The 72,089-nt window shown below is 40.1% G+C and overlaps 1 protein-coding gene across 6 annotated transcripts; it reads left to right on the forward strand.

The window, feature by feature from the left end:
- Positions 1-4,130: 4,130 nt before the first annotated feature.
- On the forward strand, positions 4,131-59,412 carry CSNK1A1 (casein kinase 1 alpha 1). 6 transcript variants are annotated; one of them, XM_008014939.3, is made up of 11 exons: positions 4,131-4,253; positions 4,918-5,024; positions 29,967-30,093; positions 34,853-34,951; positions 37,351-37,434; positions 41,993-42,132; positions 43,333-43,411; positions 45,227-45,301; positions 48,011-48,117; positions 49,866-50,014; positions 58,535-59,412. In XM_008014939.3, exons 1-11 carry the CDS (start codon positions 4,131-4,133, stop codon positions 58,540-58,542), a joined length of 1,098 nt encoding a protein of 365 aa, XP_008013130.1. In that variant the 3' UTR covers positions 58,543-59,412. The 6 variants fall into 6 exon arrangements, with proteins under 6 accessions (XP_008013130.1, XP_008013131.1, XP_008013129.1 ...); XM_008014940.3 differs by having other exon boundaries at positions 49,866-49,978; XM_008014938.3 differs by lacking the exon at positions 58,535-59,412 and adding an exon at positions 56,127-56,260.
- The last annotated feature ends 12,677 nt before the right edge of the window (positions 59,413-72,089 follow it).

Raw genomic sequence — 72,089 nt, forward strand, 5'->3', positions numbered from 1 at the left:
CTTACACCAAACAATTCTAGAGATTGGCAGGCTACCCTTCTGTTTTTAGCATCCATCTAGACTTCTTGTGCTTGTCTCTATCATTTTACTTGAAGCATGTTCTGGCTACTAGTGACCGTTCCTTGAGTAAACATTGTGGCTTAAAAAAACCAGTTTTTGTTTTTATTATCTAAAAACACTTTTGTAGAGATGGGGTCTATGTTGCTCAGGCTGATTTTGAACTCCTGGCCTCACAAGATCCTCCTATCTCAGCCTCCCAAAGTGCAGGGATTATAGGCATGAGTCACCACATCCAGCCAAGAAAAAAAAAAGTTAATAAAATTCATCTCGAATTCCCTACAAACACAGAAGTAATCCCTGGGACATGATTGTCCAAATTTATGTTCTACTCTTTCCCTTTTCTCTTTCTTTTGGTAGTAGTTGTGGCTCTAGTCCTGTCATTGCCACTAAAATATCTATGATTTTGGGCAAGTCACTTTGTCTTACTGGGACACAAATGACAGGTGTGAAAGTACTCTAAATTGCAGGCTGTAATCCTAGCAGTTTGGGAGGATGAGGCATGAGGATCACTTGAGTCCAGCAGTTCAAGACCAGCCTGGGCAACAAGGTAAGACACTATTTCTACAAAAAGTTAAAAAAAAAAAAAAAAAAAAAAAGACATTAGCCAAGCATGGTGGTGCCTGCCTATAGTCCTAGCTACTGGGGAAGCTTGAGGCAGGGGGATTGCTTGAGCCCAGGAGGTCCAGACTACAGTGAGCTATGGTGGTGCCATTGTACTCCAGCCTGGGTGACAGAGTGAGACTTTGACTCATAAGTAAATTGCAAAGCATTAAAAAAATACAATTATTATTATTGAACTAGGTGATCTCTATATTTCCCTCAAGGTCTACAATTTTTATTCTACACTTATGATATTTTTAGTGAATGCATCTGATATAGGAGCCAGAAATTGCTCTTTGGTACATTTAGAAGACTCTTTTCTTTTTTTTTTTTTTTTCTTTTTGAGACAGTCTCACTCTGTAGCCCAGGCTGGAGTGCAGTGGCACGATCTCAGTCACTGCAACTTTCACCTCTCGGGTTCAAGCGATTCTCCTGCCTCAGCCTCCCGAGTAGCTGGGACTACAGGCGCCCACCACCACACCTGGCTAATTTTTGTGTTTTTTAGTAGAGACGGGGTTTCACCATATTGGCCAAGCTGTTCTTGAACTCCTGACCTTGTGATCCGCCTGCCTTGGCCTCCTAAAGTGCTAGGATTACAGGCGTGAGCCACCTCACCCCGGCTCAACTTTTAACCAAGCAAGAATATTTAAAAAACCAAAACCACCTACCATCGGCACCATTTCATAAAAGAGCATTTTAATGACACGTATGTGAAAAATCTCAGAATGAAGTATAATGTGAAATCAGATAATATATGAAAAATGTATTGCTTACTTTTCTCACATCCTCATGGAAAACTTTGTTAGCGACTTGCACCTGTCCATACACAGGTGATTCCTTTGGGAATAACTAACTTAGATCTCTCCATGCCCACCCTTACCCCGCCCCCGGCTTCATTGAGCATTTTTATCACACCACCAAAATATCATTCTAAATGTATACCTCATCCCCTTATGGAGAACTCCTCAAGCTGAGGAATCCATTAAACTTTGGATGTGTGTGAGAAAATCAGCAGAATAGGAGTGATCTCTGGAAAATTCAAGATGCTTAAACTTGGCTTTTTTAAAAAATTTTTTTAAGACCAGAATTAATTAATTAATTTTTAGACGGAGTTTCACTCTGTCTCCAGGCTGGAGTGCAGGGGCACCATCTCGGTTCACTGCAACCTCCGCCTCCCAGATTCAAGCGATTCTCCTGCCTCAGCCTCCTGAGTAGCTGGGACTACAGGCACACGCCACCACGCGCAGCTAGTTTTTGTATTTTTAGTAGAGACGGGGTTTCACCATGTTGGCCAGAATGGTCTCGAACTCCTGACCTCAGGCGATCCACTCGCCTCTGGCCTCCCAAAGTGCTGGGATTACAGGTGTGAGCCATTGCACCCGGCTGAGTTTTAGACCAGAATTTAACAGCAGATTTTAACTTAGTCAAAACATGCTTTAGAGTCACCAAAGGCGAACGATGTCTAATAGTGGTGATTTGGGAGTTGGGCACCCTGGGCTGGGTGTTGGTTGTGCCTTAAAACCTCATGCTAAACTTTAGGGGAAGTCTCTTCCCCTCTCTCTTCAGTTATCTTCCGAGATGAACCCTATTACTAACCTTAATTACTTGATCACCTTTCAAAGTTACAGTTAAAATTCTTCACATTTTTCTCCCATTTCTATTTAATTATTTTTTTTGAAAGAGGGTCTCTCTGTTGCCCAGGCTGGAGTGCAGTAGCGTGATCCAGTCTCACCGCAACCTCCGCTTCCGAGTAGCTGGGATTACAAGTGTACGTCATCACACCCAGCTAATTTTTAGTAGATACGGGGTTTCACCATGTTGGCCAGGCTGGTCTCGAACAACTGACCTCAAGTCGTCTGCCCGCCCCGGCCTCCCAAAGTGGTGGGATTACAGGCGTGAGCCACTGCGCCCAGCCCTCATTTCTATTTTAATTAAATTTTATTTAGGATAGGCTTAGCTTAAAAGTTTACCACTGAGGTCCGACTTAACGTGATAGCACAAACCATGGAGCTTTCTTTTGTGAACATTACTATTACTCAACCCAATTTTCCCAGGTCAAATTTTGTAATACAAAACGTGGTCAAGATTTGATTGATCGATTTTTAGTAAAAAAGAAAAAAATTTCCGTGTAGTTTTAAATGTCAATTAAATTTTGTAATAGTTACCTCTACTCTGTTTAGGTTAATACTGCGGTTTTCAACATGACCAACATTCGATTCTTTGTTGTTGTTTTGGTGGGGTTGGTGGGCATAACAGTTTTTTCACTCTTGTTAAATTAATTTTCTGTTGATTCCATCTATCCCTAATCTTCACTATGAACAAGATACCGGGTTTTCTTCTGAAGATCAGAAGTGGTAGTGAGGCAATAATGCAAAGACGTAGGACGGCAGGGGGATTCCGGCTTCTTTCTTTTCTCCCCTCCTGTGGAAAGAGGGTCTATAACACTCCGTAGTAGAGAAGAAAATTCTAATTATGAAGGGTAATTAGCTAGGCTTTGCTACAACCGAGAGCCCTGAACGATTCCTCAACGCGGGCTGCTTTTCTCTTCCTCTCCACCAGAGGCGATAGCCTCTTTCCAAACAGAAACTGGGTTGGAATAGGCCGGTCCGCGGGAGCGGCCAGAAGAAAGATCAAAGGTTAAAAACCCCCTCAAAGAGCAAAGGTCAATACCCAACTTCTAAGGAGGCCTGACACGAAACATGAAGGTGACTCCTCCCAACATCGAGGCCTGGGACCACTCAGCCTTCCAGAGACCCGGCGGGTCCGAGGCGAGTAACAGGTAACAGCGGCTGAGCCGCCGCCGACCGGAAGTGGAAGAAAGCCTGGGGCGGGGTGAGGCAGGCCGCGGCACGCCTGCGCAGTCAGCAGGAGTTGCAGCGCTCATGCGCTACTGGGCGGTGACAGGGTGACGCTTGGAGCGTGGGCCGCGACTCTCACGGATCCGGTTCCGCCCTCTCGCTGCCGATCCTTGGGAGCGAGCGCCCCAGATCCCTTTCCCAGAGTGCTCTGCGCCGTGAAGAAGCGGCTCCCGGGGACTGGGGGCATTTTGTGTTGGCTGGAGCTGGAGTAACAAGATGGCGGCGTCGGCGGAGTGACAGGGGTCCCTCTGGGCCGGAGCCGGCGGCAGTGGTGGTAGCTGTATCGCCGCCCTAGCTCACCGCGCCCCTTTTCCAGCCCGCGACGTCGCCGCGCAAGCGAGGCCGCGGCGGCCGCCGAGAAACAAGTGGCCCAGCCTGGTAACCGCGAGAAGCCCTTCACAAACTGCGGCCTGGCAAAAAGAAACCTGACTGAGCGGCGGTGAGCAGGTTCCCCTCGGCTGATTCTGGGCCCCGAACGCCGGTAAAGGCCTCCGTGTTCTGTTTCCTGCCGCCTTCCTCCGTAGCCTTGCCCAGTGTAGGAGCCCCAGAGGCCTCCGTCGTCTTCCCAGAGGTGTCGGGGCTTGGCCCCAGACTCCATCTTCGTCTCTCAGGATGGCGAGTAGCAGCGGCTCTAAGGCCGAATTCATTGTCGGAGGGAAATATAAACTGGTACGGAAGATCGGGTCTGGCTCCTTCGGGGACATCTATCTGGCGATCAACATCACCAACGGCGAGGTAATCACCTGGGGTGGGGTTCACGATAACGCTGCGCTTTTTCTCATTCCCCCCACCACCACCGCGCACCCCCAAAGTGCTCGGGCCCCTCACCGCACGCACTCGCCAGGGAGTCCAGGGAGCTAGTTTTCCTGGCTTGCGATCCTCGCCCGCTCTCTCCCTAAAAGGGTCAAGAACCCGATAGAAAGGTTGGGGGAACTAGTTTCCCAGCTTGTTAAACACGTCCCATAAATGTCCCTTCGTCGAGCTTTTTTTTTTTTTAACCGACTTTTAAGGTGGAAACGGCAAAATCCTCTTTCTGTGATTCCCATGCTTTTCTTTTGTTTTATTTAATTTTTAATCCTACTGGGCCTCTTGTTCCAATTAGAACAGTTTCCGATCGCCTAGTTCCTTAAAAACCTCTCACTACGTTCAGAGGTTGCCTCTTTTTTTCTGGATGAATCATTTTCCTGCACTTTAGAGGACGTACGATTTCGTCACTACCCCCTGAAGAGGCCGTTGAGGCTGGTTGCCTCGTTTTATAATTACAGAGAGCTTTCTCTTTCCAGCTTTTCACTTCTTCCTTGTAGTCGCGACTTGGAGTTTTGCTAATGTCTCTCTCCTTTCCTAAGTGACACTGAATCCGTAGGGATGTTGATGCCATCATCCCCTCTTTCCCCTGCAGGAAGTGGCAGTGAAGCTAGAATCTCAGAAGGCCAGGCATCCCCAGTTGCTGTACGAGAGCAAGCTCTATAAGATTCTTCAAGGTGGGGTTGGCATCCCCCACATACGGTAAGAACCCGGTGCATGTAGGCGATCCGCTGAGGGAAGCACGGAATGGGGAAGTGGCTAAGTAGAGGCAGGTAATGAGACCAGCTGAATCCGGGTCTTGTTTTAGTTACCTGGGTTCCTTGTAGCTGGTGCTTTCCTGTAAGTCATCGCAATCACTGAGTAAATTTCAATTTGCCAACTTATTTCATTGTATTACACTGCTCCATTTGGCTTCCGTCGTTCTCTTCCCGAGGCTTTCGTTTGCAGTTATGCGTGCGGGTCATCTTTGATCCCTACGCGGAAGGGTTGGCTGCAGCCTTTTTTAGGGCGGCACGTCTGATGTTCTTAGGTTTGTCCAGTGAAGTGTATTTGAAGGTGCTGAAGCGACCGGGCAGTGTCAGTTCGAGTTGCTATTGGAGCTGGCTTGGGAAATGGCTGCTCTTTTGTTGTGTTTTTGTTCCAACATGTCTTCCTCCTCCGCTTAGAAAATGGCGGAACGACGTGACTCAACCCCATATTCCTGCCCTTTTCTCAGCTTGGGTTCACAAATTATGCTTCCTTGATTCCTCCTTTAGCAGCCCCGAGTGGATTAAACCTTTGAAAAGCCAAGAATAAAGCTGCAGGAGGCGGTGTGGGGGTTCGAGGAAGGAGATGGCATAGTGACAATGTTTGTGATCTCTGCAGCAGATGTGACATGAAATTGTTGAATTATACTATGTAAAATCCTTTGTGGTTCTTTTAAAAGTGTTAATTACTCTTTCCTTTCGTGAATGGTCATATTTGGCAGATTTCAGTCGGGACTAAATTTGTATAGGTAATGGCAAAGGCAGTTTGAGCAGCACAAACTATGTTAAAATTTACTCAAATCAATTGTATTAAAAGAAATCTTAATCCCTTAGCCACACTTTGATAAGTAATTTTAACCTGTTGAGTTTGTCAGTAAATCTTAATATCAGAGAAATTGCGGCCTTTGTTGGTGTGGAATATTGGTGAGTGCAAATAGCAGTAACGAGGATAAAAGATGACGAGATAGAAGGACATTGTTCTGTCAAATGGTTAACTTTACTTTGGAGGGTTTTAGAGTAATGTTTTAACTTTTGGGATTAAAGAGCCTCTTCCTGGAATGGAGACTAAAATATAGTTTAAAACCAAGCTATTTTTCAGCAACAATCTTAAAATACCATTTGCAAAAATATTCAGAATAGGTGAGAATGGTGTTTACTGTTTACTGGAGACTCTTTTTTTTTTTTTGAGACTGAGTTTTCCCTCTTGTCGATCAGGCTGGAGTGCAGTGAATGGCACGATCTTGGCTCACTGCAACCTCTGCCTTCTGGGTTCAAGCGATTCTAGTGCCTCAGCCTCCTAAGTAGCTGGGATTACAGGCGCCCGCCACCACACCCAGCTAATTTTTGTATTTTAGTTTCACCATGTTGGCCAGGCTGTACTCGAACCCCTGACCTCAGGTGATCCACCTGCCTCGGCCTCCCAAAGTGCTGGGATTACAGGCATGAGCCACCGTGCCCAGGTTTTTTTCTTTTGAAACGAAGTCTTACTCTTGCCCAGGCTGGAGTGCAGTGGCACAACCTTGGCTAACTGCAGCCTCTGCCTCCCAGGTTCAAGTGATCCTCCTGCCTCAGCCTCCCAAGTAGCTGGAATTACAGGCTTGCACTACTATGCCAGGTTAATTTTTTGATTTTTAGTAGAGACAAGGTTTTGCCATGTTGGCCATGCTGGTCTCCAGCTCCTGACTTCAGTTGATCCACCTGTCTCGGCCTCCCACAGTGCTGGGATTATAGGCGTGAGCCACCAGGCCTGGCCTGTAGCCCCTTTTTCTATTCCAGTTTGTATTTTTCGTATCTTGAATTAAGGACTGGGTTGCATAGTCTTTACATGGAAAAAACCCAAATAAAACTGTCCTTAAAAAAAGTTCCAGCCGGGGCCGGGCGCGGTGGCTCAAGCCTGTAATCCCAGCACTTTGGGAGGCCGAGACGGGCGGATCACGAGGTCAGGAGATCAAGACCATCCTGGCTAACACGGTGAAACCCCGTCTCTACTAAAAAATACAAAAAACCAGCCGGGTGAGTTGGCGGGCGCCTGTAGTCCCAGCTATTCGGGAGGCTGAGGCAGGAGAATGGCGTAAACCCGGGAGGCGGAGCTTGCAGTGAGCTGAGATCCGGCCACTGCACTCCAGCCCGGGCGACAGGGCTCCGTCTCAAAAAAAAAAAAAAAAAATTTCCAGCCGGGCGTGGTGGCTCATGCCTGTAATCCAAACATTTTAGGAGGCCAAGGCAGGCGGGTCACTTGAAGTCAGGAGTTCGACACCAGCCTGTCCAACATGGTGAAACCCTGTCTCTACGAAAAATACAAAAATTAGCTGGGCATGGTGGCGCGTGCCTGTAATCCCAGCTACTCGGGAGGCTGAAGCAGGAGAATAGCTTGAACCTGGGAGTTGGAGGTTGCCGTGAGTCGAGATGGCGCCACCGCACTCCAGCCTGGCGACAAAGCGAGACTCCATCAAAAAAAACACATACACAAAAAAAGAAACAAAGTTCCAATGCTGATTTACAGTTTTAATGGAGAATTGAATGATAAAATGTGCTATTGGTTGTAAATGAGCAAGTAAATCTTTTGGAAGAAAATTTCATTTTTTTTATGAGGTGAATATTAATATGAAATCTGAGATGATATAGATTTGAGGTTTTAAAATCATTCTTGCCTTTTAAAAAAAACCTACTATGTGGGAAAATAAGGCCCCTCACTCCTGATTTGCTTTCCATCACTATAGTTTTTCCTAGAATTTCATATAAATGGAATCATACAAAATGAGGTCATTTGTGTCTGGCACTTTTCACTTAACATAATGTTTTTGAGATTCATCTATGTTGTGAGATTTTATAAATTTCACAAATCAGGTTAAATTTAATGTATTTGAAATCATTAAAAAGCATTAAGCATTGTCATTTTCAGTGCTAAACCGAAGTACAGTACATGTCCTTTTATCTGGTAGCTTTTATTTAAGACCTGATACAGACCCATAAGGGCAATGAGTAGTGTACTGAATAAGCACATGAATAAATTAACTTCTGAGAAGAATTATAGTAATAGGTGCCTATTATAAGGTGGTGAGTGCAGAGAGAGTTATGGTAGTTTTAAGCTGTCTGTGGGTGGGGCTAAACAGATTAACCTGGCTTTCAAGTTAAGGCTTCCTGAGAGAGGAGATGGGATTTCAGGATCTGGCTCTAAGGAAGAAAGCTTGGTGAACTGGTTTGGTAAGGCATCCAAGAATAGAGAGTGTGGCTTCTGGGTGTAGTCTCTAAGGCAGAACACAGTAATTGGATGAGAGTGTGGAAAGGGTAAATTTGCTTTAGGAGTGGTAGGGTCAGGTATATGGAAACAAAAGTGGTTCATTGGTTTTAAAGTGAAATGTAAAAAAAAAAAAAAAAAAAAAAGAAAAACTGTTTCCATTGAAGTGAAAAGGATAAAGATTTACATAAACGTTCTTTATTTGATAGCAACATCTTCCCATCCCCCTCAGTTTGTTCCCCACTATTTCTGTATCACCTATGCATGGTACATATTTAATAAATATTTACTTGGTAAGTATTGAATTAAGTTGACTATTTAGCGTTAGCTAGATAAAAATTATGTGTTATATATTTTTTTTAGAAGTGTTGTCACTAATTTTAAATAGTTAGATTTTGCTACCTTTATCCTTCATATACAAATTTGTTCAATCACTTCCCTATGTTTTGTGTTACAAAACTCCCTGTAGGATTTGCTTTTTTTTTTTTTTTTTGACATGGAGTCTCACTCTGTCACCATGCTGGAGTGCAGTGGTACAATCTTGGCTCACTGCAACCTCCACCTCCTGGGTTCAAGTGATTCTCCTGCCTCAGCCTCCTAAGTAGCTGGGACTACAGGCACATGCCACCACGCCCAGCTAATTTTTGTATTTTTAATAGAGACGGGGCTTTACCGTGTTGGCCAGGATGGTCTCTATCTCTTGACCTCGTGATCTGCTCGCCTCGGCCTCCCAAAGTGCTGGGATTACAGGCATGAGCCACCGCACCCAGCCAGGATTTGCTTTAAAGATACTTCGGTATATCTTACAACAGAGACTGAAAATTACCTGGCCTGCATAGATGACCTGCTTAATCAGGTCCTTCCTGTGTAATTTGAGAGACCTGTTGTTAAGAAGCATAGCATCCAGAGTGAAGAGCAAGGATAAACTGGGCGCTGTGGCTCACGCCTGTAATCCTAGCACTTTGGGAGGCCGAGGTGGGCAGATTGCCTGAGCTCAGGAGTTCGAGACCAGCCTGGGCAGTAGAGACAGGTGAAACCCTGTCTCTACTAAAATACAAAAAAAAAAAAAAAAGTTAGCCTGGTGTGGCGGTGTGTGCCTGTAGTGCCAGCTACTCAGGAGGCTGAGGCAGGAGAATTGCTTGAACATGGGAAGTGGAGGTTGCAGTGAGCCAAGATCGTGCCACTGCACTCCAGCCTGGGCTACAGAATGAGATTCTGTATCCAAAAAAAAAAAAAAAAGAAAGAAAGAAAGAAAAAAAAAGCAAGGGTGAGAGAATGGTATCCATTTTCTTGATATTTTAAGAAAAGAAGCTTCCGGTTCTAGGTGCTTTGGGAGCCACAGCTTAAGGTACAGACATGGCCAAGTCCAAGAACCACACCACACACAAGCAGTCCCAAAAATGGCACAGAAATGGTGGACCCCAGGTTCCTGAGGAACATGCACTTTGCCAAGAAGCATAAGAAGGGCCTAAAGAAGATGCAGGCCAACAATGCCAACGCCATGAGTGCATGTGCTGAGGCTAGCAAGACCCTCGTAAAGCCCAAGGAGGTTAAGCCCAAGATCCCAAAGGGTGTCAGCTGCAAACTCAATTGACTTGCCTACATTGCCCACCCAAGCTTGGGAAGCATGCTTGTGTCCGCATTGCCAAGGGGCTCAGGCTGTGCCAGCCAAGGCCAAGGATCAACCAAGGCCCAGGCTGCAGCTTCAGCTTCAGTTCCAGCTCAGGCTCCCAAAGGCGCCCAGGCCCCTACAAAGGCTTCAGAGTAGGTGTATCTGTCTGCCAATGTGAGAACAGAAGGACTGGTGCGAGCCCTGGGCTGCCGTCTTCATGGGACTGGCGTCCTCCTGTGCTATTTGTACAAATAAACCTGAGGCAGGAAAAAAAAAAAAAGAAAATCCTTGGACCTTGTGAGGTAATATGTGAGAGCTCACTTAAAATTACAGTTGACTCTTGAACAATGCTAGGGTTAGGGGCACTGAACCCCAACCCACTCCTACTATGCCCCGCAGTCAGGAATCCAAGTATAACTTTTTTTTTTTTTTTGAGATGGAATCTTGCTCTGTCCCCAGGCTGGAGTGCAATGGTGTGATCTTGGTTCACTGCAACCTCTGCCTTCCAGGTTCATGGGATTACAGGTGCGCCACCACACTCAGCTAAGTTTTGTATTTTTAGTGAAGATGGGGTTTCACTGTGATGGCCAGGCTAGTCTCAAACTCCTGACCTCAGATGATCCAACCACCTTGGCCTGCCATAGTGCTGGGATTACAGGCGTGGACCACTTTTGACTCCCCAAAAACTTAACTACTAGTAGCCTACTGTTCACTGGTAGCTTTACCAATAACATGAATGGTCAATAACTATATATATATATGTATAAAGCTCTTCACCCTCATCATCCTCACTTTGGGCTGAGGAGGAAGAAGAGGGGTTGATCTTGTTTGGGTAGCAGAGGCAGAAAAAAACCTGTGTATAAGTGGACCTGTGCATTTCAAGTCCCTTTTGTTCAAGGGTCAGCTGTATTGAGTTTCTGTTAAAACCTTTTTTTGTGTGTTCCATTCTCAATTGAATTAATAAGTTCTCCAAATGAACAATTTTAAAAATTTATTATTATTTTTATATAGATGGGCTCTTGCTATATTGCCCAGGCTGGTCTTGTACTCCTGAGCTCTAGCGCTGGGATTATAGGCATCAGCAACTGTGCAGCAACCCAAGAAACAATTATGACATACCGAAAAATTGTTATCTAGATAGGTTTTGGAGGTTTGAGCTGTAGATCTGCCATGTGGTATTGACTGGTTGATCTACAGTCAGTCAGTTCCTTAATCTGTGTGAGCCCATCTGTTTCCTCATTTAGAAAATAAAAAAAGGATTGTTCTAAATGAAAAGGAGAGTGCTGAACAGAAAGATTTAGGGCTTCTTTTGCCAGCTAAATACTCATTTCCATTTGCCTTTGCATACTGAGCTTTTGGGTGGGGTTTTGTTTGAACAAGGGTTCCCTACTTAAAAGTGTCACTGGCCTCATTGATCCTAAGGCCTTTTAGTCCTGGAATTTTAAGACCTATTTTCAAAGGATAGTAGCTAGAAAGCAAGCATTCCAGCAGTTTGATATTGTGTCTACTAATTCCTTCCTTTCTTGTTTTTCCTATTTTTCTTTCATCTTTTATTATTTTTATTTTTAGCGGCAGGTTCTTGCGCTGTCACCCAGGCAGAGTGCAGTGGCTATTCAGAAGCATGATAATAGCACACTACAGCCTCAACTCCTGGACTCAAATGATCCTCCTGCCCCTCAGCCTCCTGAGTAGCTGGGACTGCAGATGAATGCCACCTCTCGCAGCTGCCTAGTGTGTTTTAATCACTATTTTTGCCCTCTGTGTCTGAAGGTCAAATGTTTTAGAACGTATTTATAAAGCACTAGTTAATCCTTCTTCACTTTTGAAAGCAGCTTAATCTTATCTTTGGCACTGAGCATATATCCTGTGAATAACATAATGGCTGTTACCAGAGAACAGATGATGCTGCTTTGGGTATGTCTTCATTAAGATATATTACAGTATTCATGCTTAGTTTGGACTTAAAAAAAAAAAAAAAAAAAAAAAACAGGAAAACATACATCACAGATCACAAGAAATGTGCTTTTTAACTCGAAGGAAAACTGAATTCATGGAGCTGCTTTATACTGGCTTATGAGATAATGTAATAATGCTAGGTAGCATTTTAAGCTGGACAAAATGTTAGAGATGTATATAGACCTATTCCTACTAATACAAATTAGACTGTTTAATCTCAGGGGAGTTACTAGAGTGTCCTAACTTCCAGTTCTCCTGAGAATCATTATCGCCTTTATGTCAAGCCCAAATCATGCCTGTTGACACCCTCCATATCGTTCCATTTGATGCTGGAGAGCCATCCTCTACTTCTTCACTTGTTGGCATTTTGCCTCATAGAGAAGCTGAAGAGCTCTTATGTAAATATAAGTAACCTATTTGTATTTAATTAGATGCTTATGATTTAGGGTGTTCTTCTCCCTTTTGAATCTGTGGATTGCAGGATAAAAACTTGTTAGAAATTACTAATTTGTGGCCAGGCGCGGTTGTTCCCACCTGTAATCCCAGCATTTTGGGAGGCTGAGACAGGCGGATCACCTGAGGTCAGGAGTTCGAAACCAGGCTGGCCCACATGGTGAAACCCTATCTCTACTGAAATATAAAAATTAGCCAAGCATGGTGGTGTGCGCCTGTAGTCCCGGCTACTCGGGAGGCTAAGTCAGGAGAATTGCTTGAGCCCGGGAGGCAGAGGTTGTAGTAAGCTGAGATCACGCCACTGCACTCCAGCCTGGGTGACGGAGCAAGACTCTGTCTCAAAAAAAAAAAAAAAAAAAAAGGTGTGTGTGTATATATGTATATTTGTATCTCATTTTGGAGTAAATACTGGAACCCATGTAAAGTATGTGGGTTATTCCTTGGCTTTAGTCAGTGGTCCCCAGCCTTTTTGGCACCAGGGACAGGTTTTGTGGAAGACAGTTTTTCCACAGACCAGAGCTGGTGGGGGGTGGGGTGGGGGTGGGAATGATTTTGAGGTGATTCAAGTGCATTACATTTATTGTGCACTTGATTTCTGTTATTATTATATTGTAACATATAATGAAATAATTATACAACTCACCTTAATATAGAATCAATGGGAGCCCTGGGCTTGCTTTCCTGCAACTAAATGGTTCCGTCTGGGAGTCATGGGAGACAGTAACAGATCATCAGGCATTAGATTCTCATAAGGAATGCACAGCCTAGATCCCTGCAGTTCACAGCAGGGTTTGCGCTCCTATGAGAATCGAATTCTGCTGTTGATCTGACAGGAGGCTGAGCTGAGGCGGTAATGCCAGCATTGGGGAGTGGCTGTAAATACAGATGAAGCTTCACTTTGCTTCTATACTGGATACTGGTCAGTGGCCCAAGGATCAAGGACCCTTGGCTTTAGTCGTTTCTGGAGCTAGATCTTTTTTTTTTTGAGACGGAGTCTCACTCCGTTGCCCAGACTGGAGTGCAATGGTGTAATCTTGGCTTACTGCAACCTCCACTTCCCGGGTTCAGGTGATTCTTCTGCCTCAGCCTCCTGAGTAGCTAGGACTACAGGCATATACCACCATGCCTGGCTAATTTTTTTGTATTTTTAGTAGAGATGAGGTTTCACTGTATTGGCCAGGCTGGTCTCGAACTCCTGACCTCAAGTGATCCACCTGCCTCAGCCTCCCAAAGTGTTGGGATTACAGGGGTGAGCCACCGCACCTGACTGGATCATTTTGTTTTAAAGTATATTTAAGCTGTACCTAAAATATCATTAAATCTTGATTTTCTCTTGATCTGTCACTGTTTACCAGGGATTTTTGCTGTCAAGAATTCTGTAAAGTGAAGAGTTAGAATTTGGAACAAATGTTACATAGTCCTTGAGTTTAACATAAGTTTTTCTGAGCTTATCTGAGTGTCTTCATAACTTTCATCATTTAACTTGGTGTTCAGTGTATGAACACAGGTAAAATGATGCTTTATTTTGTTACTGTTTTTGCTTCCATTTTCAATCTCAGGTGGCCTTAAAATTTTGGTTGACTGGCCAGGTGTGGTAGCTCATGCCACACCTGTAATCCCAGCACTTTGGGAGGCCAAGGCGGGCGGATCACTTTTAAGTCAGGAGTTCGACACCAGCCTGGCCAACATGGTGAAATTCCGTCTCTACTAAAAATACAAAAATTAGCTGGCCATGGTGGCGGGTGCCTGTAATCCCAGCTACTTGGGAGGCTGAGGCAGAAGAACCACTTGATCCCAGGAGATGGAGGTTGCAGTGAGCCGAGATCACGCCACCGCACTCTGGCCTGGGTGACAGACGGAGACTCCATCTCAAAAAAAAAAAAGAAAGAAAGAAAATCGGTTGACCAGTACTAACATAGCATAAACTAATGCATGTTTTAGTGGGATTTTTATTTTTTGAGATGGAGTCTTGCTCTGTTGCCCAGGCTGGAGTGCAGTGGCGCAATCTCGGCTCACTGATTCTCCTGGCTCAGCCTCTGGTGTAGCTGGGACTACAGGTGCCCGCCATACCCGGCTACTTTTTTTGTATTTTTGTAGAAACGGGGTTTCACCATATTGGCCAGGCTGGTCTTGAACTCCTGACTTTGTGATCCGCCCACCTTGACCTATCAAAGTGCTGGGATTGACAGGCGTGAACCACCATACCCTGCCGGATCAGTTTTGACAAATGCATATGTTGGTATAACCTACATCCTTATTGAGATAAGGACTATTTGATTTTTTCTTTGTATGCACACACTGCCTGTCCTTGGTAAGTTCTATTCTGTGACAGTGTTAGTTTTATTTTATTTACTTATTTTTTAAGTCTGTCTTTTGGATTATAGCCAAGCATTATTTTTCTCCCCAGTCCCCAGTTAAGCATTATTTTGATGTTGGTTTTACTATAGATTAATAGTCTGTTTATCACCATGAGGTACACTATAGGATTTATCTGACAAAATTATCAGATGGTGGTTGTGTTGCAGGTGATGGTAGTGAGTATGGTATTCAGTGATCATTGATATCTTTACCTTGCTCTCCTTCGAAGAACTAGAATACTGCCTTTTTCTTGTCAGTGTGAGCAGTGGGGCATGTTACGGCCTTTTAATGGGGATTTTGGAAGTGCTGTACAAAAAGGTTTAGCTGAAGAGAGTACATTTCGATCCTCAACATAAAGGGAAATGGAAAGAGCATTGTATTATGAGTCAGGGTTCTGCCTGTGATGCCGTCTAGCTTTGAACCTATTAATAGAATGAATTATATAATTTGTAAAGTCAGGTTTTACTTATAAAAGGGTTTTCGAAAGCCCAACAAGGCCTTAAGAGTTTTTTAATGCATAACATAAATTGATGGAATCAGTAGGACAGAAGATGCCTCTTGTTCTCTGATATAATGATTTGTTCTAACTTTAAGGTATAATTGCCTTTTAGTTATTCGTAATGTTGATAAGTACTTTTGAAATAAGGGAATAATTGGTTGAATTCAGTGTGGCTAAACATTCTTTTTTCCCTCTGCATGCAACAAAGAGTCCCAATATTATCCAGGCATTGCATATGGTCTCATTTAATCATTACACCAATCTTATAAGTTGGTGTTTCATATAAAGTATGTGAGTCAAAGTGGTTAATTTGCCTGAAGTCACGCAGCTAATGTGTGAATTGTACAGGTCCTGCTGCATCTTTCAACTCTACCAGTGGTTCTCAAATTTTGCTACAAATGGAATCAAATGGCAAACTTAAAAAAAAAAAAAAAGACACCTAATCCCTAACCACAAGTATTTTGATTTAATTAAATTGGGATATGATGTAGGTGTCATGATTTTTAAAAACTCCCCAGGTGATTCTGATATGTAACAATAATTGTTATTAATCCCCAAAATATAATAATAACAATTAATAATTTTTTACTTTGCTACTCACCTCCATCAACCCCCATCTTTTCCTAGAACTACAACCTAATAAGGCTGTACTCTTTTCTCTCTCTCTCTTTTTTCTTTAAAGAGTTGGGTTCTTGCTAGGCCACCTACGCCTGGAGTACAGTGGCTCAATCATAGTTTACTGCAGCCTTGAACTCCTGGGCTCCAGTGATCATCCTATCTCAGCCCTCTCCAGTGATCATCCTATCTCAGCCTTCTAAGTAGCTGAGACTACAGGCATACACCACCACACCTGGCTAATTTTTATTTTTATTTTTTAGAAATAGAGTCTCCTTGTGTTGCCCAGGCTGTAAGGCTGTGTTCTTAATTTATATACTTCCTCCTAGAATTAGGAGGTTAATTCAGGAAATCCTGTAATAGGCATCATGATACTGGAAAGTACACTATAATCCCATGTAATCAAATGCTTTGATTTCTGGAAAGTATCTAAAATCGATGTGTGAAACCATTTACCTCTTCACATGTTTCAGATGCATTCCTACAAGAATACATTCTAGAAACTCCTTGAGGGAGAGAACTGTCTTACTCGTAGAGGTATCTTGTGTTTCTTATTGTGCTGGGTACAATAATGAAATTCTATTTTTATTATATAGCTATATACATTTAATTTTTTTTTTTTTTGAGACAGAGTTTTGCTCTTGTCCAGGCTGGAGTGCAATGGCGCAGTCTCGGCTCATTGCAACATCTGCCTCCTGGGTTCAAGTGATTCTCCTGCCTCAGCCTCCTGAGTAGCTGGGATTACGGGCATGTGCCACCACACCCGGCTAATTTTGTATTTTTAGTTGAGATGGGGTTTCTCCGTGTTGGCCAAGCTGGTCTCCAACTCCTGGTCTCAAGTGATCCAGCTGCTTTGGCCTCCCAAAGTGCTAGGATTACAGATGTGAGCCACTGTGCCCAGCCATTCACTGTTTATTTAGGTTGAGTTTGGTTTTGCGTTTGGCTGTTTGCCTTTAATTGAATTATTACCACCAAGCTCTACTTACAGAAATCCTAGTGTTTCCATTTTTGAACCTCCATAATTTTTTTTTTTTTTTTTTTTTTTTTTTGAGACGGAGTCTCGCTCTGTCGCCCAGGCTGGAGTGCAATGGCCGAATCTCAGCTCACTGCAAGCTCCGCCTCCCGGGTTTACGCCATTCTCCTGCCTCAGCCTCCCGAGTAGCTGGGACTACAGGCGCCCGCCACCTCGCCCGGCTAGTTTTTTTTTGTATATTTTTAGTAGAGACGGGGTTTCACCGGGTTAGCCAGGATGGTCTCGATCTCCTGACTTCGTGATCCGTCCGTCTCGGCCTCCCAAAGTGCTGGGATTACAGGCTTGAGCCACCGCGCCCGGCCTTTGAACCTCCATAATATTATTTTTTATTTCTCTTAGAGTAGGGAGTGTTGTTAGCTTCTACTCTTCATATGAGAGCTCTGATAGTTTGAGACTGTCTTGGTGAATTTAACATACAACACCTTGTACAGTACCTTGTAGAGAACAAGCATTTCTTTCATTCAGTTGACATTCACATGAGGGTACCTACCCTGTGCCAGACACAGTGTAAGAAACTGGGCAGCCGGGTGCGGTGGCTCATGCCTGTAACCCCAGGACTTTGGGAGGCCAAGGCGGGCGGATCACCTGAGGTGGGGAGTTCAAGACCAGCCTGACCAACATGGAGAAACTCCATCTCTACTAAAAATGCAAAATTAGCTGAGTGTGGTGGCATGTGCCTGTGTAATCCCAGCTACTAGGGAGGCTGAGGCAGGAGAATCGCCCGAACCTGGGAGGCAGAGGTTGCGGTGAGCCGGGATTGCGCCATTACACTCCAGCCTGGGCATTAAGAGTGAAATTCCATCTCAAAAAAAACAAAAACAAAAAAAAAAATACTGAGCATAATTCATTGAACAGACAATGATTTTGTGAGGCTTGCATTCTTTTTGAGCATCTGCTGTGAGCCTGGCATATAATTGTGAATTTGTCTCCTTCTGAAAAGTAGGAGGAAAGATGTCTAAATCTCAAACTATGTGAGGACATGAATGTTTACTTAAAAGGGTAGCATATTGAGATGAGCCTCAAACAGTACTCTGAAACATTTAGAGATTGCCTTGGTTAGTTGCAACAGTAGGACCCTTAAGACTCTATTCGTGTGAATCCTGATAAGTCAGCATTTTTCAAACCTCAGCTATGTATAAATAATTACCACCTACATAGTTTGTAAAAAATGCAGGTTACACTGCACTACCAACAGATTTTTGTTTGACCAGTTCTGGAGTGGAGACCAAGAGTTGTTTTTTTGTTTTCTTTGTTTTTTGTTTGTTTTTATTTTTGTTTTTATATAATTACCACGAGGAATTTCTACTAAAGACCAGAGAACCACACTGAGAAATTCTGTGCTGAGATTTGTGGCACTTCATTGTATCAAGCTGTTGAGGGTAGTTAGTGAATTTTGCTGAGTGCTGTGGCTGTTGTAGGAAATGATATTGGCCGGTGGCATTTTATCATTGTTGGCCAACTGTTTTTTGTTTGTTTTTCCCTAGAGACGGAGTCTCGCTCTGTTCCTCAGGCTTGGAGTGCAGTGGCGCACTTTCGGCTCACTGCAGCCTCTGCCTCCTGGGTTCAAGCGATTCTCCTGCCTCAGCTCCCTGAGTAGCTGGAATTACAGGTGCCCACCACTGCACCCGGCTAGTTTTTGTACTTTGAATAGAGATGGGGTTTCACCATGTTGGCCAGGCTGGTCTCAAACTCCTGACCTCAAGTGATCCACCTGACTCAACCTCCCAAAGTGCTGAGATTACAGGCGTGAGCCACTGTGCCTGGCCAGGCAACTGCTTTTTGTAGTAAGAATAATAATCCCTTTTTCTCCATTTTCATTTTCCCCTTTGCTATGTGTTATGTTTCCAGCCCAGACTTTGTGTTGTTTCTTTTGTATTTGCTACTTAAAACAAACATTGTATCAAACTTCGGAATGTTATTGTTTTCTTTTTGTATTCATTTTCTCCACTAATGTAGATAATTTACTTTTGCCTTTTAGTATAGTTTTCATCTACAGTTTCTTATCTAGAATACTTAACTCTATCCGTTTAAAGAGGATTTGCTAAGCAAATTAATGAAAAGTAGGGGGAAGTGTTCCCTTCATCCAGTTATTTGTTCTCTTAGTATCTTCATACAGAAAACACTATCTGTAATAGAAGTGCTAACTTACAGTGCAAAAATTACCCTAAAGAAAACCATTTGAGGCTGGGCATGGTGGCTTACTACTGTAATCCCAGCACTTTGGGAGGCCGAGGCGGGTGGATCACCTGAGGTTGGTTGTTGGAGACCAGTCTGACCAACATGGAGAAACCCCATGTGTACGAAAAATACAAAATCAATTGGGTGTGGTGACGCATGCCTGTAATACCAGCTACTTGGCAGGAGAATCACTTGAACCCAGGAGGCAGAGGTTGTGGTGAGCCGAGATCACGCCGTTGTATTCCAGCCTGGGCAATGAGAGCAAAACTCCGTCTCAAAAAAAAAAAAAAAACCATTTGGTGGCTGGGCATGGTGGCTCACCCCTGTAATCTCAAGACTTTGGGAGGCTGAGGCAGGTGGATCACTTGAGGTCAGGAGTTTGAGACCAGCCCGCCCAACATGGCGAAACCCTGTCTCTACTCAAAACATCAAAACACACAGAAAAATTCTGAGTGTGGCAGCATGTGCTGTAATCCCAGCTACTCAGGAGGCTGAGGCGGGAGAATCACCTGAACCTTGAAGGCAGAGGTTGCAGTGAGCCGAGATTATGCCAGTACATTCCAGTCTGGGCAACAGAGTTACACTCCATTTCAAAACAAAAACAAAGAAACAAAAAGAAAGCCATTTGGTCTCTTAACGGTGTATTAAGGAATATTTTGTGGGAGTATGTTTGATTTCTTTTTTTTTTCTGAAACTTTTTAATGTACATGTTACCCCTTTTTGAGGAGTGGAGGTAAGTCACTTGAGCCTTAAGAATTTGAGGTTTGAATTAGGGAGTTAGGAAGGGGTGCCAATTTTAATATTTTACAAGTATGGTGGATGGTAATGGCTTTGGACATGTTTAAATTAAGGTGAATGGCATATCCTGTGTTTTACTCTTGTGTAGTTAAGTTAGCAGCAAATACAGAACTGAGCCTAGGCCAGGGAATTGGGACTGGGGTTAGATCTAAGCAAGATCAGCATATAAGTGATAGTGGAGAAAGTAAATTGAGAGGTGAGGACTCAGGAGAAGAAATTTGGAATTAATAAAGCAGGAGGAGAGTCAGGATAATGGGTTGTTGAAGTTAAAGAAAGTAAGTTTTTAGGAGGAGATAATTTGTATCCAAGAAGTAGGAAAGAAATGAGACTTAAAGGGTTTGGGATTTGGCTGTGTTAGAGCTCCGTACACAACAGGTGATCAGTAAAGTTACTTGTCTCAATGGTAGGGTCTGAGGATAATCTGAAGAGGGAGTAAGTATATAGAATTGAAAGGATAAGCAGAGGCCATATTTAGGAATTTTTTAATATATGAAACTCTTGCTTTTTTTGTAGGTAAAGGGCTTTTTTTTGGGGGGAGGGGAGGCATGGTCTCACTGTCACCCAGGCTGGAGTGCAGTGGCTAGCCTCAACCTCCTAGGCTCAAGTGATCCTCCTGCCTCAGCCTCCTGGGGACTACAGGCACACGCCACCACCCCTGGCTAATTTTTTGTTTTTTATAGAGAGACCGGGGTCTGTCTTTGTTGGCCTAGGCTAATCTCCAGGCACCTGAGCTCCAGTGATCCTCCCACTTTGACCTCCCAAAGTGTTGGGATTGTATGTGTGAGCTATCGCATGGCTCCTTTAGTTTTTATAACAGAGAAATGACACAGTAAAACCGTAGAGGGGTAACTGGAACTAGGAGAATATTTAATAAGCTAATACAATAATACAGGCATCTTTCAAAATTTAGCCCCGGTGCTAACATTTCTAGGAAGCCACCTCCTGTTTTTTTTTTTTTTTTTGAATCAAGAGTCTTGCTCTGTGGCCAGTCTGGAGAGTGCAGTGGCACCATCTCAGTTCACTGCAACCCCCACCTCCCGGGTTCAAGTAATTCTCCTGCCTCAGCCTCCAGAGAGTAGCTGGGACTACAGGCGCACACCACCACGCCCAGCTAATTTTTGTATTTTTAGTAGAGACAGGATTTCACCATGTTGGCCAGGACGGTCTCAATCTCTTGACCCTGTGATCTGCCTGCCTTGGCCTCCCAAAGTGCTGGGATTACAGGCCTGAGCCACCATGCCTGACCAGAAGCCTCCTTTTTTATCTTGTAAATAAATTGCTTCTTCCTGTATTTTGTATTTATGGTCACCTTTATATTGCACTTGTCATTTACCAGTTCTTCAACAGCTTTATTGATATAATTTGCCCACATAAAGGTTAACCTATTTAGGGTGTATAGTTTGTTTCTTAGTATATGTACAAAGTTGTACAACCATTACCATAATTCAAATTTAGAATATTTTCCTCATCCCAAAAAGAAATCTTGAATCCATTGTCGGTCACTCCATTTCCCGTCAGCCCTAGGCAACTACTAATCTACTTTTATATATTTGCCTATTAGAAAACTTTTGATCAAGCTTTTGTAATTTGTATTATGAAGACTATAAATACATTTTCCACTTCCCGGTGAAAAAGTGTATTTTAACATTGGTACCTCTCTGGACCTTCCAGTTCTCCATATGCTGGCCCTCAATACCATCACTATCAATGTTGGAGCAGTGATGACAATAACTGACAAAAGTTAGGTCATTTGTGATTTTTTTTTTTTTTTTTTTTTGCAACTACATCCTAGCTCAGTTATTTGTGATCTTCGTATGGGGAAAATAACTGTGTTAATGGGAACCAAGAAAAAATGAGAGTAAGTTGCAAATATAAACCAGGTTTTCAAAAAATTACCTGAAGAAGAAAATAAGGTCATCTCACACACTGTACCAACCTAAGATGTCACTTAGTTTTTTGTGAGCACCAGACTTCAGCCTGATGCCAATCCTCCCCTTTACCTGGCACTCTTCCATCTATTCTTTAAGAATCAACCTTACTTCTTCAGAGAAACTTTCCCTGATGCCTCCCGTAAAAAAATAGATTGGATCCACATAATTTGTGTCCCCACAATAGCACTCTTCTCTCCTTCATCATGGTATTTATCCCCCTTCCCCACTATAAGCCACGAAAACAGCAATTATTTAGTTTTGTCTAGTTAGCTACTCTAAATATTGAATGGATAAATGAATAGTAGCTTTGATAGTGAACAGTGATAAAGTTTTTTGTTTTGTGTTTTTATAATTTTTGGAGTTAAGGAACATCTACATATCTTTGAAGGCAAAGGGCAAGGAACAAAGGTGGAGAATATGAAAATGTACCATAATTCAAGCATCTTAGGGGTAATGTTGTAAGCAAAGGATTAGTAGTAACAAGGCGGCAAGAAGAGAGAAAACAAATCTTCTTAGTTGCCTACGTTATTGCTGAGCGAAACATACGTAATTTTCAAATATTAGATCTTATTCTACAGGCTATTTATCTTGAAAGTTGGTTTGGAACAGGGGCTCTTAACCTGGTTCATAACTATATCCACCCCCCACGAGATCTATGTATTTAGACAGGTAAGGAAAATTACATTTTTATTTTCATGAGCCTCTCACTCAAATCTAGTATTTCTTTTTGATTTTAAGTGTAAGTAGGAAACCTCATGAGTTTTAGCAGAACCTTTGACTTTGTCACCAATACAAATCACTGATTTTGGGGTGGGGGTGGACGGAGTTTTGCTCTTATCACCCAGGCTGGAGTGCAATGGCATGATCTTGGCTCACCGCAACTCCCACCTCCCAGGTTCAAGTGATTCTCCTTAGCCTCCCAAGTAGCTGGGATTATAGGCACCCACTGCCATGCCTGGCTAATATTTACATTTTTAATAGAGATGGGGTTTCACCATGTTGGCCAGACTGGTCTCAAACTCCTGACCTCAAGTGATCCGTCTGTCTCAGCCTCCCAAAGTGCTGCAATTACAGGTGTGAGCCACTGCACTGAGCCACCGTGCCCGGCTGAAATCACAGATATTTTTATATCATGTTATTGTTGCAGGTATCTTAAAATATGGTTTACATTCATTAGTATGTCAAAATTATAGCATTTGTTAGACCTGCTCCTATATTTAATGCATTAATAAGGAGAGTGTGGGACTGGGCACTGTGGCTGACACCAGTAATTCCAGCATTTTAGGAGGCCAAGGTGGGCAGATCACATGAGACCAGTAGTTCAAGATTAGCCTGGCCAACATGGTGAAACTCTGTCTCTACTAAAAATACAAAAATCAGCCAGGAGTGGTGGCATATGCCTGTAATCCCAGCAGGTGGATGCGGCATGAGAATCTCTTGAACCCAGGAGGCAGAGATCGTAGTGAACCAAGATCACACCATTGCACTCCGGCCTGGGTGACACAGCGAGATCCTGTCTCAAAAAATAATAATAATGAGAGCGGGTATATTACTATATCCCAAATTGTTTTTTTTGTTTGTTTTTTTGAGACAGAGTCTTGCTATGTCGCCCAAACTGGAGTGCAGTGGCGCAAGTTCGGCTCACTGCAATCTGCAGTCTCTGCCTCCTGAGTAGCTGGGATTACAGGCCCCTGCCAGCATGTGCGGCTAATTTTTTTTTTTTTTTTTTTTTTTTTTTTTTTAGTAGAGACAGGGTTTCACCATGTTGGCTAGGCTGGTCTTAAGCTCCTGACCTCAAGTGATCCGCCCACCTTGGCCTCCCAGAGTGCTGGGATTACAGGCTTGAGCCACTGAGCCTGGCTCAAAATTGATTTTCTTTTCTTTGTTTTTTCTTTTTTTTTTTTTTTTTTTTTTTTTTTTTTTTGAGACAGAGTTTTGTTCTTGTTGCCCAGGCTGGAGTGCAATGGTGTGATCTTGGCTCACTGCAGCCTCCACCTCCCGGGTTCAAGCGATTCTCCTGCCTCAGCCTTCCAAGTTGCTGGATTACAGGAATGCTAATTTTGTATTTTTATTAGAGATGGGATTTCTCCATGTTTGTCAGGCTGGTCTCGAATTCCCGACCTCAGATGATCCACCCGCCTTGGCCTCCCAAAGTGCTGGGATTACAGGCATAAGCCACCGTGCCTGGCCCCAAAATTGATTTTTTAGAAGTAATTTTATGCTAGTTCAATTTCGCTATAATTTATTTTCTTTATAATGCCTTGTATTTTATGCATTTAAAACATCATTCTGAGAAGAGATGTATGAGGAGAAGAAGTATCTGTGGTTTTGAGAATATATCTGTGTATAATGAATGACAAATAGCTGTTAAGAATGGCATACACAAATATGTGTATAGGAAAATTAAAAGGATTTTAGAGAAAAGGGAACAGAGTAGCTGGAAGTGTTTTTTTTCTTTTGATTTGTTTGTTTTTTATTTTTTTCTTTTTTTGAAACGGAGTCTCACTTTGTCATCCAGGCTGGAGTGCAATGGTGAGATCTCAGCTCATGGCAACCTCTGCTGCCTGGGTTCAAGCAATTCTCCTGTCTCAGTCTCCTGAGTAGCTAGAACTATAGGTGCCCACCACCACGCCCAGTTAATTTTTGTATTTTTAGTAGAGACCGGGTTTCACCATATTGGTCAGACTGGTCACGAACTCCTGACCTCATGATCCGCCAGCCTCAGCTTCCCAAAGTGCTAGGATTACAGGCGTGAGCCACCGCCCTCGGCCTGAGTAGCTGGAACTGTTAGCAATAGTATCCTAAAGAGACAATTTGAGCTAGTTCTTACAGTTCAGCAAGATCTTGCTAGGCCGAGTTCCTTTTCTGCTCCCATAAAAAGGAGCATAAAGGTTGAATGATGATGGGTTGGCAAGGGACTAAGTTTGAGAGACAGCATCTTCGGGATAGCTTGTAGGTGCTATTAAAATTGGATGTATTATAGCTCTGATTCAGTGTTGATACTTTTTAGTTGTTCACTGAAGACTCTGACATTAATAACCGAAAGATTGGAAAATGACTTTTTACTTCTATAATTATTTGGCCTATTTGAATTAGGGATAAATAGATGCTTCCTGATGACTTCACTTTGAGTGCAGGGAGTGTTTCTGCATTTCTTGTTTTGTTTTCCTTATCTGCCAAATCAAGCATTCCCTAGACTGTTACAGCTTCTAATGTGAGTTTTCATTATTTTACTCAGCAAATGTTTTGAGCATTTCTTGTGTATGCTGGGAATACAGGATTGTGAACAAGACAGATATAACGACTACCCCTAATTAAGTTGATAGTCTGAAGGGGAAGATTAAATTTTTTTTTTACTGTTATTTTTGTCCTAGTCATGGTGATGGAACTAACATATATTTGGGTACTTTAAAGTGCATATTACAATAATTACACTGATTTATTCTGGAATATTCTAGGTTTCATAGTAATACTTAAATATTTTTATATGAAAAATATGTATTTCTTTTTTCTCAAATACTCCCATTTTCATGAAGAGATTTTTCAGAAAAAGTAAACCCCTAGCTTGAAATCTCTGGCTATAGTATAACACTTCCTAACTGGTAACCATGTCATTGTCATTCCTTCCCCTACTCCTCCATTTCCATATTGTATACTGATGCCAAGGCTAATAAATACTGATTTTAATTATGTCTCAGCCACAAACTGTAGTAATAGTTCACCCAGTTATTTACAGCATGTAAAGCTCATAAGCCTTGCACTGAAGAACCTATACTACAGCTCTGTATCTGCCACCTCGACTCTTCCCTTTATGACAGCCCATGCTCCAAAATGGTTTGCCCCTGCCTGGTAAGCCCTCTTCTGCCTTGTTTATCAAAACACTGTTCATCGTTCAGGATCTGACTCGTAGCAGACTATTTTCCTAATACGTCTTTAGACAGATTTAGTTCTCATTGATCTTTTGTGTGAATTGTGTTAGCATTTTTTGTAAGCCTCATTGACTTTTGCATGTATTGTCTTACATTTGTGCTTTTTGTATATGTCTTAATTTTTAAATTGGATTTAATTTGGATGTGCATTTAGAGGAAAGGACATAAGAGCAGAGAGATAGACCTTGCCTTCTCTTGGCATCATCTTCAGACCTTAGATACTTTTATTATGCTGTAAGTAATGATGGTTGTATAAATTATGAACTCATTCTTCAGCCTACTTTTAGATAACACTGAAGTCTAAAGGTATAGATTTGAAACAAATGGAAAATGAGATCCCTGAACATTTTGTCTTTTTAAAATTATTATTATTTTTACTTTCACCCACTAAATTACTTGATTTTTTAAAAAATGTTTTGTGACTATTAGGAAGAATAAAGGCCAAATCAGTTGGAGTACTTTTTTTAGTCTCATAAATACTTGAGTACCTGCAATGTGCACATAACTTTACCACTGTACACTTAGTAGCAACACATCTTGTACTTAAAAATGTCTAAAGGTAAGACCTGTGGTTTCTAGTTTGAAGGCCTAGAAAGTAGAGAATAAGAGTGAGGTTTTTGTGTTGGTGTTTGAGACTATAAATTTAAATGGCCTCAGAGAATCGGGTTAGTGCTTTTTCATTACTCAGGTTCTGTGAAAAGACTATTCAAATAAAAATACAGCTGTAAGCTCTATCCTACCAGGTAGAGAGACAAACACAAAAGTAACAGTAGATTAATATTGTCAAGGGGTTAAGACTGTGGATACAAGCAATAGTGAATGGCTTTGGGAATTCTAGGAAATAGGAGACCAATGTGGGATCGTGACATAAGGAAGGTTTCTTTGGCATCTGGGTTTTAAGGTTGGGATTGAAGGTAGAGAAAAGCTCTCAGAATAGACGTGGGAGGCATGGAGGTGAAGGTAGAAACTAAGAATAAGTAAGATTGGAATAAGCAGAATCTGTGTGTGATAATGTCTGAATGAGTTAGTCCAGATGGAAAAGCACAGATGGAGGGTGTGACGTGCTAGCTTTAGAGAATTAAGTTATATATTCCTTGAGACCAAAGGAAGTGTGAAAGATGCAAACACCTGTCTCTTAGCTTTAAGGAGTTATAGTACCAGTCCATAGAAAAGAAAGTCCTAGTTGTTTTAGAACTGCATGGTTGCTCCACAGGGAAAAATGCCTTTGAAATGCTTATTTTTTTTTTTTAGCCCTTTTTCAATGAAGTATTTAATCCTCCTGACTTTGAGAATAGTGAATATGTCTTGTGTTCATAAATTTAAGCAAGGGTTAAGAGTGCGCAATAATGTGTGTGTGTTTTAAGTGTGCTTCTCAATTCATCTAATTCTTCCCAGTTTCTAATTATTAAGGGAGTTAGAGGCTTACTTTGCAGATGATTTCTTTATGAAATCATGTTAATTTCATGAAAATATAAAGTCTGAATTTGTGCCTTTTACATTACAGGTTTGTTTTTGGGCTTAGATGGATGGTTATAACATTTGCTTATTTTTTGTAGTTTTACGTCTGAGCCATCAGTGGAAACCTGTCTAGAGCTGAGATGTGGTCTTATAAATAAGAGTTGATTTATGCCTTCCCTTTTGCCTATTTGACTTTTTGTGCCTTCTTACTTCCTTAGCTCTTTCTGGATTTGGTGTTCTCTTTTTCTTAAAAGCCTAGATAAATTAGATTTATATTAAACAAGTGTTGAATGTTTATGGTAGGTTTGTGACAGCTCTCTAGTACAGATTTGCCTATCACATAAAAAGGAAGAGGGGAAATAACAGAAGAAAATAAAATGAGGAAAAGTGAAAGGAGAACACAGCTTATTTGCTTTATCACTTACCTTTTAATACTGTTATTTATGTATTACCCAAAGCATCACTGTGAGCTTCTTTCAAGTAAATGTTTTCAGCGAATGTGAAAGGTGTTGAATTCCCATAGGGAGAATGAAGAGTGGAAGAGGGAAAATAACAGCAGCTTTAGTACACTGTTTTAAGCAATGTGGACAAAACTGTCTCTTCTGACTGGGTGCAGTGGCTCACACCTGTAATCCCAGCACTTTGGTAGGCCGAGAGGTGGATCGCCCGAGGTCAGGAGTTCGAGACCAGCCTGGCCAACAAGGTGAAACCCCGTCTCTACTAAAAATACAAAAAATAGCTGGGTGTGGTGGCAGGTGCCTATAATCCCAGCTACTTGGGAGGCAGAGGTTGCAGTGAGCCAAGATCGCACCACTGCACTCCAGCCTAGGGGATAGAGCGAGAGACTCTCAAAAAAACAAAACCAAAAAAAAAAAAACTGGCTCTTTTGCTATCACGTTGACACATTTGTTTCCTAGGAAGTGGGCAAGACCTCTAGAAGGTTAAGCAGACACTCTTCCCTTACTGGAGTATCTTTTTCTGCAAAGAGGATGTGGAAATGGATTTGATTTTGTGTGCTTGACAGTTATCCATGTGTCAGGTTTGGGAAGTAGTTCTCAAGAACAACTGAAACAAAAGTCGTAGGAAGGAACTGAACTTTTTGGCTTATAATCCTCTTAGGATCTCTTACTCTCAACATAAGATTCTAGGGAGCATATTTATTATACCTGACTATGGGACCTATCTGAATAGGTCTGAAATTAAAGCTCTCTGATTTGAGGCTTCCCCTCTGCCCTTTCTCAGGTGCTAAGCCTGAAATTTCTGTAGTTTTGGTAGATGCCATCAAGGGTTAGTGGGAGCCCAGGACCACTAGTTAGAATAGACTATTTTCTTAAAGAAGAAACACAAGAGTAGCACATCTATGTAGTTATCTTTGCATTTTCTAGAAAAATATTATTAAAAGATTAAATCCTCATACTCTAGTTTTAATATTGAATTTCTTGAATCATTGGCATTTATCAGCAAAACAAGAAATGGCACTAAACAGTTTCCTACTTGACTGATACTTGTTATAATTTTGACACAGATTTTAGTTTTTTGAAAAAGCTGGTGAGGTTCAGTGGTTCAACCTGTAATACCAGTGCTTTGGGAGGCTGAGGCAGGAGGATCTTTTGAGCCCAGAAGTTAGAGACTAGCCTGGGCAACATAGGGAGACTCTGCCTTTACAAGAAATTTAAAAGAGCCTGTCTCTACCAAAAACGTTTTAAAAATTTAGCTGGTCATGATGGCACGTCTATCATCCCAGCTACTTGGGAAGCTGAAATAGGAGGATTGCTTGAGATCAGGTCAAAGGCTGCAGTGAGTTGTGATTGCGCCACTGCACTCCAGCCTGGCAACAGAGCGAGACCCTGTCTAAAAATAAATGAATAAATAAATAAATAGATAAATAAGGAGGAAGGAAGGAAAAGAAAGAAAAGCCTGTTCTCCCCTTTTGAATATTTTTAAAACATAAGCTTTCCAGATACGGTAAATTTTGGTGTTGGTTCTTTTCAGAATTAACAAAAAAAGACTCCAGTTTAAGCTTTAAAATAACTTTTTAAACAAAATTTTAAGTATCGCCCAATTTTCTTAGCAGAATTTGATATCTAGAAAAGTTTGAAAGAAAAATGGTAGTGCTTCTTTTAAGGAAAGTACTCTTACCAGAATCATAGGCATAAAAATTTGAAATAATTTATTGCAGTGATTTTCAGTCCTTGGGATAAATGAAATTGGCAATTGATACTTTTTGAGTTATTAGGGACACATTGTGTACAGCAGTACAGCCTGGGATAATTAAAACATGATTCCAGTTAAAAGCAAATAAATGTCATTAGTTTGTTTTATGGATTATTTTCTGTGATCTGAAACTAAGCAAAAATATGACTCCCTTTTGAATAAGGACAAGTAGTTATTAATTAAATGCAGTTTGGTAGGAACTAGGATGGGAGTTCAGATAAAAGAAATCTTTGCTTTCTGAAACATTGTGGAATGACTGATAGAGTCATCTTCATTTCTTCTGTTACAAAATAAATTCAGGTGAGATTAAGGAATTTGCTAAAGGCCACAGGAATCAGTGGCCGGTGGGTGTAAAATCCAGCTGCCCTGGTAACAGGAGATTTTAAGGCTACTATGCATGTCCTATCTATATAGGAGAATGGAGTTGCATGACAGGGGAAAAAATGTCTCATTACCCTTGTTTTGTCTTGGGTCTTGTAGTTAATTAGTGTGTTCATCTCCCGGGTAGGGGAACATTCGCCTTAAATAATACCTACTCAGAGAAAGAAAACTATCTTATTCTTAGGGTTGATGATATTAAGTGATAGCTTTATGTAATACCCTCTCTTCTCCTTTTGTTTCGTTAGGTGGTATGGTCAGGAAAAAGACTACAATGTACTAGTCATGGATCTTCTGGGACCTAGCCTCGAAGACCTCTTCAATTTCTGTTCAAGAAGGTTCACAATGAAAACTGTACTTATGTTAGCTGACCAGGTATGTGAAATTTGGTTAGAATATAAACTGAGAATAGTACTGTTGACTGGAATTTCATTATATATAAATCAGAGTATTAAAATCCTGTGCATCACTATTTAACCTTAGCATAGGCAGAACAAAAATAATAATATAACTTGTAGATATTTTCCTATGGGAATAAGACAAAAACTGGAATTACCTTGGTTTCTTACTCATCTGTAGTCTAGTAGTTTTCAATCTGCTCCTTCAGATGAAGTTTTAGTGTCAAATATAGCAGGTTATTGTAAGATTTTGTTTGGAGAAAGAGTTTAGAGTGTATGTATGCATATAATTGTAGATAAATGTATATTGACATTTTGTTTAAATTAAGCAAAATTGAATATTATGTATTATGTGTGGGACTCTTAGAAAAGCTATATTTTTGAGGATAAAAAGGTCCTGAAGTAATTTAAGGAAGAATTTTTTAACCAAGTAGATGCTGCTTGTTGTAATGGATTCTCAACCATTTGTATTACTTAAGACCTAGGAAATTTCGAAGATATCGTGAATTAGATTGATGCATTGGCTGTAGGTTAGATTAAATGGTTTTTACAGCCAAAGTTTGGATATTTCGATCTTAAGAAATGAGAAAGATAGAGTAAGGAACAAACCTTAAGGGAAAAGATAATACATTAAGATAATAATTGGTAAATATCAAGAAATGTATAATTTTTTATTTTGATCAATATTTGTTGTCTTTAAGGGCAGGAAAATGTTGGAAATGCTTCAAGTTAAACTCGGTGTGCTTATAAAAATACTATGAAGAGAATGACATTTAAAAATGTAGATTGGATGTCATAAAGTATAATGAGATAAACAGAATTGGTATTTGAAGTGGAATTTTAGTAAGTTTGTAAATTCAGAAGGATGAAGAGAAGTAGGTTAATGGGCACAAAAATACAGTTAGGAGGAATAAGTTCTAGTATTGCATAGTATAGTAGGGAAATTATAGTTAACAATGGCTTATCGTTTATTTCAAAATAGCTAGAAGAGTAGAATTGTAATGTTCCCAACACAAAATATAAATGTTTGAAGTAATGAATATTCCAACTACCCTGATTTAATCATTATACATTGTATACATGTATCAAAATATCACACACACCCCATAAATGTATACAACTAGTATAGATCAATGACAAATAATTCAAAGGATTAGAAAGCAGTACCCATTTTCTGTAATCAGCACCTGATACTCCTCAAGCTTCTTAACCTTAAAAGTACTGAGTGGCTCAAGCAAATGTGAGCAAATTGTGATATTTGTGGCACAAAACAAACTCAAGCATTAAAAAGTTAAAAGTGGCCTGGCATACTGGCTCTCGCCTGTAATCCGGCACTTTGGCAGATTGAGACAGGAGGATCTCTTGAGCCCAGGAGTTCCAGGCTACAGTGATCTATAGTAATGCCACTGCACTCCAGCCTAAGCGATAGAGCCAAGACCCCATCTCTTTTAAGTTAACAGCCTTTAATACCGGCCGGGCTTGGTGGCTCACGCCTGTTGTCCCAGCACTTTGAGAAGCCAAGACCGGTAGATCACCTGAGGTCAGGAGTTCGAGACCAGCCTGGCCAACATGGTGAAACCCATCTCTACTAAAAGCACAAAAATTAGCTGGGCATGGTGGCTCACGCCTGTAATCCCAGCTACCCGGGAGGCTGAGGCATGAGAATCGCATGAACCCAGGAGGTGGAGATTGCAGTGAGCCAAGATTGTGCCACTACACTCCAGCCTGGGGCATAGAACGAGACTCTGTTTCCAAGGAAAAAAAAAAAGCCTTTAATTTTTTTTTTTTTTTTTGAGATGGAGTCTTGCTCTGTCGTCCAGGCTGGAGTGCAGTGGCGCGATCTCTACTCACTGCAAGCTCTGCCGCCTACCAGGTTCATGCCATTCTCCTGCCTCAGCCTCCCTAGAAGCTGGGACTACAGGCACCCGCCACCACGCCCGGCTAATTTTTTTGTATTTTTAGTAGAGACGGGGTTTCACCGTGTGTGCCAGGATGATTTCGATCTCCTTACCTCATGATCCGCCCGCCTCGGCCTCCCAAAGTGCTGGGATTACAGGCATGAGCCACCGCGCCTGGCCTAATACGTTTTAACTAACATATATGAGTGAATCCTAATAAAAGAGTTATGGCTTATATTTTGTTTGTTCAGTAACACGTAAGCATCCATACATTGAACATGTATTGAGATCCTACCACTGTACTTAGCGCTGGGGGTTGGGGTGGCAAAAATAAGAATTAGTCTCTTCCCTCTAGAAAGAAACTTAGAGTCTAACAAAGAAAGATAGAAAAATAAGATGTTCCATCCTTGTTGTAGAGTTGTAGAAGTCTCTGTTGGGTACACGGGTGACAAATGTGAAAAAAATGTAATTCTGAGGAAGGGAGATACAAGAAAGCTTTCATTTAAGGTAGTTAACACCTAAGTCTTGCTCTGTAGATGATAGGTAACAGGTGTAAGTTGTTTAAGCCAGAGATTACTGGTTTGGCTTCAGAAGACATTCGTCAAGGTAGAAGATTACAATTTAGAATCTGTGTATTCATGATAATAAAAGCTCTGGGGAAAATGGGGACAAATAAAAAATAGAATCCTAACACATACTACTGGGAAGAGCAAGAACATATGGACAGAAAGATAATGTTGGCAGTCTTTGGATACGGAATCTATTTAAAAATACAACTTCTAAGTAAGTGTCTTACAGAAAAGATAGAGGTTGGGTGTGGTGGCTCATGCCAGCAATCCCAGCACTTTGGGAGGCTGAAGTGGGAGGATCACTTGAGCTCAGGAGTTCGAGACCAGCCTGGGCAACATAACGATACCCTACTTTCCACAAAAAGTACAAAAAGTATCTGGGCATGGTAACGTGCACGTTTGTAGTCCCAGCTTCTCAGGGGGCTGAGCTGAAATGATCACTTGAGCCCCGGAGGTTGAGGCTGCTGTGAGCCATGATCTTGCCACTGTACCCCAGCTTAGGTGACAAAGTGAGACTCTGTCTCAAAAAAAAAAACAAACAAAAAAACTTCTATTGTATACAAGAAATGCCATAAACAGTCCAAATAAAAAATACTTAATATAAATCTGTTTACATAATGACAGATAAAAGATCGTTTGTTGTATGATGAGAACTCCTAAAAGCTAACAAGAAGACAATAGGCCGAAAGAAAAATAGGCAAAGAGTGGAGCTTGACAGTGCATGGAAGAGTAAATCCTCATAGAAGGGCCAGGCGCAGTGGCTCACGCTTGTAATCCCAGCTCTTTGGGAGGCCGAGACAGGTGGATCATTTTAGGCCAGGAGCTCGAAACCAACATGGTGAAACTCCATCTCTACTAAAAATACAAAAAAGTACCCAGGCGTGTGGCGGGTGCCTGTAATCCCAACTGCTCGGGAGGCTGAGGCGGGAGAATCGCTTGAACCCAGGAGGCGGAGGTTGCAGTGAACTGAGATTGCACCACTGCACTCCAGCCTGGGCAGCAAAGTGAGTGAGACTCTGTCTCAAAAAAAAAAAAAAAAACCCTCATGGAAGGATTTACTCCTAAATCGAGGCCGGGCATGGTAGTTCACGCCTGTAATCCTACCACATTGGGAGGTTGAGGCAGGAGGATCTCCTGAACCCAGGAGTTCAAGAGCAGTTGGGCAGCATAACGATATCCCATCTCTACCAAAAATTAAAAATTAGCTGATACAAAAAAATTAGCCAGGTGTGGTGGCATGCACCTTACAGTTTCAGCTACTCCAGAGGGTGAAGCGTGAGGATCACTGGAACCTGGAAGGTTGAGGCAGCAGTGGGTTATGGTCACTTCATTGCACTTCAGCCTAGGTGACAGAGCGAGGTCCTGTCTCAAAAAAAAAAACCCAGAAGAGTAAATCCAAATTGTTACAGCCTATTGTGAAAGGCAGTGTGATATTATCTATCAAAATGAAAAATACACCCTTCAACCCAGCAACTCCCCATAATTATATGGGGTTTGAAGCCCATAGAAATAAAAGCACTAGTGAGTAAAGATACATGTCTATTAATGGCATTATTTATAGGAGGAGAAAATGGAAAACAATCTGAGAATACTGTGAGTTGGGGAAGACATAACATCTCTACCACAAAATATCTGTAGCCATTAAAAAGGATATTTGAGCTATAATGTTTGACTTTGCATAATTTCCAAGAAATTGATTAAGGAAAGCTTTTAAGAATGGCATGTTTAATATTTAACTTTTGAAATGAGATTATATAAGAATTATAACAACTACTTATAGCTTTATCTGCCAATCTGTCAACATTCCCCACTCCCAAATATATGTGTATCTGTGTGCATATGTATATCTTATAGCATGGAATTAGGTCTGGGTAATACCAGGCCATTTTAACAGGTTACTTTAGAAGGCCTAGGATTGAGTGTGGAAAGTTTTTATTTTATTTCCTTTATCGTAGCAACTGAAACAATTCTAAAGGTATTCCTTTTATTATTTGAAAATCACAAACACCAAGTCTTCCTATGGGATTAGACCCTGCCATGGTTTTAATCATTAATACTAGAAGGTGAAGCCAAAGGACACAGCAGGTGTGTGCTTAGATACCCATTAACCTAGAAATAAATGGAGAACTTAGTTGTCCTTTCCATTTCATTTTTTCTAACACTGTCTTTGTGAACTCTAAATAATTGAGACATTGAAATACTTAAGAAATAATGTGTTGTTTTTCATTTACTGCTTAACTCAATTATCTCTCCCTTCCTTTTTTTCCAGATGATCAGTAGAATTGAATATGTGCATACAAAGAATTTTATACACAGAGACATTAAACCAGATAACTTCCTAATGGGTATTGGGCGTCACTGTAATAAGGTTAGTCAAATGCTCTTTGCATGAAAGAACAAAGAGTAAAGTTTCAACAAGAATTGCTTTGGTAAACTTTTCAATCTTTTAAAAAGCCATAGTAAGTTGAATTTGCTGTTGACAGTTGCTTTAAAAGATTGTGCTATAAGGATAATCAGCTAACTCCATTAACTTAGTAACTTGAAATAAATTCTCTTCAGCTTACCCAACGGAGGTTAGTTACCTATATGGAAATATAAAATTCTAAGGGCTGTATAATAAACTGTAGTTGTCTAAGTTATTTAACTGTTGAACAGTTGTATCTATTTTTCATTCACAAAAATAGCAAAAACCCCCATTTCTTTTCTTCCTGAATGCTTAAAACCAGATTTTAACCTTTGGCTCTGAAGTGTGGGTTTTTATAATATATGTGCTTGTGCCAGTATGGGAACACTGACTTATCTGTCACCATGGTGTTAACATTTGCTGACTGAGCATGGTTGATAATGAGAATTCTTCAGTCCTTGAATTTGTGTATTTAAAAGGATAACTTTTGGGCCTGCTTCAAAAGTAGTTGACAGTTTTTTACTTGGGTGCCAAATTGGGTGAGTTCTCCACCCCTTCCTCTCCCTTTAAAGGAAAATGTAGACAAGTGAAATGAACATTCATACAACAAAACTAGTGTTCATTTGGGGTCTCTGAGAGTGGTTCAATTTATGGGGTGATTGGGTTTTAGCTAGTGGCGCATGATTGCAGTTAGAAACTAATTGTGCTGACATTTTTTTCTGTAATGATTAGTCTTACTGAGTGAATTGCTTTCTTTATCGATACTATGTTGAGCTCGGGCAGACAGGCAGCATTGGCAATGCACTAAGCATGTTGTGATCTGATGATCTATCTGATAGAAATTCTCAACTTCAGGACAACTTGGGGGCTTTTTTGTTTTTTGTGGCTTTTTTGTTTTGTTTTTGGAAGGAAGATGCCCATTTGTTTTACTAAACTATTAGGAAATGTTTGGTGTTTTTAGGTCTAGCTATAAATGTTTACCTTTGTTTGCCTGTATGAATGCCAACTGGGAGCCATTACCATTAGAATTGGTGTTATTTGTTAATGTGAGATACTGATATTGGTCTGATCAGGTTTTAGGAAATTAAATATTTTTGTTCAGCTTTAAATAATGAAAGGTGTTTAAATATACACATATCTTGTCATTCCCAAGTTGCATTAAAAAATATTTTGTAGCTTTTCTCTGAAGTATCCAGGTTTTTATTACTGTAAAGCCTGGTAATACAGTTGAAAAAAAAATTACTGTTCTTAAATTTTGGGGCAGTTTTGTCCATTTGACTCCAGTCTTCTTGGCCATTTCCCAGCCCTCTCCTTCCCGTTTTCTTACCCCCTAAAAACCCATTATCACCATGTGATTCCTGTTCTGCATCGTTGACATTGCAGTACATGGTTTTTGCCTTAAATTTAAATGATGACCTAGATCACTTTGCCTTCCCCCCACAACCCCCTTAAGAATAGCTTGTTAATCACATAGTTGTCTTAAGGAAGTGTAAGTTACCTTAGTGGTGAAAACCTTTTTAGGAGGTTTAGGTTTCCTTTTCTCCTTGCAGATATTAAAAATAATTTTGTGGAGCTGCTTGCTGTTTAACACTGTTTTAGAGAGGCCCTGGGGTAGAAGCAAAGTGTTTTACTCAACTAAGATTCAAATGCTAAATGCTGCTTTTGAACATTTTAGATTAGTGTTTTGTTTATGTAGTTGCTTTTTAGTGTTTTCTGTATTGTAGTTTGAAGAATGCCAGTTGTATGAGACTGGATTCTTTGGTCAGCTTGTTCCAGTAGTTTTCTATTCATGGGGAAAAAAAGGTTTTGGGGGACTTTTGAGGACAATTTTTAAAGTTAAATTTTCTTATTTGGAAAATTGTTCTGAATTTGATATTTAGGAGTGGCCACTCCAATCTTAGTGAATTTGCTCATCTCTTCCAGTAATCAGCCCTGCATGCTTACGAAAATAAATTTTAAGGTGACTAAATGCCTTCTACCTCTTCCTTACTGAAGATTTTTTTCCCCCGTACAACCTTTTTTTGGGGGGGAAGGGCAGATTGTGGTACCAAAGATTGCAGATCTAAATTCCCCATTTTTGATTAAAAAAATTAAAGAGCCAAATGTCACCATTGCTATCCCTGTTTCAGGCAGTGACACAAAATAGTGGCATTAAAAACCTGAGTAATTTCCAGAATTCAAATGTTCTTGAGCATGTGATTCTTATTTGGAAAACTGAGAAGCTACAGTGCTTGGTGGAAGAAGGATGGCATTTGGCTACCCTGTTCTTTCTCTAATGCCTCGGTGTTGCCTGTCTGCGCCGGCCATTGTTGCAATGTAAGCAATACTGTTTGATGCACTGCCACCCTCTATTGTCTGTTTAGTGTTTAGAATCTCCAGTGGGGAAGAGGAAAAGAAGCATGACTGTTAGTACTTCTCAGGACCCATCTTTCTCAGGATTAAACCAGGTCTGAAACTGTCTCCTATTCCAACCTCAATCCCAAATTCATGTGCTTTTCTTTTTTATTGTTTTATTTTGATGATTTTTGTTTTGTTTTAATTCTGGAGAATGTAGATCTTGCTCAAGCACCTCTTACGTTGGCATTATTCAGACATACTTGGCAAACATAACATTACTAAGATATTTCTTTGTGGCTTTTGCTTTAAACTTATAAAGTTTAGAAAAAAGCTAAATGAAAATAGGATATTATGTTTAGATCTCTAACATACATATGAGGAAATGATGTTGGTCTAGTATTGAAATTGTTTACCTAATAGTAAACTTGAGATAGATTGTTAGTTTTTAAAAATTTATTTGGAGTTACACAACTTAATGCACGAAATATATTTAAATTCAGTTCTTCAGTGCTGTATAATGAATATATTCTACCTCACCTCTCTTCCCCTTCCCTAAGGAACTTCAGGTAAGTGTAGATCAGATTTCAGATCTAGTGTTTCTAGAACTTATTTCCTCAGTCTGTATTCTCAACTTCTAGCAAATGGATATTTACAGAGCATTATATGCTCTGGAACTAGAAGGTACTGCATTCTTAACAATATAACAATAACATAGCTTAAGCACCTATCAAGCTATATGGTAAATTACCATTAGTAATACTTCGAAATATATTAAATTTAGTTTTTGACAGGCTGGATAAAACACTCTACTGATTTTCTAAATTTGTAAGTAGAACTCTTCATATTTTCTTATACTTTTGTTGAAGTTAAATAGCTTTTTTCCCACAAAATTTAAGTTCATAAATGTTCATGCTTCTGAGCAAATGAATCTTAATCATTCAGTTTAGTGTACAGTGAAGAGGAAGTATTGGCATGAGTAAACAAAAAACAATACTTTGTAATACCTTAATTATCCACATGTATCATCTGGATAATCATTTAATCCTTTTCCACACTGCCCAACTTTATTCCAGGAACCACCTCCAGCTATTAAAAAAGGTTTCAGAAATTCAGTTATTTTTTTTCAGGCAAAGAAGTACCAAGTATTGTGACTAGTTAGATAAGGGGTGGGGGAAGACGGTAGATGGTGGATCATTAGGCATATTATAAGAATAAAACTCTAGTTTTATAGTGCCTCATTTTTACTTACCCATTTACATATTTTGCTTACATTTCGTAGCATCATTTAATAATTTACATAGAAAGTTGTATTAAATTGTTTAGATTTTGTACCTACAGATTAGCTAGGTTTTTAGTAAAGTGACCTTGTGAATATTTTAGAAGGGCAGGGGAAATTATGACCCCTGGTTAGGAAAAAAAATTGCTGCAAGTACTAAACACTAAAATTAGCAACAGTGATTTTGAAGAAAATGTGCCTCTAGTGAATGGAATTATGGAATTATCTCCCTCCTTTTTTTGGTTTTTTGTTTTGTTTTGTTTTTTGTTTTTGGTGTTTTGTTTTGTTTGTTTTGTTTTGAGACAGAGTTTCACTCTGTTGCCCAGGCTAGAGCGTAGAGTGCAATGGCGTGATCTCGGCCCACTGCAACTTCCACCTCCCAAGTTCAAGCAGTTCTGCCACAGCCTCCTGAATAGCTGGGATTACAGGTGCACACCACCATGCCCAGCTAATTTTTGTATTTTTAGTGGAGATGGGGTTTTACCATGTTGGCCAGGCTCGTCTTAAACTCCTGACCTCAAGTGATCCACCTGCCTTGGTCTCCCAAAGTGCTGGAATTGTAGGCGTGAGCCACTGTGCCCGGTCAAATTATCCCCTATTTATCAACTCAGTTCCCTGTGCTTTCGAAGAATAGGCTGCATTGTTTAAAATGGACGCACATTTTACTTATAACATGTAGTCAGTAAAAACCCAGAGAAAAGTTGCTTGACCCATTGAAGGAAGTACATGTGTCTTTGCACATAAAAGCGTATAATAAAAATGCATTATCTTATGCTTATTTGGTACTGACTTTTCCTCATTTGGTTCTGCCTTTACATATTTACAGCTTTTTGGTTGTATCTTTGGCATCATGTGGTTTCATGTAAACACTTCCATTATATGTTTATATTTATTAGTTTTAAACAGCAAAGCATACAGAGAGCTACTAAAGAAGCTTAATAGGTACCTGAAGGTAATGAACCACCAAGAGTTTTACTTCCTTTTTAATTTCAAGTAGTTTTCCTTTCAGTTGTTTACTGAGAATAGGCTATCTTTGTTCAGTAGTAACATTTTTTTCCTGACTTATTTTCAGTATTTATAAGAGGAGAACATTTAAAATTATTTGCTCTTTAGATTTTTGTTTTTAGATTGAGATGTTTAAGAAGATTGTGTTTACATATTTGTAGTTTTCTTGATAAATAAGATTTCCTCCTTTAGCATTGTGGGAGGAAAGAACTCTCCAGTGAACACTGACTTTTTATAAAGCAGTCTTTTGGTTGTGAGAAAGTATCTGGTTATTGAGTCACAAATGGAGCTATTGAATATAGATTTAGACATGAATAAACTGTTAGACATACTCATGTCAGAGCTCTTCCCTTTTGTCCTTCATTTTAAAGTACCAAAGGAAACAATCCTAGAAAATGTGAACTGGAGGAAATTCTGTGTACTAATCACTCTTCATTCAATGTCTACGTATTTCTTAGAGATATTTTAAAATGCCATGAAGCTGAATGTCCTTTTGTGTTTATTTTCCCCATGTTTTCTTTTCACTATGAATCTGCAGAACTTAATCATCATTTTTGTTTGCTTAACAAATGTATTTTGCTTATTTTAATATTTGTGTACTGATCTGGTTTTCATATCAAGAGAAATGTAAAGTATGAGCTTTATTTCTTAGTATTTTACAACACAAATTTTCCTGTAATGACTTGATTGCTTAGGAAGGGAGTTTAATCTTTTTACTTAAGAGAGTCTTCATCCAGTTAGCATTTACTAATAATTTAATCTTCATTCTTTTATAGTAGACTAAGTAAAAATCAGTATCTCGTTGTTGACGTGGTGACTGAAGCTCAACTGTCAGTGTCTTTACTGTCCAAAGTATAATTGAGAATAGGTTATGATGCTTGGCTGAAATAGATGTTACTCATCCTCCTAAGAGAGGTACTTGGTCAGATCTTTATAACCTAAATCAGTAACTTGCTTTATTTATTGACGTGAAATCTACAGGTTAGGTGATCGAGTTTCCCAGCACATCACAAATTATAAACTGTCAAAAGGGACCCAATAGCCTAATGGAGAGAAGAACTACAAAATTTAGGACTAACTAGGAGCACAATAGACTAGGGCTATATAGTGTGAGGGCACATAGACCTGCCTAGCTTAATATCTGTAGATTAACTTTCATTAAAATACAGCAAATAGGTGATTTTATGACAAAAGCCAAAATTTTAAGTAAAGATTATTTCTTTTCATATGGTAGGTAAATATGAATATGTTTTGGGTTTCTTTTTCATAAAAATAGTTATTTGCTTTTAAAAGGCTTAAGTTCTGGAGCGTAAACTTGAATTACATACAATCAGCTACATTATAAATGAATACCTTATTCCCTGAGTACCATATAGACATGATAACATTAAACGTTCTTTTGTTCTAAACACTAGTTTTGTTTTTAGTTAGCTCACTTAAACTGCTAATTGTAAGCCACCTTGATTTAAATGCTAAGTGCTTTTTGGGGGGATTTTTATATCAACTTGTCAAATTTTCTAGAAGTTTAACCTGACCCATGTGTATAATGTCAGTGCTAAGTAGTAGTTTTTATTAATAAAAAGTCTTGGTTTCATTGGCAATGTCAGACTTTTAGGGTAGATAACAAGCATTCTGTTGGCACATTTTTTGTAGGAGGGAAGAGTTCAGATAGCTTATATCTGGATTTTTTTTTTTTTTAAGACAGTTTTGCTCTGTGATCAGGCTGGAGTGCAGTGACGTGGTCTTGGCTCACTGCAGCCTCTGCCTCCCGGGTTCAAGCAATTCTCCTGCCTCAGCGTCTTGCGTAGCTGGGACTACAGGCATGTGCCACCACGCCTGGCTATTTTTGTATTTTTTGTAGAGATGGGACTTTGCCATGTTTGGCCAGGCTGGTCTCAAACTCCTGACCTCAAGTTATCTGCCTGCCTCAGCCACCCAATGTGCTGGGATTATAGGCGTGAGCTACCGCACTTGGCCATTATATCTAGATTTTGAAATCTTATGTTTGTTTACCAGTAGTAGCAGGTGTATAGACTATCAGGTGTTATGACAAATAACACACTTGTTGCTTCTGCTGTCAGGCATGTATATGTTTCTTACTTTATAAAGACAGGCTCCTGAGTATGTAATGAAATGGACCTGCAAAATCTGCAGATGACAAGGATAAACTACTAGACTTTTTTTTTTTTTAACTTGATTTATTGATGAAGACTAGTAAAAACTTATGGGGGTGGGGTGTTAAGTCTGTTCATTATCTGTTCTATTAATACTTAGGATACTTTATTTTGATATATTCGAATGCGTAGAATAGATACCGTTTAATGAATAAGAAGCAGTTTAATTGAACAAGGTTGGAAACCTAATGTTTCTGTATTTCTCTTTTAAAGTTATTCCTTATTGATTTTGGTTTGGCCAAAAAGTACAGAGACAACAGGACAAGGCAACACATACCATACAGAGAAGATAAAAACCTCACTGGCACTGCCCGATATGCTAGCATCAATGCACATCTTGGTATTGAGCAGAGGTAAGTTTGAAAATGGAATGTGCTTATCGTAGCCACAGCAGAAACCATCAATGGGTTTTTGAAATATTTCAGTTTCTTACAATGTCTGAGGATGTTTCTTGGCTGAGAATTTGAAGGATGCTTATTAATCATTTTACCTGCTGTTTTAGACAGTGTAGAGAAGACTGTTAAATGAGATCTTTTGAATTTTTTGTTGTTGTTGAAGGTTGTCTCTTGAGGGGAAAATACTGTGTGATATAAAGTTAGAAGCATAAGTGCAATGGTGACGTTTCTTTTTGCAGCTGAAGATAGTACATATATTTTTGAAGCTATTTGGGACTTTTTATACTTTAGTAATTCACGTTGAGTTTGGGAAGAATGCATTATTTATTTTTGAAAGGAAAATGTTATCATTATCCTAATAAACCAAAAGTGGGTTGATGGACCATCTCCTGTTATACTTCACTCAAATATGTAAATTAGTATGATCTAGTTTAAAGTAAAAAAGTGTCACAGTCTCTGCTCTCTTCCTGTTTCTTCACATGAGTTCTAGAGTTTCAAGTTCCTTTCATCTTTTACAGTCACTTTTTGCCCTTAAAACAAGCATAGAAGTAATTAGTGGGAAAAAACAATGATATGCCTCCAGGTTAAACAACCTCATACCAAGAATTTCAGGCTTAAGAAATATCCATGAATATCTGAATACTCTAGGTTAAACTGTAATGTCACTTTTTCCGTACGCCAAGGCATTACCTACACCTACCCTTAAATATATATATCTCTAAATATATATTTGTATGTATGTATATATAGATATGTATGCATGAATGCATTCATATAGGTGTTCAATTAGTTTAAGCCGTAACTCCTTTTCAGTGCCCCTGAAGTTTTTAAAATGAGTTTCTGCAAAACATAGGAATGTCATCCTGCTTGGTTCATTAAGCTCATTTAGAGGGTTGTTTAGCCAAATCCTTTTTCTTCTTTTAAAATTAAATTGTAAGATAGTTGTTTGTCTTATTTTGGATTCTATGGGAAAAGTTTTGTTCAGAGGTAGGTAGCACACAAACTTTTTAAAATCACCTTAAATAAGTAGCTTCTTGCGTAAGACACCAAATAGTGTTCCCTCCTCATTTGGGAACATTTCTCCTGGGTACTTGACTTTCTTTCATATGTTTTTCGTAATAATATTTCCAGTTTATAAAGTTACGTTCTCTTTTCTAGTCGCCGAGATGACATGGAATCATTAGGATATGTTTTGATGTATTTTAATAGAACCAGCCTGCCATGGCAAGGGCTAAAGGTAAACCAGACTCACGTTATCAGATTTTTCTGTCTCTTTTTTAGAATAAAAATATATATTGGAGAAGATAAGATTTAAGTTCCTTTCTAAGTCTGAGATTTTTCTGAGATAATAAAGAATTAACCTTAATTTACTTTTTACCTTTTATTTGGGAAAATGAAACCAGATCATTTTAGTAAGAACTTAGTTCAGCTGAAGAACAGTGTCCTCTGAGAGACAGTAAGCTGGTACCCACTGGTAGCCACTAGCTCTATCCAGATGGAAGTGGACATGGACTAAGAAAGGTGGAGACTTTCTCACGTTAATATGTTGCCATTATGTTGAAAATATATGTTTTTATGTACAGCAAAACCTGTTTATCCAGCAACACATGTCCTAACATTTTGTTTCTATTAGCTAGGAGTTTACCATTACTTTTGTGAGTGTGTGTTAATGATAAATCACCATGTCCTAATTTTGGGTGGGGGTGGGGGCACAGGGAATGGTCATGCTCTGTTGCCCAGGCCGGAGTGCAGTGACACAGTCGTGGCTCACTGCAGCCTCAACCTCCTGGGCTCAAGCAATCCTACCTCCCAGCCTCCTACCTGTAGCTGGGACTACAGGAACATGCCACCATGCCCAGCTAATTTTTAAATTTTTTTTGTAGAAACAGTGCCTCACTGTGTTGCCCAGACTGGTCTCAAACTCTTGGGCTCAAACAATTCTCCCACTTCAGCATTCTAAAGTACTAGGATTATAGGTGTGAGTCACCACTGTTGGTGTGTCCTAAATTTTAATGGCTATTTTTGTACCTTACCTGTTCTTTAAAGAAATACCTGTATTGATTGAGTGACTGTGAGCTAGTGCTTAGTCCTTGGGTAGGTGGCTTTATCCAATATGAGTATTTTCACTTTAGAAAAATACTGTGACTTATACAGTTAACTCCATTTATTAATGTCACTAATTGATGAACAAACTTTTTTTTGTATTAATCTGATGCCTTTGCCCTTGTGTTGAACATGGGTTAAGAAAATGCTTTTCAGGCTAAGCATAGTGGCTCATGCCTGTAATCTTCAACACTTTGGGAGGCCCAGCCGGGTGGATCACTTGAGCCCTGGAGTTCAAGATCAGCCTGGTCAATATGGCAAGACCTCACCTCTACTTTAAAAAAAAAATAGCAGGGTGTAGTGTCACATGCCCATAGCCCCAATTACTCAGGAGGCTGACCTGGGAGGATTGCTTTGAGCCCAGGAGTTCGAGGCTACAGTAAGCTGCGCTCCAGCCTGGGCAACCGAGGGAGACCTTATCTCAAAAAAAAAGAAAGAAAGAAAAGGAAAAAGGAAAGAAAATGCTTTTCAGCTGGGTATGATGATGCATACCTGTAGTCCCAGCTACTTGAGAGGCTGAGTCAGGAGGATTGCTTGAGGCCAGAAGTTGGAGGCCACAGGGAATTACTGCTGAGCCTGTGAATGGCTACTGCACTCCAGCCTGGGCAACATAGTGAGACCCCATCTTCTTAAAAATATATAGAAAGAAAGAAAATGCTTCTCAATTTTGGCCCCAGCCATTTTTATTTAAATCTAATATCCATATATTCCTATTAGACTCACCCTTTCCCTATAGCTAAAATTATGTTCTTAGAGAAGAAACTTACATCAGAAGTTAACAGTTTGGGAAAAAAATTTTTTAGATGTATCATACTTTGATTTTTTAAATTCTGGGTTAAAATTTCTCTTGAATCTCACAGATATATGTTTATATGTCTAGTGCATTAAACTACTAAGGTTCTTCTCAGTAGCACTGAGTATATCTTTTTGATTTTATTCTTTTCCACAGGCTGCAACAAAGAAACAAAAATATGAAAAGATTAGTGAAAAGAAGATGTCCACGCCTGTTGAAGTTTTATGTAAGGTAAGTATGCATGATGAATATTAAAAAAACATAAATGAAGCCAAGCACAATGGCTCACGCCTGTAATCCCAGCACTTTGGGAGGCCAAGGCAGTAGGTCACTTGAGCCCAGGAGTTCAAGACCAGCCTGGGCAACATAGGGAAACCCCATTTCTACGTTAATAGATAAATGATCCAGCTGGGCACAGTGGCTCACGCTTGCAATCCCAGCACTTTAGAAGGCCAAGGTGGGTGGATCACTTGAGCCGAGAATTTCCACAAGACCAGCCTGGGCAACATGGTCAAATCCCTTATCTACCAAAAATACAAAAATTAGCTGGGTGCGGTGATGCATGTCTATGGTCCCAGCCACTCAGGAGCCTGAGGCAGGAGGATCACTTGAGCCCGGGAGGCGCCGGTTGCAGTGGTGCAATCTTGGCTGTCTTGCAAGGATCTGAGGTTGCGCCCCTGCACTCCAGCCTGGGTGACAGAGTAAGACTCTGTCTCAAATGAGTGAATAAATGAATGAATGATCCAAGAAGAAAAAGGAACATTTTATTTGCCGGCTCTGGAACTTGTAACATTGAGTTAGGTAGCTATTCACCATTTTAAATGTACATTTTTATTATTCTAAATATCTTTAACAGGGTTTTTAACATGGGGTCTTTTTAAATAAGTGTTTTTGCTAGACACAGTGGCTCACAGCTATAGCCACTTTGGTAGGCTGAGGTGGGTGGATTGCTTGAGCCCAGGAGTTCAAGACCAGTCTAGGCAACATGGTGAAACCCCATGACTACAAAAAATAACAAAAATTAGCCTGGCATGGTGACGCATGCCTGTAATCCCAGCTTCTTGGGGATGCTGGGGCAGGATGCTTGAGTCCAGGAGGTCGAGGCTGCAGTGAGCCAAGATTATACCACTGCAGTCCAGTTTGGGTGACAGAGTCTCAACAACAACAAAAATAAGTAAAATAATAAAAAATAAGTTAAATAAACATTTTAAGTAAGTAAAATAAGTGTTTTATAAGTTTCTGGTTTGTTAGGGCTCTCTAATCTGTTGAAAATTGGGGGAAAATAAGCAGGGCAGGTAAACATTTTCAATAGAACCTCATTAATCTATAAGAAAAAGTAAGAAATATTCTCCTTACCCTAAACTAGTGCTGGAAGAGAAAGTTTATCAACAATTAGTACATTAAGGAACAGGGAAACATGCAGACAGATTGGAGCAATCCAAAATAGCAACTCTCCAACAATACAGGAATACAGAAGACAGTTTGAATCACACTCATTTTTTCTGAAATTTTCAACTTCATAGAAAGGCAATTGAGTTTAGAATAGAGAGGTATTTGTGTCATGATGAATAACCATGACTTCTTCCATAAAAAGAAGGCCATATGGTCTTTCAGACAAGAAAGAATTATATACCTGAAATTAAGTACAAAGCAGTATACAAATAAATAGTTGAGAGAAGAAATCAGTGAGAGTTAAAATAGTGATTATAAAGTGGTGAGATTGTTTTCAGTCTCATTGTCATGCTGTTTCCCATTAACACAGGCCATGAATGTATATAAATGTTGAGTTTTAGAAAGATGTATAATATGTATTATTTTACATCTTTTAACATGTATATGTTTCAAGTGGTCACCCAATTTATATCAGTGCAATCAATAAAAAATGTTGCAAGCATTTCCATTCTATCCTTCCTAACTCCAGGACATGAGAAATTTCTCAAAATCATAACGTAGAAAGAGACTGCCTCCTTTAACTTTACCACTCTCCACATTGGCATTTACTCTAGGAGAGGAGATATAGAGGTTTGTGCTCTTTTAATATTTTGTATTTCAACATTGCTGATTGGGGAATCCTTTTGGTAACTAATAAGTACCTAGAGGCTTGAAAATGTTTATACATTGTTGAGAATCTTTCCTAAGGAGCTAAGTGGAAAAATTCTATACCCATAGATGTACTTAGCAGTATTATTAATAATAGAGAAAAACTAGAATACATCTAAATGTTCAGTTATAAAGAACAAGTTAATGATGTGAATACTAGGTAGAATATCATGCAGCCATTTCAAAGCTTCTGAAGACTGGGCACGGTGGCTCACACCTGTAATCCCAGCACTGTGGGAGACCGAGGAGGCCAAGAGTGGCAGATCTCTTGAGCTTGGGAATTTGGGACCATCCTTGGCAATATGACGAAACCCTGTCTCTACTAAAAAATACAAAGAATTAAGTGGGCATGGTGACTTGTGCCTGTGGTCATAGCTACTCAGGAAGCTGAGGTTGGAGGATCGCTTGAAGCCTGGGAAGTGGAGGTTGCAGTAAGCTGAGATTACACCACTGCACTCCAGCCTGGGAGACAGATTGAGACCCTGTCTTTAAAAAAAAAAAAAAAAAAAAGTTTATGAAGAGGCAGGGCTTTGATGAAATGACAAATTTTAACAAGTGGGCTATGTAAGTTATTTAAGAACATAGTACTGTATAGGACAAGCACATATGGGAAAAGCGTATGTATTTCTTCTACTAATATTATACATAATAGGGTAGGTAGAGTCATGAAATGTTATTTAAATTTATGAGGAGACTAAGCCATCATTTTAGCTCTCATATCTTCCTGTGAAATGGTAAAATATCTCACCCAAAAATATCTTTTTGCTTGTACTTAAATGCATTTATTTTTCTATCTTGAAATGTTTGTTTTTAACTTTGTTTTAACCCTTGAACTTATAGGGGTTTCCTGCAGAATTTGCCATGTACTTAAACTATTGTCGTGGGCTACGCTTTGAGGAAGCCCCAGATTACATGTATCTGAGGCAGCTATTCCGCATTCTTTTCAGGTCAGTTTTTAAGGTATTTTAAGATTATAAACTCTGTGACGGAAATTGGTTAAATTTACCTAACAAATTCATTCTGATAAATACTAAAGTAAAGCAGATCTGACTAACATGAATAAAAGATTTAAGAAACTGATTTATTTGGGACTAATTTGGCATTTTTCTATTTGCAGTGTAAATAGGTGATTTTAGTTTGGAGTGGATAGAGAGTTGAATCATACTCAAAGTAGAATGTAACTTTTCCAGAATAGTTATAATTCATATTAGATATAAGTGGCTGTCAGTGCCTTCTGGAACTCTCCAACTTTGTTACAGTACCAAATAGAAAAGCAATTAAAATATCGCATAGTCATGGAGTCTAATCAAGTGGTAGCAGTCCTAAACTAGGGTAGGGTTCCTTAGGCACAACCCAGAACTGGTCTTGAAAAAGCGGGGGGAAATAGATTACATGTGGCTCAAACTCTTGGTTGGAAGAGAATAAGAATTGAGGTAATCCAGCCAGGTATGGTGGCTCACGCCTGTAATCCCAACACTTTGGGAGGCCAAGGCAGGCAGATCACTTGAGGTCCGGAGTTCGAGACCACCCTGCCCAACATGGTGAAACCCCATCAAAATACAAAAATTAGCCAGGTGAGGTGGTGCTCGCCTTTAATCCCAGCAACTTGGGAGGCTGAGGCAGGAGAATCTCTTGAACCTGGGAAGTGGAGGTTACATTCAGCCGAGATCCCGCCAATGCACTCCAACCTGGGTGACAGTGAGGCTCTGTCTCAAAAAAAAAAAAGAGAAAAACAAAAAGTAATCTGCCGGACACAATGGCTCACACCTATAATCCCAGCACTTTGGGAGGCTGATAGGGGTGGATCACCTGAGGCCAGGAGCTCGAGAACAGCCTGGCCAACATGGTGAAACCCCGTCTCTACTACAAATACAAAAATTAGCCGGGTATGGTGGCAGGCGCCTGTAATCCCACCTACTCAGGAGGCTGAGGCAGTAGAATTGCTTGAACCTGGGAGACGGAGGTTGCAGTGAGCCGAGATTGCACCACTGCACTCCAGCCTGGGCAATAAGAGCAAAACTTTGTCTCAAAAAAAAAAAAAAAAAAGAAAGAGAATTGAGGTAATCCTTTAACCCCAGAAAAGTGTCTTCCCAAGGCACCAGTCAGACATCTTATAACCAAACTTCCAGTTGAATATTTACTCTTACTTGTTTTTAGGAAGTACCTCCTCTTACGAGTATTCCCGTAGATAACTGACAGCTTGACTTGATGTTTCAGTTTTCATGCTGCCTTTTTTATACATAAGAGAAATATTTTAGAAGCTGCCACACTTGAGGAAATATTCGTTGTGTGAAGAAATGCTCTCACTGTCTTAAAAAGTTAGTAGATTATAAAGCCGGGCGCTGTGGCTCATGCCTGTAATCCCAACACTTTGGGAGGCTGAGATAGATGGATCATAAGTTTAGGAGATGGAGACCATCCTGGCTAACATGGTGAAACCCTGTCCCTACTAAAAATACAAAAACAAATTAGCCAGGCATGGTGGCGGTTGCCTGTGGTCCCAGCTACTCAGGAGGCTGAGGCAGGAGAATGGCGTGAACCCGGTAGGCAGAGCTTGCGGTGAGCCGAGATCGCGCCACTGCACTCCAGCCTGGGGGACAGAGCGAGACTCCGTCTCAAAAAAAAAAAAGTTAGTAGGTTATATAACTGGACTCTGTTATTAAAGGATTAACATAAAATATTTTATGTTTTCCAGGACCCTGAACCATCAATATGACTACACGTTTGATTGGACAATGTTAAAGCAGAAAGCAGCACAGCAGGCAGCCTCTTCCAGTGGGCAGGGTCAGCAGGCCCAAACCCCCACAGGCAAGCAAACTGACAAAACCAAGAGTAACATGAAAGGTTAGTAGCCAAGAACCAAGTGACGTTACAGGGAAAAAATTGAATACAAAATTGGGTAATTCATTCATTTCTAACAGTGTTAGATCAAGGAGGTGGTTTTAAAATACATAAAATTTGGCTCTGTGTTAAAAAAAAAAAAAGACGTCCTTGGAAAATTTGACTACTAACTTTAAACCCAAATGTCCTTGTTCATATATATGTATATGTATTTCTATATACATATATGTGTGTATATTTATATCATTTCTCTTGGGATTTTGGGTCATTTTTTAACAACTGCATCCTTTTTACTCATTCATTAACCCCCTTTCCAAAAATTTGGTGTTGGGAATATAATATAATCAATCAATCCAAAATCCTAGACCTAACACTTGTTGATTCCTAATAATGAATTTGGTTAGCCGTATTTTGACTTTATTTCAGACTAACAATGTTAAGATTTTTTTATTTTGCATGTTAATGCTTTAGCATTTAAAATGGAAAATTGTGAACATGACGTAATTTCAAGAGGTGAGTCTGGCATGACCCCCGAAGTGTCTATATTCTCAGTTGCAGAGCATCTCATTTTCTCTCTTCAATGCTCAAATAAACGCAAAGCTCAGCACATCTTTTCTAGTCACAAAAATAATTCTTTCATTTGCAGTTTAACTACATATGATCTTAATTTCAAAACGATTCCTTTGTTTTTGGCTTGATTTTTTACAGTGTTGCAAATATCAGGCTCCCAGGGTTTAATTGTGGAATTGAAGTCTGCAGTCAGGCCTTGCAAATTGAAGATAACTGGGGCAAATGCCATTGAAACCGCTAGTCTATTTCCTTTCTTCCTTTCTCTGGCACTCTTACTGCCTGTAAGGAGTAGAACTGTTAGGGCACACTGTTGCTATACAGTTTGACTCCCATTTTCATGTTTTGTGTTTTTTTTCCCATTTCGGGGGCTTACCTCCTGATACCTGCCTACTTTCTGGAAGTAGTGGGCAAGTAAGATTTGGCTCTTGGTTTCTAATTTTTAAATTTCTGAATGACTGCTCTAGTCTGAACTTGGCCTTTATAGATTAATCTTTGCTTCACATTTTTAGTGTTGTATTTAAACTATTTTATAATTTAAAAATAGATTCTAATCTGAAGATACTTTTCAAGAAAAATTAACTCATGTCATCCTCATCCCAGCAGCTCATCTGTTGGAATGAAGTTGAGATACTTCTATTCCATGTTTCTGTATTTGGGAAGGGTTCAAAGTTGAAGGTTTATTGTCGTCGGGTTTTTCAGATGGTGACATTTAAACTCAGGGTAACAAACGCTAATGTTCACACAGTGCTCTGCCTCTGCATCTCAGTTGGGATAATTGCCCCTTTGGAGTGTTTTAATCATTGTGTAACTAATCATAGTGCCAAGAAGTTCATAATGTGTTATGTAGCTAGTGTCACTGAAAAACAGTCCTACCATTTAGGTAAGACCAAGTAGAGTCTCCCAAGGAGTTGTTACACCTGACAACCTATAGTGTATTTGCTTTTCCTCACAAAATGAAACCAATTTTGCCTAAAGCTAGCTGGGATAATAGGATCATCACAAGTTGCAGTTTCTATAACTAAAATTAGATTGAGGTCTCATCTGACCTAGAACATTTTACTTCAGGCATTCAGCAGACTTCAGAAAGAATTACCTTATTTTGAATTAGTTTATTTGTTAGTTTACTGTGTGTCTGTTATTCAGTAAACAAGCAGAATTTTTGTCCTGCCCTATCCAGGTCTTAAAGATGAGAAGTTGGATCCACTGAGTTAGTATATTTCCTTGCAGGGGGGCAGGGGGGAACTGTAATTAAACTTGTTTAATCCTTATTTTGTATTGTAGCTATTTTTTTGAAAGCAACTTAAAATCTTATAAAAATGTTATAGCATCATTAGAGACAATGGTCATACAAATTATCACATAAACATCGACTGTAAAAATTAGGCTTTTCATAAAACACATCACATGTCATTGACTGCTTTTCAGAAATACACTTCTAAGGCAGTAAATCTGTATTGCTACTGAGAAGTGCCACTTCACAGAACACAGACTTCTTTTTGCTCTTTGACATCTTGAAAACATCTTTCTTTTTTAATACAAAATCTTGTGCTCAAGACAAATCTTACATGAAACCCGCATAAACCATGAAAATGTAGCTGGCCTTAGGCATGAAATAAGCATGAGGAACATATTCCCCTAACTTCTAACCCCCAGCCCAGCAGGTTATCCTTTAAGAAATCTCCTAGGAATTCTGGAGTTTGAAAACAATTGCTCTATGTTATTCCTGCTTCCAGTCTCTGAGTAACAAGGGCATTTAAAAGCATAGGCTCTTAAGGTCCACTATAGTGGTTTTTTATTTAAGAAGTAACTCAGCTGGGCGCAGTGGCTCACGCCTGTTATCCCAGCACTTTGGGAGGCTGAGGCAAGCAGATCGCTTGAGACCAGGAGTTTGAGAGTCTGGCCAACATGGTGAAAACCCATGTCTACAAAAAATACAAAAATTAGCCAGATGTGGTGACGTGCACCTGTGGTCCCAGCTACTTGGGAGGCTGAGGCAGGAGAATCACTTGAACCTGGGAGGTGGAGGTTGCAGTGAGCTAAGATTGCACCACTGCACTCCAGCCTGGGTGATAGAGTAAGACTGTGTCTCAAAAAAAAAAAAGGAACTCATACAACTCAATGATTCATTGATCCCAATAAATCCTTTTAATAATGAGGAAAACATCCTACTAGGTTTTTCTAGTTAAAAACTTTAGGACAGGCTCAGTGGCTCATGCCTATAATTCCAACACATTTGGGAGGCTGAGGTGGGAGGATTGCTTGACCCTAGGAGTTCTAGACTTGCCTGGGCCACATAGTAAGACCCTGTCCCAGCTCCCTCCAACATCCCACCCACAACCCTCCCTCTACCCCCCCCCCCCCCCAAAAAAAAAAGCCAGGCACAGTGGTGAGTGCCTGTGATCCCACAGTGGTGAGTGCCTGTGTTGAGAGACTGAGTTGGGAGTATCACCTGAGCCCTGGAGGTTGAGGCTGCAGTGAGCTGTGATCATGCCACTGCACTCCAGCCTGGGCAACAGATGAGACCCTGTGTCACAACAAGGAATTTTTAGAAGGTGCTTTTTAAATGCATTTTATTACACTTTCAGAGGATTTAGTATTACTGAACTAAGTTTCATAAGTGTATTTTAAGCAAGTAAATCTCTAATGTAGGAAAATCCTCAAAATGGTAGCATTTATTTACTAATGTTTTATATGGTTATCTTTGAAAAATATGTCTATTTCTTCAGTAAAAGGTGTTGTTTTAATAACTTACTAAGAATGTTTAAAGATTCTTTAAGTCTGGCTTATCTAGCTAATGTGGGCCTATTAAATAATAGGCAGACTTCTGTCTTCCTTATATTCTTTAGATCTTTTCAAATACTCCATTCCAATACCCATCCAAAGACTTTTCTCGGCTGGGCGCAGTGGCTCACGCCTGTAATCCCAGCACTTTGGGAGGCCAAGGCGGGCGGATCACAAGGTCAAGAGATCGAGACCATCCTGGCCAACGTTGTGAAACCCCGTCTCTACTAAAAATACAAAAATTAGCTGGGTGTGGTGGCGTGCGCCCATAGTCCCAGCTACTCAGGAGGCTGAGGCAAGAGAATCACTTGAACCTGGGAGGCAGAGGTTGCAGTGAGCTGAGATCGTGCCACTGCACTCCAGCCTGGTGACAGAGCGAGACTCCGTCTCAAAAAAAAAAAAAGTTTCTCTTTATGCCAATTATTATCTGTACTAGTTTTTAATGTTCAATTACTACAAGATTATAATTATTGTTTTTATTCATGTTCAGAAGAAAAATACATAAGATTCACACCTGACACACTTCAAAATTTATTTAACTCCCTTTGACTATATGTGATTATCAATAAAGTATTTTTCAAGATATTAAAAATAAGTAAAGGAAAATGAAATATTTTTAGGACATTGAAAATCTAATGAAGTTCAGTGTTTCTTTAATTGAGGGCAGAGGTGGGGGAGAATTTCAGAAGGTAGTGAACCCAAAGGTGGATTCTTGCATAATTCTACTATTCTGTACTCTCATCATCTTAACCCATTTGTTTACTACCCTAACCATAGTTACTAAGCGGAGTTTTATCATAATAATATAGATAGCTATCAAAGTGTTGACATTCAGAAGAGATTACAAATATTATTTTCTATCACATTGTCCTACCATGTGGACAAGGAAGTCCACAGTCTTCCTTGAATTACCTTCCAGTATTACTGGGCGGCATCTACCATTGATGTCTAGTTTGACTTTTTCTGACTTCACCAATTGCTGCTAGGAATGTGCTGGTCACTTAGCAGCACACCCAAATCACAGGGAAGATCTTGAAATACCTGGACAGTCTGAACACACGGCTCTGAATATTCTAAGAAGTACCAGGGAACTGCATCTTCTTGCTGAAATCTTGAATTTTTGTCAGCTTTTTTTTTTTTACTGTGGACAGTAAAGCTGGAAAGATCTAAATAACCCAACAGGAAATGCTGATGAAAGTGCAAGAGTTGATTTGTGGTCATCTAGAGTCCATGTCTCCAAGACTGCTGGACCTTCAAATTCTGCAACTTGTTAGATCATCTGGATGATAGCACAACTGTTAGAAGACCTAGAAGAATACAGCGTTGCTGTGACTCAGTGGTGCTGAATGCAGACCATCTACCAGCTGGGGAAAGAATCAATTACAACAGGTATTTTAAAACTCCAGAACATCAGAAATGTGTAGCAGAGTGAATTCTGTTATAAGGAAGACAAAAGAATTTAGTCTGTTTTTTAATGCAGTTTAGGAATAATGTATACCTCCTATACTTAAAATTGTCATTTATCTTTCCCAACTTTAAATACTCTTAGTTTCTGTAAGGAAGGAAGAGTTATTAGAGGGTTTTTTTTTTTTAAATTATTATTATTTAACTTTAGATACTGCCAGTCTGATATAAAATTCTCCAAGCTTAATTCTGTGCAACCAACAGAACCACATAAGCAGCCAGGCACTATGGCTCACTCCTATAATCCCAGCATTTTTGAGGCTAGATGGGAAGATCACTTGAGCTCAGGATTTTGAGAACCATCTGGACAACATAGGGAGAACTCATCTCTATTTTAAATAATTTTTTTAAAAAGAAAAAGGCCGTTGCGGTGGCTCAATCCTGTAATCCCAGCACTTTGGGAGGCCGAGGCGGGCGGTGAGGTCAGGAGATGGAGACCATCCTGGCTAACCCTGTGAAACCCCGTCTCTACTAAAAATAAAAAAAAATTGCCTGGCATGGTGGCGGGCGCCTGTAGTCCCAGCTACTCTCGAGGCTGAGGCAGGAGAATGGCCTGAACCCGGTAGGCGGAGCTTGCAGTGAACTGAGATCCAGCCACTGCACCCCAGCCTGAGTGACAGAGCGAGACTCCATCTCAAAAAAAAAAAAAAGAAAGAAAGAAAAATAACCCACAACCATGTTATAGGAAAAGTATATTCAAAATAACTTTTAAAAAGTTGTAGTGTGAAGGGATTCTAAAATTCAGAACCCCGTCACAAACTTACAAGCCTTCCTACTACGTAAATAGCCGTTTGAACTAGTTTCTGGTTCTATTTAAAAAGTCACAAACATTTGAAATTAATTTACAAATAAGAACAGATACACACTGTATGGGGAGGCTGAGGTGGTAGTATCTCCTGAGCCCAGGAGTTTAAGTCCAGCCTGGGCAACATAACAGCAAGACCCCATCTCAAAAAAAAAAAAAGCATACCTTTTATTTATTTTTTTTTACAGACAAAGTCTCACTATGTTGCCCAGGTTTATTTGGAACTCCTGGCTTTAAGTGATCTTCCTGCCTCAGCCTCCCAAAGTGTTAGCATTACAGATGTGAGCTGCCTCGTCTGCACCAGAACATATATTTTAGATTTCAGATTGGGTGGCGGGCAGGGATAGAATCTCCTTGTTAGTTATATAAAAATAAACATTTTTTTTTCCTTTTCGCAGATTTTAAATTTAATTAAGCTGTTAACTTCTTAATCATCACATTAATCCTCCAACTCTGTTTTAACTCCCCCCCTCCTTTTTTTTTTTTTCCCCCTAGGAATAAAGGAAATCATTCCTCATTTTAACTGATGTTACAGTGAAGATGGGTTCTTGAACTCTTGGAAGCCTGGATAAGCCACCTAATCTGCAAGATAAAAACCAAAGACCAACGCATATTGGGGAAAAGAATGCTTAGGACTTGAAGACTGAATGTTGAATACCTGTTGAATATTCCTATTGAGGTTTTTTCCTAAACATACTTCAGTAACATCTTAGGACAATTCACTGGAGAAATGTTGATCCCTGGCTGGAATTTCATACCATTGACCCATCTGAAGAGTTAAAGCTGGATTTGACTGCTCTATTCTACCAGAAATATTGTTAGGCTGTCCTTTCACCAGTTTCTAAACAATTGTAATCATTTATTGACTCAGCAATTCCTCAGATACCAGGTCAAAAGATGTACAGATATATTCTGAAGTTTTCCTATTATTAAAGGCACAAGAGTTTCCTTGTATTTTGACTGACAGTGTAACATGTTCCCATTTTAGTTTGTTAGTGATGGTGGTTCTCCCTTTGAAAGCCATTTGGTATATTCGTAACAATTAGTTTAATATGATTGCATAAGAAAACTGATAAAACCCAACAATTTTAGTAGTTGTGAAAATATGTTTTTTAATTCATGTTTAAGAAGAATTGCAGGACTTGAAACCAAATCCTGATGGGGGAAGGGCCATTTCTGTTTAATCCTTAGTTTCTTAACCTGCATAGTTTATCCTGTTTTGTAATTTTTTTCTTTTTTAAACTCCCAAACAAGAAGCTTGAAACTCTTCCTGTATTTTAAAATTGAAATTAGGTCACAGGGTTTAGTCAGATTTTTTTAAATTAAGGTTTGGCTTGACAGTCTTTAAAAGAAAGGTTTACCTCGCTAATACTTCTTAATAACATGCATCAAATAATATTCCCTGTGGTGATGTATATTCTTAAAAGTTTTGTTATCTTTCATTTTTGGCATTTGCTGCTTATGGACTTAGTACCCAGGCAACAAAGATCTATTATGCACCTACTCTGTTGTATGTTTGCTGCTATTTCCCAAAAAAACAGGCATATATGCGTAAGAAATAAATAGTAGAATTATTTTGTTTCTCCCACAAAGATCATGGGAGATGGCCCAACAAATGTTTAAAAAGTAAAAGAGGCCAGGCAGGTTGGCTCACACCTGTAACCCCCGCACTTTAGGAGGCCATGCTGGGCGGATCACGAGGTCAGGAGTTTTGAGACCAGCCCAGCAAACACAGTGAAACCGTGTTTCTACTATAAATACAAAAATTAGCCAGGCATGGTGGCAGGTGCCTGTAGTCCCAGCTACTCTGGGGGCTGAGGCAGGAGAATCGCTTGAACCCAGGAGGCAGAGGTTACAATGAGCCAAGATCTTGCCACTGCCCTCCAGCCTGGGTGACAGAGCAAGACTGTGTCTCCAAAAAAAAGAAAAGAACTAAAAGAAAAGGAGCAGTTTATGACTGAAGAAAATGTGGCCTGGGCTGAAGAAGTGAGGATTGATTGGAGTGGGCTAGAACGAGCTGTATGTAGTTTCTAGCTCATTTGTAAGGAGGTGGACAGGGGGGCATTGATGCCTCAGAGTGGGTATCTGGTGAGAGGAAAAACGGTGCTTGCGAGATTTTCAGGCTATGTGGGATAGGCATATTTTCTCCCTTTGCCTTTAGCTGTAGACAAAGTGTGGTTATGACCTGAGGCTTCTTGTATTCAAACTTGGCCCGGGGCCTATGTAGAAGCCCTAGGGTCTACTTGTGATGGAGGAGGAAAGTATGTATAACATGTGTAGGCTTGAGTAGTAAATAAAGCCAAAAAAGCATCACTTGCTTACATTTTTTAATGAGTCACAAAACAATCTAATGCGGCTGGTAAAGAAGTTTTAAAGGTCTGTCTACAGAAATTACATGCTTCTCAGGTCTTTGTTTAGTAAAATAATACAGATAATTATGCCTTGAATGCATTTATTATTAAAGCTAACCGTTTTAATTTGTGTCAGAAATAATGTGCACAAGTTTGTGCTCATGGTAGAATTAAAATTGTATTCTTTACTTAAAGCAAAGCAATCTGTTTTTCATTGGTTTGATAAATATTTGAATGCTTAATATGTTCTGGGTGCTAAAAATGCAGAAACATGATCGTTTGAATTACTAATAATTATATTAGTATGCTGAGAGGCTTTGAATTCACTGTACCACTCCTTCCTAGAGTCATTCAAAACAGAAAAAATTAGTTTTAAGTATAGATTCATGATTTTCTGTTTTAAAAAGTTGAGTTAATACTTTTCACAAGAGATGAAATAACATGAGCCACTATACTTATTGGCTCAGTTCCACCCAATTTCCATATTTTGGGTGTAATTTAAAATTTTTAACTTGGAATTTTAACTTTTTTTTTGTTTTGATTTTTTACCAGGTTTCTAAGCATGAATTGAGGAACAGAAGAAGCAGAGCAGATGATCGGAGCAGCATTTGTTTCTCCCCAAATCTAGAAATTTTAGTTCATATGTACACTAGCCAGTGGTTGTGGACAACCATTTACTTGGTGTAAAGAACTTAATTTCAGTATAAACTGACTCTGGGCAGCATTGGTGATGCTGTATCCTGAGTTGTAGCCGCTGTAATTGTGAATATTAACTGAGATAGTGAAACATGGTGTCCGGTTTTCTATTGCATTTTTTCAAGTGGAAAAGTTAACTAAATGGTTGACACACACAAATTGGTGGAGAAATTGTGCATATGCCAATTTTTTGTTAAAACCTTTTGTTTTGAACTATACTGCTTTGAGATCTCATTTCAGAAGAACGGCATGAACAGTCTTCAGCCACAGTTGTGATGGTTGTAAATGCTCTCAATTGTGCATTCTTAGGGTTTTTCCATCCCTGGGGTTTGCAAGTTGTTCACTTAAAACATTCTTAAAATGGTTGGCTTCTTGTCTGCAAGCCAGCTGATATGGTAGCAACCAAAGATTCCAGTGTTTGAGCATATGAAAGACTCTGCCTGCTTAATTGTGCTAGAAATAACAGCATCTAAAGTGAAGACTTAAGAAAAACTTAGTGACTACTAGATTATCTTTAGGACTCTGCATTAACTCTATAATGTTCTTGGTATTAAAAAGAAAAAGCATATTTGTCACAGAAATTTAGTTAACATCTTACAACTGAACATGTATGTATGTTGCTTAGATAAATGTAATCACTGTAAACATCTATATGATCTGGGATTTTGTTTTTATTTTGAAATGGGAGCTTTTTTGTTTACAAGTTCATTAAAAACTAAAAACTGTTTCTGTAAGGAAATGAGATTTTTTTTTAAACAACAAAAAATGCCTTGCTGACTCACTATTAAATAAAAATCTCCCCAATTTTTTGATAGACTACTTCAAGCCATTTGTTACATGGTATTCCTTTGCAAGTCAATTTAGGTTTCGTGTTATAACTTTTCCTCTTTTTAAAAAAAAAAAAAAAACGAAAAAAGTAATTCTTTTGTCTGAAGGGGAAAGGCATTCTTTCATTTTTTTTTCTTTCCTTTTTTTTTTTTTTTAATGACTTGCAGGCACAATATCTAGTACTGCAACTGCCAGAACTTGGTATTGTAGCTGCTGCCCGCTGACGAGCAGCTGGACTGATTTTGAATAAAAATGAAAGCATTAAAGGGTTTCCCTACAAAACATTTTTCTTTAAAATACTTGTGAAGTGGCTATAAGCAGTTGACTTTCACCCTTGGAGAGCATCACACTGTGTGAGGTTCAGTGATTGTTGACCCTCCCCAGCCCCTCCTGCTTCTTTTAAGTTATCTGTGTGCGTGCGCTTCCTCTCAATCTTCTTTGCACGCTCATTTCTTTTTCTCTGACCCATGAGAAAGGAAAACTTACTGATGATAATTTTTAAATAATGTAATTTATTCATTTATAGCATGTCAGGATAAATTAAAAGAACATTTGTCTGGAAATGCTGCCGGGAGCCTATTATGTAAATGTTAGGTATTTTGTAAAATAACCTTGAAATTGTAAATTGACACGTGTTTGGTCAGATTGTGTCAAGTTTAATTTGTTTTGTTTTCTTTTTTCTTTTTTTATTTGAAAACTACTTTAGCAATAATTAATTCCATGATTATCACATTCTGCCATTAAGGGATATTAGTACCGTAATACTGAAGAAATCTTATTAAGTCTGAACTTTTGGGGTAGGCAGCTTCTTTGTTTCTTTTCTATCCACCCTTGTCGGTTGAGGTATTTGTTTCTTGACTAATAAACCCTTTGATACTTTTAGCCAGAAATCGGTCTCATAAAGCTATTTTTGAGTATAGTTTGTGTAAAATAAAAATGTTTAGCTTTGGTAATAACTTTTCCAAGCTGAACTCCCTCTAGCAAGATATTTTTCAGTGCTTTTATTTACTATGCACTTAGACTATGCACTTTTTCTGAAATATTTTTGTAACACTTTTTTGTATTTTTGCCATTTGAAAAGGTTGTGGTGTAGTTGGTCTGTGATTAAGTTGCAGATTTAAAACTGCTATTAGCTTTGTAAATCAAAATATAGGTGTTTTTTGTCTGGTATATCGTCATTCCATCTGCAGCTGGAGCTGGAATCCCATTGATCTTCTAGCTACCATTCATTTTCTTCACTGTTCACAAAAGAAGAATGTGAAATTCAGTGAATGCTGTTACTAATCCTGTCGCGAGATGAATCTCATTTCACCAAAATTAAATTATGTTTTTCCGCTAAAATGATGATACAAGTTGAAGACACATCACTCTGAAATGGGAAGACCTCACCACTTAAGGCTCCACAGTGGCTTACTCAGCTGAACTCTAGGCTACTACTCTTTACTTTGTTCACCCATTGGGGGGTGCAGTTTTTTTAAAATGTTGGGAGATGGCCATTCTAACTACTGTTGAATGTCTCTGTTTTGGGAAGGTATAACAAGAAATAAAAAAGAATATATATGAAGGGAGAGACTGGTTATCTCCTCCCATATGGTTGTGCTTATCCTCTTATGGCTTACAAATGGATATTTGGAGGTTTGCTTTCACAATGATTTCCCATCAACAAATATTTTTATTAAGACTTTTCTTGTTTCTGTTAGTCCTTGCAGTACTCATAAATGTTTTAAGCTGAGCATACTGTACTAGTCATAAGTTTAATTTCATTATAATAAAAATATCAAACAAAAGGACTTTAGAACCCAAGACAATGAGCTAGTTTTCCCTGAAGTTTGCTGAACTATTAAGGAATATGTTCTTAATAACTCTTGACTAGAATGAGTCATGGGAATTCTAAGAAGGGATGGCCTAGACAATTTTAGCTCAGTTAAATTCAGCAGCATTTAATGCAGGTGAATTCCTGGGTCGTTTTCCAGCTAGTCTGGAACAGTTTGGTTCTGACTCAAACTGGTATAAAGCATTATTTTAGGTTTTCTCTTTGCCAGTTTTTAAGCAGTTAAAACCATTTAATCAAGATGTGAGGACATCTACGAAGTATAGTAAAGAAGGGTTGTCCCAGGTGTGTGCTCTCTTAAGTGAGACTTTGTGATACTATACTTTAAATGCATTACCATTGCTTACATTTTGGCGAGGGGAGTTCTTTCTCCTCAAAACTTTCACGTCTATTGTAATATTCTTAATGATAATCTTTTTTTTTTTTTTTAGCAGTGTATGTTTGAAACAGCCAAAGATTGCAATGAACCAAGTGTAAATTGATCTAAGCAGCCCATGCAGTTTGTGTTGAGTCATCAAACAGTATATTGTTGAAGTGAAATTGTTTGTTTTCTGAAATGACTTGTTAGACCAGTTTTGAGGACATACTCAAAAGTACAGTAATAATGACTCCTGGGATGGAGAAATATGAGATGAACCTGGAACATTCTATTATGGTGCCACAAAGGAAATCTCAAAAAAAAAAAAAAAAAAAAGGCCAGGCACAGTGGCTCACGCCTGTAATTCCAACACTTTGGGAGGCTGAAATGGGCAGGAGTTCAAGACCAGCCTGGCCAACATGGTGAATCCCCGTCTCTACTAGAAATACAAAAATTAGCCGGGCATGGTCGCAGGCGCCTGTAATCCCAGCTTATCAGGAGGCTGAGGGAGAAGAATCGCTTGAACCAGGGAGACAAAGTTTGCAGTGAGCTGAGATCGTGCCACTGCACTCCAGCCTGGGTGTCGCAGCGAGATTCCGTCTCAACAACAACGAAAAGGTTGATACATGTCAAAAGGGCACAGGAGCCACTTGAAGGATTTATACTTGCTAAGTCTGTGTCAATTATCAAAATAAACTGGTAGCAAGATTACAACTCACTGAATAAGATACCGTGATTCCATGTTGACATTAAAAAGCAGAGAAGAGAAAACTCTAACTTGAAGTAGAATGTCAGCTCATTTAAGGTGAAAGGATTTATGTGTTAGAAAAATCACCATTTTGCAAACTATATAGTTTTCAGAATCCTTAACGTATGTCATCTGTTTTATTCCTCATGACAGTAACAAGGAACAGTTAAAGAACTGTTTCAGGAAAGAGTGGGGCTGCCCAAGGCAAGGCATCTTGGTAATTGGTAAGCTTTATAGAGCCAAGACTTAAACCTGGTTTTCTTTGCTTTCATGCAGTTAAGCCATGGTGCTTCTCTTGTTATATCACCCTTTTAAACCCAGAGATTGATAATATGAATCATCATTTACTGAGTGTCATGCACTATTCTAAGTGTTTTTGCCTAATCCTCATCATCCTGTTAAGTACATCTATCTCCATTTTGCATATGAGGATACCAAAGCACAAAGTTGGAGGGAAGATAGTTATATTCCCTTATTTTGTTGATTTGTTTTTTGACACACGGTCTCGCACTGTCGCCCAGGCTTGAGTGCTATAAGACCTTAACTTTCCCCTTTCAAAGTAGTTTAATAGTGTCTAAGTATCTTACATCAAAGTATACATCAAATAGGATGGCAGCCTGGAAAGATTTAAAATCCAGAATGACTGCAAGGTTGGGCAACGAAGATTTTTTAAATTGCAGCTGTTTTCACCTTTAAATTGACTATAAATGGAGTGTGCTTAATTCAGATCTAAAAATTTTGGAGTTAGAAAATTGTGTGCTTGGCTGAGTGCTGTGGCTCACCACACCTGTAATTCCAGCACTTTGGTAAGCCGAGGTGGGCGAATCACTTGAGGTCAGGAGTTCGAGACCAGCCTGGTCGACATGGTGAAACCGCATCTCTACTAAAAATGCAGAAATTTAGCTGGGGGTGGTATTGCACCCCTGTGGTCCCAGCTACTTGGGAGACTGAGGCAGAATTGCTTGAACCCAGGAGGCAGAGGCTACAGTGAGCCGAGACCGAGTCACTGCACTCCAGCCTAGGTGACAGAGTGAGACTCTGTCTCAAAAAAGAAAAAATACTGTGTGCTTATATTGCCTCCCTTAACCCCTCAAACTTGGGCAGGGCAGAGCCCATCTATAATAAGCAAATGGATAGTTTCTGCATCGGTCCTTAACTTTACACAAACAGTGAAGTATTTTTATTCTTGGAGCATTTTTGAACTAAGATCCAGGCACTTTAAAAGACAAAAGCAATGAGTAGCTTCCCTGTATCCACACCCAGTAAGTTAAAAAGCAGTCTTACAGAGCCTTAAGTAAAATGTTTGGAGTAACTTGGTTCGTTCTTTGTAGCATTTTCTAACATACTAGTTGACATATATCTGATTAGAGAATACAGATGTACTTAATTGCTTAGGGTGTTAGAGAAAGTAGAAGTGACAAAACAAGATGTGTCCACTGGTATAACAGTGGGATAAGGATATCTTTGAAGTGCTTAGGCATATGTAAATCTCAGTAGATTGCAGAGTTGTTTTTTTTTTCTTTTTTTTAGTATTTTTTAATTTACATGAAAATCTGGGAAATTTTAATAGTAATTTTCCAGTCTAGTCATGAATTTTTCATTACATCCACCAGATGGGAACTGATTCTGCCATAAGCAAAAGGCTGCTATGTGATAGTGCTGGGGATTGGGGTGGTGGGGGAATGTGAACAGGCAGAATGGAGTAAGGATCTTTAGTGAAAGTATGAGGGAATGACTTTAAGAGGCAGGACAGTACTTTGTGTGTGTTTTGAAAGTAATTGTGGGCCTGGTGTGGTAGCTCAAGCCTGTAAGTCCCAGCACTTTGGGAGGCCGAGGCAGGTGGATCATGATCACAAGGTCAGGAGCTTGAGACCAGCCTGACCAACATGGTGAAACCCCGTCTCTACTAAAAAATATATACATATATTCAAAAATTAGCTGGGCGTGGTAGTGCGCACCTGTAATCTCAGCTACTCAGGAGGTTGAGGCAGGAGAATCTCGAACCCAGGAGTCGGAGGTTGCAATGAGCCACTGCACTCCAGTCTGGGCGACAGAGCGAGGCTCCGTCTCAAAAAAAAAAAATTGTGTGTGTCCTACAAGGCTGCGCTGGCATCTTGATCCTTTGGGCTTCAAATAGCAAAGGTTTGCCATTCCTTAGGAGTCGTTAAACTCCTTCACCCCTCATCTATCCACTAAAATATAGGAGCACTCCACAAAATATGCAGGTCCAGGAGAGAAAGGGGCAGATCATCAGTCTTTTTACTGATTTATCCACTGACATGTTTGGTCATTTTGTGGCTCATTAGAATCAATATGTAGAGCCAAATGCTAGAGCTCATTTTCTTTTGTCTCTTAGAGACCAATTAACGAATATGAAGCCCCAAAAGATGTGCAGATGTGGTCAAGCTCCCCAAGCAAGACCAGAACCCAGGCCAAATAGTACTATTCACATTTAGAGGTAATATATGTTCTCTAGGGGCACATTTAAGCCAGAGCAGTTTTTTAATATAATGCATTTATTAGCCAACCCTTACCTAGTTAACATCAGTACTTCATCTATGTGTTGATAGCAAAAAAACAAAAACAAAAACAAAAACAAAAAAAACCGGTCTTGTTGCTTCACAGTCTTATTAAAAATTGACTTTTTTTCTCTAAAAATCACCTTAAAACTTGACTAAAACTGTATCTGGACTTAAGATACATTATATCTACAAGAGTGGAATACATTAATTAGATTTGCAGTCTGCTACATAAAACCAAACTTGACCAAGTTATTTTTGCTTGAAGTTGTGAATACTTTTACACTTTTAGTGCATTTCCATGCACCTAAGTTTATATAGATTGTTCTAATATACCAGTGTATTCACTGACAGGGTGTTCTTTCTCATAGTTCTGTAGTACTTTTATAGCCTGTCATTTATGGAACAGAATGTCTTAGGTAAAAATGTAGCCTTTTCTCGTCATTACCATATTAAGTCTTCAATGCTGCTAATTCAGAGAAGCAAAATAGTTTGAATAACTGTTGGAAACAATTCCTGTGGATTTCAGGCAGCCTGCTATTTGTTCTGTATGCCAATGAACAGTGGCACAAATCTTGGTGAGAAAGTGCTACATTAGATATTTAGGATCAGAAGAAAGGGTGGAGGTGGATATTTTTAAGTAAATATTTTTTATTAATTGCAAAACTGGTTTGCACTGTGCTAACGTATGTAATTCCATTAACAGCATAATGTTTTAGTCTACATTTAGACAGTAAAACCGATAAAATAGCTTCTAGTGTTTCTTGTGCCACCAAAAAAAGTGAAACTATTGGAGATAGTTTTTAAAATCATTGACCATCCTGTACCCTGCAAAATTATGAAGCATACATTATTGAGTTTTCTATAATGGCATGCATGATTTTTTAGCCTATGACAAAGTGCAATTCCTGTACAAACGATAATAGGAATTGAGTTTTTAAATGCCAGGCACTGTGCTAGTCCCTGGGAATTCAGGGGTGACAATTCAAACGGACCTATATGCAATATAGAGTGTTACAGATACAGTACTCATGGGGCAGATGGAGACCAGAGAAAATGCTCTATGAATTGTATCTGAAAGGATGAGTAGGCCGGGTGTGGTGCCTCACGCCTGTAATCCCAGCACTTTGGGAGGCCGAGGTGGGCGTATCACCTGAGGTCGGGAGTTTGAAACCAGCCTGACAAACATGGAGAAACTCTGTCTCTACCAAAATTACAAAATTAGCTGGGCGTGGTGGTGCATGACTAATTCCAGCTACTCAGAAGGCTGAGGCAGGAGAATCGCTTGAACTTAGGAGGTGGAGGTTGCAGTGAGCCAAGATCACGCCATTGCACTCCAGCCTGGGCAACAAGAGTGAAACTCCGTCTTTAAAAAAAGAAAGATGAGTAAGGTTTTGCCAGATGGTGAAGACTCCTCACCTTGAGGAAATTAATCTTGGAGGAATGGTAGCAAAATGTGTTCAGCCAACAGAGAGTACCCATTCCTTAGCACAGAGCCAAATGAGTGGCATAGAAAGTGTTGAAGGTTCACGTGGGCTTGATAATGAGAGTGCCCTCAGTCACAAACATTTTAACCAAAATTTGAAATAATGAAGTATTTAGAGTAAGAAATGTTCAGTCCAGCCGTGACCCTATCCAATGACAATTTTATTGGTCTGCAAATCCTTGCAGTGCCACCAAGGAGGAGATTGAACAAAAGTGAGATCATAAATGATACTAAATGTTAGAGGCAGAAGTTGATAAGTAAAAGCATTTAAGCAGCAAGCATAAACCCAACTTTAGGGAAATAGGATGGTTTTTAGGACAGGTAGCAGTCCTGAGAGTAGAATTTTTTTTTTTTTTTTTTTTTTTTTTTTTTTTTTTTTTTTGAGACAACGTCTCACTCTGTCACCCAGGCTGGAGTGTGGTGGCACAATCTTGGCTCACTGTAATCTCCACCTCCGGGTTCAAGCGATTCTTGTGACTCAGCCTCCCAAGTAGCTGGGATTCCAGGCACGCACCACCACAGTCGGCTAATTTTTTGTATTTTTAGTGAAGATAGGATTTCACCGCGTTGCCCAGGCTGGTCTCAAACTCCTGTGCTCAGGCAATGCGCCCACCTTGGCCTCCCAAAGTGCTGGGATTACAAGTGTGAGCCACTGCACCCGGCCTCAATTTTCTGATCAGTGGTAGGAAGTCAGAAAACAAGTTCTTCATGCTGTCGTAGCACCAAGTCTAACCCTCTAAAAAGTCTTGTTCCTAATGCTAACAGTTGCTTCAATAACAACCTCATAAATTGGTGGTAAGGACTCACTGGTTTCCATTACATATTGAAAGTTTGGATTTTAAGGCTAATAATCTGCTCCTATGGGATAAATCTATCTTATCTTTTTTTTTTTTTTTTTGGAAACGGTCTCACTTTGTTGCCCAGTTTGGAGTGCAGTGGCACGATCATGGCTCATAGCAGCCTCAACCTCCTGGGCTCAAGCATTCCTCTGCCTCAGCCTTCCAAGTAGCTGGGATTAAAAGTGCGCACCACCATACCCAGCTATTTATTTTTTTAGAGACAGGATCTCTCTGTTGCCTGGGCTGATCTCAAAGTCCTGGGCTCAAGCCATCCTCCTGCCTCAGCCTCCCACAGTGTTGGGATTACAGGTGTGAGGCACTGCACCCAATCTTAATGTATTTTTAAATGACCCTATCTGCAATTTCTGTCCTTAGAAGAAAATGTTCTATATTTATAACTGGACATCAGGAAGGAAAACACTGTACATTAATTTTACTCTGAATGATTGCCTGTGCCTTTTAGGCCACATTCAAATGTGCATTGTCACCCAGGAGAATATCAAGCCTAATAGGAGGACTTTGCTGCTTGCAAAATCTGGAGATCCCTTACGCTGCTTTTTTGTCCCTGGATACTATGTTTGGAGTGGTGACAAGCTAAGAGAGAGAAATGAGAAGAAAGCAGTGATGCATGGAAAGTAAACAGTGAGATGGTCAACTCTCGAAGCTCTGGGCTTCTTTTGGAAAAATACCCCATTCAAGGTCACAGAGCTTTTTAGTGGCAGGGCTAGGAAAGAACCCAACTGATGCCCTTTTGGCCACTGAATTGCTACTCTAGCCACGGGGCAGTGATTTTAAGTATGATCCCAGAACCAGCAGCACTAGCATGGTCTGGGTATTTGTTAGAAATGCACATTCTTATGCCCTGCCACAGACCCACTGAATGGAACTTGGGATGGAGTCTAGTCATCTGTGTTTTAAGAAGAAACCCTCTATCCTGGCCATCCCCAGGTGATTCTGGTGCACAATAAAGTTTGAAGAGCCACTGGCAAACAAGAATGAGACCGAATGGGTGGCAGAATGAACTGGGAAGGGATCTGGTGCAAGACCTATTATTTGTCTCAGTATCCTCATCTATAAAGGGGAAGTAATCACCAGGCTATCAGTCTGCGGCTAGTCATGAGTATGGAATGAAGTCAAATACCGTAGGACTTGCTCCAGACAGTGGAGAGATGAAGGCATGTCTTAGCTTATAAAAACTGCTCATTTCTTCCCAATTGTACATTTGGTGACATGGTAGCTTGAAATTAGCTGTGGTGAGAAATTGGAAAACCCTACCATCAGGACCTGCCTTTCAACCCCAGCTGGATTAAGAGCAAATGTAAAATTAGGAGAGAAATCTGTTTTTCTTAGTAGGACTTCATTTTCTATCAGAATCACATATCGTGAATCTATGAAGCCACACATTTCCCAGGCGTGGGGTCAGAAGAGAAGTACCTAAAGCCAGACATGCAGGTTTGAGAGTTCTTATTCCAGGGGTGATAGGTGAAGTTGCAGAGCTAAGTGAATTCTTTCAGCCTGAGGGTATGGATGTGGAAGTGAGGGCTGAACACAGAACTCTGAGGGATATGAAGCTAAAGAATGATTAAATACTGGAGAAGAATGGGAGTAATCACAAAGGAGGACATCCAGAAAGTCATGTCTTACGAAGAAGTCAAAGGGAAAGCTGTATTGTTTATTAGTCATGGTACTTAATGACAAACGCTTGAATAATGGTTTTATGCAAAATGTCTCTCTCCCTAATGTGAGCCAAGTAACCTGCCTTCGATCTTCTGACAACACCGTCTGGAACGTGAGGCCTTCCAGATTGACGCAGCAGAGAGGTACACCAGCAATGAGCTGGCTGAGGTGGGGAACTGACACACACACACCACTTTTCCATAGTTTATTGGCCAGAACTACTCAGCCCCCATCTATTTGCAAAGGAAGCTTAAAGATGTGGGGAAGAGGATAGGTGTGTAGTTCCTTCTAATGTTCTTGCTCACAAACTGTATGTACTATTTTAGAGAAAGTTGGGTGTGTCACAGAAGCAGTCTCTGGCTGTTTGTACCCTCAGGTATCCAGGCTAGATCTTCCAGGAAGGCAGAAGCTCAGGCTGTAAACTCAGATGACTCTCCATTGGCTCCTTGCCTGGTTTTCAGGGCTTGTCACATAGGAAAACAAGCCATGCAGTCCCCCGTTGCTAGGAAATGCATAAACATAGCAAGAAATAACCTGCCCATCTGCTGAGGGTTTAGCATTGCAACTTTCCCATAAATGACCAACAGCTGTTTGACTTTTAGGGGGCAATATCTCTGTGTCAGTGGCGTAGGAATAAGTAAGAGAAGAGAGGACCAGGCGTGATGACTCACGCCTGTAACCCCAGCCAGCCCTGTGGGAGACTGAGGTGGGCAGATTGCTTGAGCTTAGGAGTTCAAAACTAGCCTGGGCAACATGGCAAAACCCAATCTCTACAAAAAATACAGAAATTAGCCTGGCATGGTGGTGTGTGCCTGTAGTCCCAGCTACTCGGGAGGCTGAGATGATAGGATCACTTGAGCCCGGGAGGTTGAGGCTGCAGTGACCCATGATTGTGCCACTGCACCCCAGCCTGGGCAACAGAGTGAGACCCTGTCTCGAAAAATAAGGAGCAAAGAGTAAGTTTTTTTTTTTAAGGCAAAGGCCGTATCTCCTTTTCCCCTTGTACTCATAGAGTCTAGAATAAAAAAGTGACCAGTAAAGCTCCCGTTGAATATTAATGTACATCAGGACAGTATTTGCTTTCTTTCAGCAGTTTTGACCCAGATTTGTGGTCAGTTAAAACCCTACTATTGGCCAGGCACGGTGGCTCACGCCTGTAATCCCAGCACTTTAGGAGGCCAAGGCAGGTGGATTGCTTGAGGCCAGGAGTTTGAGACCAGCCTGGCCAACATGGTGAAACCCATATCTACTAAAAATGCAAAAATTAGCCAGGTATGGTGGTGGACATCTGTAATCCCAGCTACTCAGAAGGTGGAGGGAGGCAGGAGAATCATTTGAACCCAGGAGGCCGAGGTTGCAGTGAACCAAGATGGTGCCACTGGTGAACCAAGATGGTGCCACTGCACTCCAGCCTGGGCAACGGAGCGGCAAGACTCCATCTCAAAAAACAAAAAAACCCCTGCTATCTCTTATTCAAGATCTGTTGTCAGGTCACATCTATCTTGAACCTATGCCAAAAAAAAAAAAAAAAAAAAAATTGCTTTGTTTTACCCACATGCCAATTGTAGATTCAGAGCTTTTTATTTTATTTTATTTTTGAAATGGAGTCTTGCTCTGTCGCCCGGGCTGGAGTGCAGTGGCGCGTTCTCAGTTCACTGCAACCTCCGCCTCCAGGGTTCAAGCGATTCTTCTGCCTCAGCCTCAGTAGCTGAGATTACAGTCACGTGCCACCATACCCAGCTAATTTTTTTTTGTATTTTTAGTAGAGACGGAGTTTCACTGTGTTAGCCAGGGTGGTCTCTATCTCCTGACCTCATGATCCACCCGCCTTGGCCTCCCAAAGTGCTGGGATTATAGGCGTAAGCCACCGTGCCCGGCTATAGATTCAGAGCTTTAAAGTGGCCTCACTATTAACCAGTATAACCCCAAAAGGAATCAGCAAAAGACCCCCAGATACACTTTCTTGAAAATAGAACTGTAATCCTCATCTTGACTGTAAAAGGAATTTTATTAATACTTGGTCCAGGGCTTTTTTTTTTTTTTTTCTTTTTTTGAGACGGAGTTTCGCTCTTCTTGCCCAGGCTGGAGTACAATGGCGTGATCTCGGCTCACAACCTCTGCCTCCCGGGTTCAAGCGATTCTCCTGCCTCAGCCTCCCAAGTAGCTGGGATTACAGACATACACCACGACGCTCAGCTAATTTTGTATTTTTAGTAGAGATGGGGTTTCACCATGTTGGTCAGGCTGGTCTCGAACTCCCGACCTCAGGTGATCCACCTGCCTCAGCCTCCCAGAGTGCTGGGATTACAAGCGTGAGCCACCGTTCCTGGCCTTTTTTTTTTTTTTTTAAGAGATAGGGTCTCACTATATTGCCCAGACTGGAGTGCAGTGGGTGTTCACAGGTGTGATCGTAACAACACACTGAAGCGTGCAGCTCCTGGCCTCAAGTGATCCTCCTGCCTCAGCATCCCAACTAGCTGTGACTGCAGGCACACACCACTGAATGCAGTTATTTTGTTTTAAAAGTATGTTTTCAAAAACTCAGTGTTGTAGGCCTAAATCTAACAACTTTAATTCTTTTTGGAGGTGGGATCTTGCTCTATTACCCATGCTGGAGTGCAGTAGCACCATCAGAGCTCCCTGCAGTCTCTAACCCCTGGCCTCAACCAATCCTGCCTCAGGTACGCAACATCATGCCTGGGTAATTTTTTCTTCTTCTTTTTTATTTTTTTAAAGATGGTCTTGCCATGTTACCCAGGCTGGTCTTGAACTGCTGGCCTCCCAAAGCACTGGGGTTCCAGACTTGAGCCACCACGCCCAGCCCAACTTTCTTTTTTTCTCTAATTCTTGTTGACCTTCATGCAGACTTTATGATTATGATTATTATTATTATTATTATTATTTGAGGCAGAGTTTCACTCTTGTTGCCCAGGCAGGAGTGCAATGGTGCTATCTAGGCTCACTGTAGTCTCTGCGTCCCCAGTTCAAGCGATTCTCCTGCCTCAGCCTCCCAAGTAGCTGGGATTACAGGCGTCTGCCACCACACCCAGCTAATTTTTTTGTGTATTTTTAGTAGAGACGGGGTTTCGCCATGTTGGCGGAGCTGGTCTCAAACTCCTGGCCTC

This window comes from Chlorocebus sabaeus, chromosome 23 (genome assembly GCF_047675955.1).
Source record: "Chlorocebus sabaeus isolate Y175 chromosome 23, mChlSab1.0.hap1, whole genome shotgun sequence".
Taxonomy (NCBI): domain Eukaryota; kingdom Metazoa; phylum Chordata; class Mammalia; order Primates; family Cercopithecidae; genus Chlorocebus; species Chlorocebus sabaeus.

Coding starts and splice junctions, on each gene's coding strand:
- CSNK1A1 (XM_008014938.3), top strand. CDS start 4,131: ATGGCGAGTAGCAGCGGCTCTAAGGCCGAATTCATTGTCGGAGGGAAA. Junction 45,302..48,010: donor CTGTTGAAGTTTTATGTAAG/GTAAGTATGCAT, acceptor TTGAACTTATAG/GGGTTTCCTGCAGAATTTGC. Junction 48,118..49,865: donor CTATTCCGCATTCTTTTCAG/GTCAGTTTTTAA, acceptor TATGTTTTCCAG/GACCCTGAACCATCAATATG.